General features: G+C 43.4%; 1 protein-coding gene and 1 long non-coding RNA gene across 2 annotated transcripts; one reads left to right on the forward strand and one right to left on the reverse strand.

Annotated features, from left to right (window-relative positions):
* Positions 1-25,073: 25,073 nt before the first annotated feature.
* On the reverse strand, positions 25,074-27,655 carry LOC118578791. The gene is made up of 3 exons (XR_004944289.1): positions 26,999-27,655; positions 25,830-25,929; positions 25,074-25,715 (listed from the first exon to the last, which is right to left on the reverse strand). It is a non-coding gene; the product is annotated as an uncharacterized LOC118578791 (long non-coding RNA).
* Ugcg (UDP-glucose ceramide glucosyltransferase) lies at positions 27,483-60,247 on the forward strand. Its single transcript, XM_036179999.1, has 9 exons — positions 27,483-27,981; positions 47,445-47,586; positions 50,118-50,220; positions 51,759-51,860; positions 53,904-54,016; positions 57,051-57,229; positions 58,308-58,394; positions 59,006-59,195; positions 59,787-60,247. The coding sequence occupies exons 1-9, from the start codon at positions 27,884-27,886 to the stop codon at positions 59,955-59,957; spliced, it is 1,185 nt and encodes a 394-aa protein (XP_036035892.1). The 5' UTR covers positions 27,483-27,883; the 3' UTR covers positions 59,958-60,247.
* Positions 60,248-60,948: the final 701 nt, after the last annotated feature.

Raw genomic sequence — 60,948 nt, forward strand, 5'->3', positions numbered from 1 at the left:
GAATATGGTGAGTAATATAGAAGTAAGTCTGTGTAAATGGATTGAGTATGATTATGCTTGGTTTTTTTTTGTGTAACAAACTGTTGGCAGTAGCTAAGTATAAGGTATGAATAAAATGTGGGGACAAATCTGTAAATGAATATGATAAGGACATGATAATTGGTTGTAGTATGTACATGGATATATATGTATAGACATACATATGTATATATATTTAAATAAAACATGTGTCTACTCATAGAAAGTCTCTGTGAAACATTACCTATGTCCGATTACATGATCATGTCTGGAAAAGATGAGAGACAAAGAGTATGGCAGGCAGGTGTATGCAGACTCACACACAACTGTGTTAACATGGAATATATATGTGCTACATAAAGTCCTACTGTATTGGTGATGGGCTTGTTTGGTAACTCTGTGTGTTGTATGGACCCCACAGTAATGGTGACAATAAGACCTTACAAGAAGGACAGGCAAGTCGCCCTTTGCAGATTTCCTTTCTGACCTTCTTATCCTGTGTGCATTGTTTTTAAAGATTAGAAAGGTATATGCCCTAGTGATCGTCAATAAAAGAAGAACTTTAGCTCCATCGTACCGCTCAGTCACGCCTGAAAGACAAATGGCCAGTGAGAGTCTAGCACAGTGGCCCTCAGTTTTGTCCTGGATGTAGATTTCTTTGTGCTGAGAGCCAGGTGAAAGGGTAATTCGTGATGTGACCACCATAAGGCCTTGTTGTCATCTTGGCATCCAAGTCTGAACTACATGACACAAAACCTTCGATGACAACATCTAGTATGATCTCATTCACTTGTAGAGTGCGGGAACTGGGAGATGCTGAGAGGTTCTAGCTAGTGGTTCTCACTGAAACAGTCACTATAGAAGGGACAGTTACTGTGATGCTCTGAGATCTTGACCAGGAGTAGCCATGCCTCCAGAATGCTGGGGTTCCAGGCATGTACCCCCATACCTGATTCACTACAGTGAATTTTGTCATTCCTTCTCTGAGAAACACTGCTCTAATACAAACCCTGCTTATCCATCAATGCAAAGCGAAGACCCACGAATGGGTGAGTATCTTGTTCAAGATAAAGTGACATCATGATCAGTAAGGGTTTTTTTCATTGTTGTTGTTATCTATTCTTATGTTCCCACAGAACATCCCACTGAGATCTCAACACTCAATGGCTTTTCTCCCCCAAAGTTCCAAAATCCTCCCATAATCATCCTCAGAACATGGTCAGATCTGTCATAGCAATAGACCACTATCTGGTACCAACTTGTCTTGTCAGGGTTTCTATTGCTGTGATGAAACACCATGGCCAAAAAGCAAGTTGGGGAGGAGAGGGTTTATTCAACTTACACTTCCACAGCATGCTCATCATCGAAGACACTAGGGCAGGAACTCAAACAGGACAAGTTCCTAGAGGCAGGAGCTGATACAGAGGCCTTGGAGTGGGGCGGCTGTTTACTGATTTGTTTTCCCTGGCTTGCTCAGTCTGCTTTCTTATAGCACCCAGGACCACCAGTCCCGGGATGGCACCACCCACCATGGGCTGAGCCCTCCCCATCAATCCCTAATTAAGAACATGCCTTACAGCCGGATCTTATGGAGACATCTTCTCAACTGAGGTTCCCTCCTTTCGGATAACTCTAGTTTGTGTGTCAAGTTGGCATAAGACTAGCCAGGACATCATCTTTGCCTCTTCAAGTTGCCCTTTCTTTAACAAAAACAAAAGGATCTCGTGGACCTCATGTAGCTCAAACTGTCCTCAAACTCACTAAGCAGCCAAGGATGACCTTGAACTACGGGTCCTGCTGTTCACAAGTGCTGCCCTCAGTCCTCCGGCGCATGGCCTTCATTTAGAATTTAGAGATAATTTCCCAAGCCTTTTAAGTTTATCTGTCATTTCCTATCTGCTTTCTTTTATCCCAAGGTTATTTCTTTTACCACTCCAAACATCAAACAATGGAAATGAACACACAATTTAAGAAGCAAACAAATGGTTTAAATTTCGACTCTGGCTTCTGCATTTATGAAATGTGTAACACCGACTACTGTACAGAGGTGTAGCTAGTAAACGGTATGTATATACTAAATGTGTTCTTCAGAGAAAACACAAAGTGGATACGAGTTCTCCTTCCTTCATCTGCAGATGTTTTTCATCTTTCACCTCCTGTACTGACTACCATCTGTCCAGGACAACCAATGAAGGCAGGAGACAACCTCACCTGCCCTGGGAGCCCAGCAGGGCCAAGTCTGGGGTCAAATGAGCAGGGTGCTTTCCTGAGGCGTAGGAGTTTTAAAACATATTCAGAATTTTAATGATCAAGATTAATAACATTTAATGCAACTTTTCAGATAAACATAACCCTTCTGGAGGAATAAACATGCTCTAAACTTTTTTCTTTATGACAGTCTCACGACACAGCTCTGACTGGCCTAGAACTCACTCTGTAGACCAGACTGGCCTCGAACTCACAGAGATCTGCCTGTTTGAGTGCTGGGATTAAAGGCGTGCATCACCATGCCTGACCTGTTATAAATTTACATGGTGGCAATGATGGAACAACTTTATGAATAAACTTCTTTAAAAAACTTTAAAAAAATTTTTTTAAAGATGAATTTGCCTAGTGGTGGTGTCGAACACCTTTAATCCCAGCACTCCGGAGGCAGATGCAGGTGGATCTCTGTGAGTCTGAGGCCAGCCTGGGCTATAGAGTGAGTTCCATGTCAGCCAGGACTACACAAAGAAACTCAGTCTTGAAAAACAGCAACAACAAAAAAGTTGAGTTTTACAGATGTGAATTACATCTCAATAAAATTTTTATGAAATGTGATACAAAAATATAAGGGGCAAATACCACATTAATAATGAAAGTAAGGATCAGGTCAGAACTTTCCCAATGGCATCAAATTCTACATCTTAAGAACACATATTGCTAGGGCCAGAAGACCGTGAGAAGGAAAGGGACCTCACACAGCCTGAGGGACTGTCTCACTTACACTTCCTGTCTCTGTGCTGTGTTTTATTGCATTTCCCAAGCTTGTAACAACTTCCTCTGGATGCCTCTCTAAACAGCTTCATCCAGACTCTTCCTTCCCTTCTTCTCTTTCCTTCCCCGTTCACAGTGGCTGGTGGGTGAGTAAGAGAGCTCCAGCTGAGCTTGCTGAGGGTGGAAGGCAAGGCTTTCGTGTTTATTTCAGGCTGAGGAGAGGTTTGTGATGAGAAGAAGAAAACACTGTTAATTAACACTTAATTTTTTTTCAAGACAAGGTTTCTCTGGGTATCCTTGGTTGTCCTACTTGATCTGTGGACCAGGCTGGCCTTGAACTCACAGCGATCCACCTGCCTCTGCTTCCCAAGTGCTGGGATTAAAGGTGAACAACCACCGCCACCCGGCAACACTTAAATTCTTACTCAAGGAAACTTTGGGAAGGAAATACTTGCAAACTGTTTGAGAAAAAAACTGGCACCTAATAGCCTGGCCTGGTGGTCCATGTAGTAATTCCAGCCCCTGAAAGGTAATGATTAGAATTCTAGTCCCTCAGATACACATAGAGTTTGAGGCTAGCTTGGGTTTCCTGAGTCTCTGTCTCAGAAAACAAGAAGCTGAGACACTGATCCAGACTGGTGGCAAGGCTCTGGGAACCAATCTTACAACCTTGGTCAAAGAAGAATTTATCTGGAAAAGATGCCTTTAATCCCAGCACTCTGGAGGCTGAGACAGGTGGATCTTTGAGTTCAAGGCCAGCCTGGTTCGCATAGTGAGGTACAGCCTGGTCAGAGCTACATAGTGAGACCATCTCAACAAATAAAAACAAACAACAAAAAGAAAAGGTTCCATGCAAAAGAGATTCTGTTGGAGCTGGAGATGTAGCTCACTGACAGAGAGCTTGCCTAGGATGTACAGGGCCCAGGATCTGATCCTCTCACTCAACTAAAGATAAGAGAGGGGTGAAGAGGGGCTAGAAAGATGGCTCAGAGGTTAAGAGCACTGGCTGCTCTTCTAGAGGACCCAGGTTCAATTCCCAGCACCCACATAAAATAAAAAAGAGAATGATAAACAAATTATTAAAAAAGAGGAATGAGGAGAATATGAATCTACTGTATGTTTCTAGGTATATTAATTTTTAAGTAGGCAAATCTAATTGATGTTGATGTTGATAGAAGTCAGAGAAGTAGTTACCTTGTGGATTGGTATGACTCAAATGGAGGCCTAAGGGAGATTTCTGAAATGCTGGGAATGTTCTGGCAACATTTGAAGCCATGTCAAGCCATTTGGATACTTTTCTGTGTGTAAGTTGCACCTCAAAAACACAAAAAAGGAGCACACTGCCTGACAATGCTCTAGGACCCAACAAACAGGTCCTCTCTAGATGAGAAAGTTGGCAATCATCTCAATAACAGATGATGGGGCCTGAAATGGGTGATGGAGATAGGCAAATGCTCATAGAAAAGATAAGAAATATGGTAGATGATGGGAAGGGGTGTCAGAGTTTGGATGACAGGATGGATATTGATGGCATTTATTGAGACAGAGAGCATAGAGGGTGTAACAGGCTTGAAGTCTTCTGACCAAGCAAGAAAAACTCTGGAAAGAAGAAAAACTGGGTGTAGCCAAGACAGGCCATCCACTCTCTCCGCCTACGGGGTGAGAGGTTTATAATCTTAATTTGAGTCATCTGCATTTTCCTGGCACTGGAAAAGCAGGCTCAAGCCAGTCAGAGCAGTTGAGAGAAGACTTAAGGAATCACTGTCTCCCCGTGAAAGGGATCCTTGACAGCAAGAACTGTGGGAGAAATTGACGTAAGTCAAGTTCTTTCCCAAGTGCCAGGAAACGAATCGGTCAGGGCAAGCCATGACAAAGGGAATAGACTTGCACTATCTTTAGCAGTGTGGTGAGAATACAGCTCTGGAGGCCTTTGAGAACGGACTTAGGTATCAGATGAGTGCAGGACTACACAGGAGAGAGGCCTCCAAGCCAAAACAGACGTGAAAGTCTTGTCTCTACTTCCTTGGACTATGCCTGAAAGCAAGCCAGTCAGATAGGAGCAGCCTCATTTTTCTCTTTGGTTTTGTTTTCTTTTGTAAAATTTCTCAACACCCACATATCCAAATGTGATGTTTAAATGAATTCACATATGAGGGAAAAGTTTATCAGTTGTACTTGATCAGTTTACAGAGTTTGCTTATTTTCTTGTTATAGACAAGATATGTGATCATATTCAAGTCACTAAATCTGCCTGGCTCTGCCTCCGGAATGCTGGGATTAAAGGCATGTGCCACGGCCTGGCTCCTTGAGTGGTTCTTAACCTGTGGGTTGCAACCCTTTTTGGAGCTGAATGACTCGTTCACAGGGTCACCTAAGATTATCAGATAAATACCAGGTATTTACATTATGATTCATAGCAGTAGCAAAATTACAGTTATGAAGTAGCAACAAAAATAATGTTATGGTTGGGGGTCACCACAACATGAGGAACTGGATTAAAGGGTCGCAGCATTAGGAAGGTTGAGAACCACGGCTCTATGATGTCTTAGCTGGAACCCAGTATATAGTCCAGGCTGGCCTCAAACTCACAGAGATCCTCCAACCTCCGCCTCTCAAGTACTGGGATTAAGACAGGTCGTCTTGTGGTTTACTGCTGTATAACCAGGCTAGCTGGCCCACGAGCTCCAGGAGTCTCTTGTCTCCACCTCTCACCTCTCCATAGCGATGCTGGGATTACAGCTGTTCACTACTGCTCCAGCCCTTGGTGAGTTCTGGGGTTTCAAACTCTGCCTTTCGTACTTGAGCAGCAAGACTTTCCCCTACCAAACCATCTCACCAGTAAAAGAAACAAACTTACAATCTGTTTGCAATATGAGGTATGCTTAATGGCCATCAGAGTTAGAGATGAGCAGGAGATGCCAGGCCTAGGTGTTTGGTGCCTGCTTGTCTTAAACCTCTGAGAACTGGAATGTTACCGGCCATCAGCTACATGACTGAGCCCACTGTTAGAAAAGGAGGCAGTCTCAAGTACCAAATTATTTATTGCACAAGGCTTTTTGTTGTTGTTGTTGTTCTAAAACAATAAGATGGTACATTTGGGAAGAGGGCTTTGCTAGTTTGGGAATCACTAAAGTCCCAGCCTGTAGGGTTTCAAAGGAGGATAGAATTTTCTCCCGGATGGAGATTTAAAAACTACTGTCTTCCGCCAAGTCAACACACAGGCTATTTTTGCCTTTTCTCTACGTTGGTATCCCTTTCTGCAGAATGGTATATTAAAAACTGCTTTGTGTTCACTAGTCTCTTGATTCTTGATTTTTTTTTTTTTAAACTATAGTGAGGATCTTATTTTCCATACTGGCATGAAAAGCAAAGTTTGAATATAGACCAACTTGCTCCAACATGCATGCCTTTTAATCTCTGTACCATAATGATCTTTCTCGATTTCTTCATATGTTTAGTTGATTTTTCTTTTGTGGGCATGAACAGTGGCATGCTTATTTTGGAGGCTTAGACGGTCGGGCTTAACGCTCGCACTTGTCTCTGGTGGTGGTGAGGGGGTAGTTGAACTGGGGAGGGGCTGGCTATGTTCGTCCCCTCAGGAGTGAGCAGGAGGAAGTTGTTACAGACGAGGTCTAGAAATGATTAGGCTCCGATGTCCTCACAAGTAGGAAGTGTCCCTCTTTCTCTTTTAGGAAGCTGCAGCTTTCAGTTGGGGATGGTGATGACGTCACCAGTTGCTCAAGACAGAAACCCAGATGTCATCTCTGACTCTTCTGACCCTCCCACTTAGGATCAATTTGTGCTTTTGACTAAGCATCCTAAATATTTTTAGATCTTGTCAGCTCATCTGTACCTCTGCGATCACATCCCCAAACCCAGGCATTCCCCTGTCTTGTTGCTCCCCAGAAGCTGTACTGCAGGTCTTGTCCGAAAGCTCTTTCCTGTCTTAGCATTCCCACTGCAGCCAGGTCATCTTATACCCCTAGTGATCTCATCACGCCCCGCTTACATTGACTCCACACCGTCCTAAGCTCTTTATGTGGTCCTCAAAGTCTTTCATTCTTTTGTTGTTGTTGTTGTTGGTGGTGGTGGTGGTGGTAGTGGTGTTTTTTTTGTTTTGTTGTTTTTGAGACAGGGTTTCTCTGTGTAGTTTTGGTGCCTGTCCTGGAACTCACTCTGTAGCCCAGGCTGGCCTCGAACTCACAGAGATCCACCTGCCTCTGCCTCCCGAGTGCTGGGATTAAGGTGTGCGCCGCTGCTGCTCGGTGGCTTCAAGTCTTTCATTCTTAAAACAGGCTGAAAGACTGCTTCAGATCAGCATCTGGAAGGCAGTTGACTGGATGCTTTTCATGACTTTGAAGATGATGAATGAGCGACTTTGAAGGGAGCTTTCTTGTATCCGTGAAAGTGAAGGAAGGGAAGGAAAAGGACTGGAGAGATGTTCAACTCTCATGTAGTCGTAAAAAAAAAAAAGGAAGAAGAAGAAAAAAAGAGAAATAAAACAACAAAGAAGAAAAAAGAAAGAAAGAAAGAAAGAAAGAAAGAAAGAAAGAAAGAAAGAAAGAAAGAAAGAAAACCCTCAGCAGCTATTATGGCCCCATTTGAAACTGGGACTCATAAGAATTGCCTAAGCTGCTGGGTGGTGGTGGTCATACAGTTTTAATCCCAGCACTGGAAAGGCAGAGGCAGGCGTATCTCTGTGAGTTCAAGGCCAGCGTGGTCTAAAAAAATGAGTTCCAAGACAGGCTCCAAAGCTACACAGAGAAACCCCTGTCTGGAAAAAAAAAAAAAAAAAAAGAAAAGATTTGCCTAAGTTGAGGTGAGAAAGCAGCCTTTGTGTCCCACATTGATGGGCACTGGGTAGTTGCCTAGGGAAAGGGACATGGCCATTAAAGCTTCTGTGTGCTAACTCAAGGCCTTTTGAAAACAGTGACGCAAACCCAGCACTTGCACATGCCACACCCTTGAGCACATGGGACTTGTCTATTGATTTCCTGAGTTTACATTGGAGAGAATAGGATCAGAATTAGGCTGACTATGCACCAATTTCTCCTTCCAACCCCTCCCCTTCTTTTGATGCTTGCCAGAGACTATGGCCTCCAAGTGTCCTACTACTGGGCTGCATCCTCCAGTCTCAAGAGCTGTTTAGGCCCCACTCTGGACTCTTGACTTACCCATATCCCTTTGCATCTCCTGAGCTCTCAATTTCCTTAACCTTGTTGGGGCTTTCACTTCCTTAGTCTCTTCTGATCCAACTACAAGCAACTATTATTCTAGGGAACCTCCAAAGATCTTAGGCAGTAGCTAAGGCTAATGTACACCTCCTCCCTTCATTGCTAATCAATCAATCAGTGTGTGTGTGTGTGGGTGTGTGTGTGTGTGTTCTCTTGGGCAATGGGAGAGTGGTCTGAGCAAAAGAAAGAGAAATAACCCAAATACTTTAAAAACAAATTTTACTCTGTTATGGATATAAGCCTTCTTTATCTCCCTCTAACCAGATTCCTCCCTCTTGCTCCCTATATAATATATATATATATATATATACATTATATATATATACATTATATATGTATGTATGTATATACTTATACACACACACACACACATACACGAAGGGCTTCAGTCTATTATATAGAAGCATTCAGTGGAAAATTATTTTTCATTAATTCTTGGGCATTCTTCAGAATACTTACACAGGAGAAACAGAGTATTAATCAATGTTATAGAGGACTTACCCATAAACTTGCTTAGGAAATACTAAGTAGCACCAAGTAGGATCTTGGTGAAGGAGCTCTGCCTCTAATTTAACTGGAAGATAAGCAGCGACTATCTTGTTAGAAACTGTGGAGGCAATCTGTACCTCTAACACAAATGAAGTTTCTCTGAGAATATGCTTATTTTATACACTGAGATTGCTGATAATTAAGCCGTATTCCCACATCAAAGAGCATGCTTGTGACAGGCAGTTCACGCAGGGCAGCACTGGGTAATGGCCACTCATTTAGTCCTGGTTAGCCATAAGTCATGGTTCCCTTCTGAGGAAAAGTATAATTCTTCCAGAAATGAGTTACTAGAACAACACTGGTCAACTTCAAAAGTAATTAGGATAATGTCTTTCCTGGGTAAGTCTCCTTATCCACAATGGCCAGACTGCAGTGTTCTGTCTCTTTTTTTAATTGCTAAAAGTGTAACGTGGGGCTGGGGCCTAAAAGAAATTTGAAGATGACAGGAAACGTGGAATGTTAAATCCTAAGACATATAAGCTGTTAAGATGTCCTGTTCCTGGCTCGTTTCTCTTAAGCTGTTAGCCAGGACTGGATATGCTGTTAAAGAGCTTTTTCCTTATTCCCTGAGTGTTTGGAGTAAATTCTCACAGGGGTGGTTTGGTGGGGGTGGGGGGGGGGGCTTATCTTGTGGCTTCAGTATGGCCTCATCAACAGGATCACCATGACTTTTCACCTTCCGGAACTTTTCACACTGCCAGTTCAGCTACCTAAAATTCTCATCAGGTGCTGCGCCACTGGACACGGAATTTCTACAAAGTCACACTCTCACTAACAGACCAGCCCTCCAGGGAAGGGGAGACTTCTAACTAACACTTCGGAAATTAGATAATTGGTGATTAGATAATTGAAGGAGACTAGTCTCAATCCTAATGGGCACCGTGAGTGGGGAGCTGGAGAGAGGGCTCAGCAGTTACGAGCACTTGCTGCTCTTCCAGAGGACCCAAGTTTGGTAGTTTACAACTGCCTGTAACTCCACCTCCAAGACAGCCCATGTCCACAGATACCCTCGCACTTACGTGATGATCCACACTGTGAGCCCTAGCACTCCAGCGGTGGAAGCAGGAGGATCAGAAGAAGTTCAAGGTCATCCTTGGAAACATAGAGGGCTTGAAACGAGCTTGGGATACATGAGACCCTGTCTTTGAGAAAAACAAGGATGGAAAAGGATACCTTTCTTAAAATCCTTCATCGGAGGATTGCCTGTAAGGAAGCTACCCCACAGACATGTGGCCTGGCCCTGTGGAACCAGTCAGACGCATTTCTTCAAAGTTTGCGATCCTTAGAAGTTCTGAATCTCGCCGGGCAGTGGTAGCGCACACCATTAATCCCAGCACTCGGGAGGCAGAGGCAGGCGGATCTCTGTGAGTTTGAGGCCAGCCTGGTCTACAAAGCAAGATCCAGGTACAGGCCCAAAGCTGCACAGAGAAACCCTGTCTCGAAAAACAAACAAACAAACAACAACAACAACAACAACAACAAAAACAGGGTTGGGGATTTAGCTCAGTGGGGGTTGGGGATTTAGCTCAGTGGTAGAGCACTTGCCTAGCAAGCTCAAAGCCCTGGGTTTGATCCTCAGCTCCAAAACAAAAACAAAAACAAAACAACAAAAAATATAAAAACAAAAAAAGAAGTTCTGAATCTCTTTTTTAAAGCAAACAAACAAACAAAGTTTTATTACATTTACTTATTCATTTGTTTGTTTATGGGGACAAGGCTTGTGGGTGGAGGTCAGGGCACTGCTAGCTGGAGTCAGTTCTCTCCTCTGCCAAGTGTGTTCTGGGGATCAAATCAGGTCATCAGGCTTGGCACCGAGTGCCTTTACCAATCTCTGAGCCATCTTGCCTGCCCCTTTCTCTACTCTCTAAAAGGTTATATGTGGGGTTTATATTCGGGTTAGGCCTGGCAGTCCAATAGTTTCAACATTGGTGTCACCTCTGAGTCTATGTAAAATTTAGAATAACCCCTTTCAGTCTTTCTTCTACTGAACATTTAAAAACCTGCGGTCCAGAATCACTTGCTACAGATATCAGGGAACAGAATGCAAAGGTGGGCGAACTTTGTTTAAAACAGAAACTTGATTTACACCAATTCCTGCATAATGAAGGAAATTCATAAGCTCATATAGAAAGTCACGGGAAAGACAGTCCAAGTGGAGCAAAAAACAATTGAACTGGGCTTTCCTCCCCTCTCTCACCTCCTTGTCTGACTCCTTATCGGCTTTAATCTTATAAGCTTCCCTGATAAAAGTGAACAGCAGTGTAGTTAGTGAATGAAAAGCTGAGGAGAGGACGGCTCCCAGGTATGGGTAAGAAAGTTTATTGTAGATAAGAGAGAGAAAACAGCCAGAGGCATCTGGAAGGGTCCAGACTGAACAAGGCCAGCAGATTGAACCGAGAGGAAGGGAAGAAAGAGAGGTCAGGAAGAGAAACCAAGAGAACCATGAGACTAAGAGAGGAGAGGAATCAAGAGGACTTGTAGCCAAATGGGTTATACAGGCCTCAGAGAAGCTGGGAGAAGGGAAGGGAAGCCCAGGGGCTGGAGGGATTTACGGTAGGGAGCAGAGTGTACCAGCCAGGATGACCCTGTGACAGGTGCTTGCTGAGAGATCCTGGGAGAACCTGGCAGCCAGCGTCCACTTCCATATCTTAAATAGGCACCTCAGTTACCCATTCATCCTCACTTTCTTTGAGACCTAACAGTTAGAAATAAGAAAAACAGCTGGAGAGAGGGCTCACCAGTTAAGAGTATTGGCTGCTTTTCCAGACAACCTAGGTTTGATTCTGTCCTGAGCAGTTTTATGTTAACTTGACATAAGCTAAAGTCCTCTGGGAGGAGAGACCCTCAATTGAGAACAGGCCTCCATCAGATCCAGGGCTGCAGGCAAGCCTGTAAGGCATTGTCTTAATTAATTATTGATGAGGGAAGGCCCAGCCTGTGGTGCCATCCCTGGACTGGTGTGCTGAGCCCCACCTGGCCTGTTGAACAGTCCTGAAGAGGGGAGTGAAGACTGAGAAATAATAGATAGAGAAAACAGAGACACAGGATAGCTTCAGGAGGGCTCTGAGTCAATACCACAGCAGCCCTGAGTTTATTTCTCACAGCCTTTTTTATGCACAAAGCAAGGGGGGCAAAAGACCTCTCCCTCTCAAGGACACCATGGTTCAAGGTACAAACAGGTGTAAATACCTCCTTAATTCTCAAGGCATCTGGTAACCAAGCCTTTGGCCAAACATCCTGTTATCCAGCCTTGAAAGGGGCCAAGCTTGAACTCTCTGACCTTGAGTCAAGATGGAATCAAGGCACAAACTGGAGTCTCTGTGGGCTCCCACACTGGCAATCCTGGGCCCTGTAAGAAAGCAGGCTGAGCAAGTCATGAAGAGCAAGGCAGTAAGCAGCACCCCTCCATGGCCTCTGCCCTGCTTGAGCTCCTGTCCTGCCTTCCTTCAATGATAGAAGGGTAAGCAAAACAAACCCTTTCCTCCCTACTTTGCTTTGGTTGTGGTGTTTCATCTCAGGAATAGAAACCTGAAGACAGATATTCCCAGCACCTGCATGGTGGCTCTCTACCAGCCATAAGTTAGTTCAGTTCCACAGAGAGTATAGAATGAGTAGAAATTATCCCCCCAAAGTCATGCTCTGGTCAGCCTCCTCACAGGAAACCCATAGCTAGCAATTTCCTGAATGTCCAACCAGAAAAAATTCCCTACACTTACTAATCTATATCCTGCACATCAACATGCACCTTTACTCAAAACATGTTTTCCTGACCAAACCTCTACTTAGCTGACACAGAAGAGGAACCAACGAGCTTTACTTTCTTGTGGAAACTCAGTGAGTGTCTTCAACTTGCTCGGGCCAGCCTCCACCGGGGGAGTTTCCAAGTCAGCCTTGTTTATCCCAACTGTGGTTATTGTTACATTCAAGTCATTCAGTTAATAGCTACATTAACTGATTGATGTAAGTGAATGCCAAAAGAGGCCACCACTCATTTATACAGAGGCTTTGGACAGATTTGGCAAACAAGGGGGATTGTTTTTGTTTTTGTTTTTCAAGACGGAGTTTCTCTGTGTAGTCTTGGCTGTCCTGGAACTCTCTCTGTAGACCAGGCGAGCCTCAAACTCACAGAAATCCCCCTGCCTCTGCCTCCCCAGTACTGGGATTAAAGGTGTGTGCCACCACCACCTGGCTAAGAAAAAGGGGGATTTTTAATTTTTGTTTTTGGATTTATCAAATCAGCTGTGAGAGAAGAAACTGAAAATTTTGTTGGGGCAGGACTTAAAAGTCAAAAAATAGTTTATGCGGAGATTTCTTCAAAGCTGTTTGCATTTTATTAAGAAAAACTGCTAGTTTTTGTTTGTTTTTTGGGTTTATTTTTATTTTATGTGTACAACTGTGCCTGGTGCCTGAGGTGGTCAGAAGAGGGCTCCAGAACTGGAGTTGTTCCAAGTATTTGTAAACGACCATGTGAGTGCTGGGAAACAAACCCTGGTCCTCTGTAAGAGGAGCAAGTTCTCTCCCCACTGAGCCGACACTCATAAATGATGCCCCCAACATGAATAATGCTCTCAAGATTAAAGACATCCTTTAAATGGAGGACATTGAAAAATACATTTTATGTCTAGTTAACGCAAGAAAGAGAACATGAAAATACTCAAGAAGTTTAAACCCAAAGGATTTTAACTTAAAATTACTTTTGATTTTTTTTATTTATTTATTTATTTATTTATTTATTTATTTGTTTTGGTGTTTTGAGACAGGGTTTCTCTGTAGCTTTGGAGCCTGTCCTGGAACTTACTCTGTAGACCAGGCTGGCCTCGAACTCACAGAGATCCACCTGCCTCTGCCTCCCAAGTGCCGGGATTACAGGCGTGCGCCGCCACCACTGCCCGGATGATTTACTTTATTTTTAATGGCATGTTTAGTATGTGTCTGTGTAAGAATGTGTGTATATAGTGCAGGTGGCAATGGCATTAGATCTTTGGAGTTGGAGTTACAGCCAGTTGTGAGCTATCAAACAGGTCCCCTTGGAGAGTAGCCAGTGCTATTAACCCCAGAGCCACATCCCCAGCTCCTCTGAGATCTTAAAAAATAGAAGTCAAACCATGATACCACATGTATCCCACATTCCCATGATTCATATCTCTAAGTAAAATTACAACCGTGGCCTTCGGAGTCACCAAGTACTCTTCTGTGGGGACGTCAGACGTGTAGCTTCTCAGTACACAGCACACTCCTTCTTTACACAATTTCATGGCTGAATCGCTCATTCCATTCAACCTCTTGCTCAAATGTTGTGTCTTTAGGAGACACACACACCCCCAGCAGCACAGGCATTTACTCTCTGCCTCCTCTCTAACATACCCTCACGGTTGATTCTGTTGGTGGCGCCATGTGCTTGTTCCACTAAGTGTAAGCTCTGTGACAGCAAGAACTTAGCAGTACTTAGGACATAATAGGTGTTGAATAAGTATTTGTGGAATGAATGAATGAATAAATGGATGTGCTTAGCTTCAAGGGTGCTCCCACACAGAAGTCCAGAAGAAGATGTTCAATAAAGTCTCCAGAGTACTTTGGCTCAGTGTAGAGTAGCACTTCTGCTAATATTAATCATGAAGTGATTCAATCACAAATCCAAAAAGACATACAATTTTTGAATCTGCCTTTCACTCATTTTTTTTCCTAGTGATTTAATAATAGCCCCACTTGGAAGAACTATGAGTTGTCAAACACAATTTGAAGACTTTTTTCCCTATTCCTTCTTTAGAATATTAGTTTATTTCCAATCTCTTTCTTGCATATATGTCTTGGAAATATTTTTATTCGTTCTTTGAGAAGTCATATAAGCATACCATGCATTATCATAGCCTCCTCCATTTCTTACCTTCAGCTCCCTCTGGACCACCCAGCAGGCCCTCTTCCCAACTTCATGTCCTCTGTTTACTTGTTGTTTGTAATGACCCACTGCAACCAATTAGTGCTGCCCTTGTGTGCATGGGTATGGGGCTTGCCACTAGAGCGTGGGCAACCTCCAGGGGCTGCGACCCCAGAGAAAAATTACTAGTCTCCCTCAGCTGCCATCCACAGCCAGTATCTTCCCAGCATGGCTTGGGGTCTTGGGAACCTGTCTCTCATCCCTGCTGGAACTGTGACTGACTGGCTTGATCTTGATACACAAAACTCTCCTTCCTCACACATTTGCATGGCTTCCTTTAGCTCTGAGCTCAAATATCATTTCCTTAGGGAGGTGATAACAGATGTTTGTGAGTTTTTGAGTGCAAAGCCACAGTCACGGAGGTCCTGAGGATCTGCCCAAACGACACTGGCTACTGCCATTGCTCTTTGTTGTCCACAACAACTAGGTGAAGAGACTCCATAGCTGAAGAAGAAACCATGCACTTTGGTTGCAGGACATGGAGAAATAAATCTCAACCCCTCCACCCCCTGCTGACTATAAGGCCAAATTTGTCTATAGAGCGAGTTTCAGGACAGCCAGGGCTACACAGAGTAATCCTGTCTCAAAACACCAACAAGTAAATAAATAAATAATAGAGTTAATCAAAGCCATGATCCGGGTACACTCACGAAAGTCATAAAGGATTGGAAAAGACATTGCAACACAAGAGTATATAAATTAGTGAAAATTTCTCTAATTGCTGTTAGGACACAGCCTGATTTCCAGTGGATATGTGTAGCCGGTAAAATATCTCGTTAACAAAGTGCTAAATTTAAGGGGCTAGGGTTGTAGGTCAGTGGAGCATATATTTGGCATGTGAAAGGCCCTAAGTTCAATCCCCAAACCACAAAGAAAAGGAAGGAGGAAGGGGAAAAAGGTAGGAAGAAAGGGACTGAGAAATGTCTTTTTGTAGTACTAATATCTCATAACTATAGGGGGGATAGAGATTGGAGGATAACAGAAATGTGTAAGCAGGAATGAGTAAACAGTTAAGAGCTTGGGAAAAGCAAGCAAGCAAATGAAGAAACACACACACACACACACACACACACACACACACACACACTATAAAATAATCCTAGTAACTGAGGACAGACTGCTTAGGAATAACTTTCGTGAACCCAGATGTGGGTAAGACAGCTGGTCAGAGCCTGACTGCTCCAAGTATGGTTTGTGTATCAGGTTGTGTGCACAGCCTGTGTGCTCACTAAAAATTCAGACTCTCGGGCTCCACACCAGGTCCACTGAATTGCGATTTGCATTTTGCCATGATGCTGGGCTGATGCGTGTACACACTGAAGTCTGAGGACCTGACTCAGAGCATCAGAGATGGGGACTGAGAATCGAAGCAAGCTCCAAGGGATCCCGATGGCAGAGAGCAGCAAAGTCACCGAAACAAGATTCTCCTGCTCTCGCTTCATCCATTCAGATTTCCGTCACTCTGATCTATTTATTAGCAATGTGGCTTTGGGTAAATTATTTCACTCCTCTTTGCCTCATTTGTAGAGCTCTGTGGTCACAGCTCCCAGTCCAAACCTGCTAATTGCTACCTCTATGGGGTTCTTTGTAATTCTCTTACATTCCACCGACAAGTGGTCATAGGTCTAGCTTTAATGCATTTGAGCCATCTCACTTGTAAGGTAATAACTTATTGGGCAATGAACAGAGACTAATGTCGTGTCAAGTGGGGCACAGTGTTCCACTCTAGGGAATGATATTATCTCCATGTGGACCACCACTCTAGAAATAGTCAGTTGAGGGGGCTGGAGAGATGGCTCAGTGGTTAAGAACACTGGCTGCTCTGCCAGAGGACCCTGGTTCAATTCCCAGCACCCACATGGCAGCTCACAACTGCCTATAACTCCAGTTCCAGGGGATCTGGATTCTGCAGACACTGTATGCCCATGGTACACAGACAGACATACATACACATAAAATGAAAAAAATTAAAAAATAAAAATTTAAAGATAGGCAGTTGAAATAGAGAGCTGCTCCACACGCTTATTATTTATGCTTAAAGCTTGCATAGAGAATCTATTTGAGGAAGATGATGGGTCTGTGTGTCAGAGGAGTAGCATGCAGTTATGAAGAGTTATTCCTTCTCCCTCAGTATGGTGGGCTTGAAAGAAAAAGGAGAAAGCACTATCAGTTTAAATCCTACTGATTTACTGGCGAGTGAGAGCTAAGGGCTGGGAAGAACACGGTGAATTCAGCTCCCAGCACCCACGGTGGGTGCCTCCCAACTGCCTGTAGCTCCAGCTCAGTGGGGGGGTTTGACTCTTCTGGCCTCTGAGGAATATCCACATCCTCCCTCTCTCTCTCTCTCTCTCTCAAATAAATATTAAAAACAAAAACAGTATAGATTTTTAAACTTGACTGGTGCTGCTTTCTAAAGACAGAAAAGAGAAAACATTACCATTTCTCATCAATAAACAGTTTTGACTATTTTAAACTGCTTTGTCCACAGTTTGTTCCTGTGGAAGTGCATCGCTTAACAGGACTTCTGAGTTACCTAGCCTAGATACAGCTCCGGGAGAGAGTGCCTTAACCCAGCCAAGAGAGAGAGCCACTGGAAAACCCTCTCTCCAGAACAACGCAAACCCTTGCAAAACCGGCTAAGGAGGACTGTTTTGGGACTCTGGGAAGTAACAGGAAGAAGCACTGCACCCGCTGGAGGAGACTTTATTTGAGGGGTGGGGAGACTCTCTCACTCCAGCTTTAAAAAAGCAAGCTCTGAGGAATTTTGGTGTGCCTTGTTTCCTTGCTTTAAGTAAGTGGAAACAGAAGTACAAGTACAACGTGCCCCAGACTCACGGGTGCAGGCAACAAACACCGTGCACAGAGAAATTTGTACGTCTACAAACCTGCCAGGTACCAGATTTTCACCGTGAAAAAAAAAAAAAATCTAGAAAGAAAATGAGCCAAAGTCATGAAAGTAAAAGTAGAAACATTAAAGTTGGAAATAAATAAAATCAGGGACAGGAAAAGCAACATGGAAAATCAATGACACAAAATTAGTTCTTTGAAAAATTCACCAACATAGATAAACATGTAAATCAGACTGACCAAAAATACAGGAGAGAAGGTTCAAGTTACTTAAGCAAACAAAGACAGGAGCTGGGCAGTGGTAGCGCATGCCTTTAATCCTGGCACTCCGGAGGAGTGGATCTCCATGAGTTTGAGGCCAGCCTGGTCAACAAAGTGAGTTCCAGGACAACCAGCACTACACAGAGAAACCCTTGAAAAACAAAACAAAACAAAAACAAAACACACACACACACACACACACACACCCATCCCTCCCCCCCAAAAAAAAGAAAGAAAAAAGCAAAGAAAGAACATTACTGCCAAGCTCACATAAATAAAGGGGCTTACAAGAGAATGCCATAAACAACAGTCAAATTAAAAAAAAGAAACTGACAAATTTATAGAGATATACAAACACTGAAACTCATTCAAGAGGAAACAGAAGCCACTCACTCAAGGCATCACAGGCCTTTCTCCCAGCACTCAGGAGGCAGAGGCAGAGGCAGATGAATCTCCGTGAGTTCCAGGACAGCCAGGACTACACAGAGCAGTGGTTCTCAACCTTCCTCATGCTGTGACCCTTTAATCCAGTTCCTCATGTGGTGACCCCCCAGCCATAAGATTATTCTCTTTGCTACTTCATAGCTGTAATTTCAATACTACTAAGAACCAGAATGGAAATAGCTGCCATGTAACCCCCAAAGGGTTTGAGACCCACAGGTCGAGTGGAGTGAACCACTGATGTCAAGACACTGAAACAGGACATCTAAACAGAGTTATAATGAGAAGTGATACTGAAATGTTCATTAAAAAGCCAACAACCCGGGACCAAGGAGACTGCTTAGGAGTTCAGATCCCAGAACCCACATGAATGCTGGGTGGGTAGGGCAGTCAGCTGAGGAGGGTTCCAGCCTTGTGGAGGTGGGGGGGAGGTTGAGAAGGGGAGGAGAGGGGGGGTCAGAATCCCCAGAGCAAGCTGGCAAGCAAGATTAGCCCTGTCAGAGAGCTCTGGTTTTGACTGAGAGACACTGCTTCAATGAATAAGATGAAAGAGCAATCAACAGGATTCCTGACGTAAGCCACAAGCCTCCACGTGCATTTACACAAGTGCATTTACACAGTGCATTTACACAGTGCATTTACACATGTACATACATAATACCCCTCAATATGTAAATACACATGCAAGCCTGTACCCCATGCGCACACACACACACACAGATGGAAAAAAGCAGGGCTAGAAAGACAGCCCAGCAACTAAGAGCACTGACTGCTTCTGCAGAGGACCCAGTTCTGATCTTCAGCACCTACATTGTGGCTCACAACTGTTTGTAACTCTAGTTTCGGGAGATACAGTGCCCTCTTCTGGCCTCAGCAGGCAATGCACACATGCGGTACACAGGCATATATAGGAAAACACTTATAAAACACAAATTAATAAATCATTAGAAGAAAACTAAACCCATTGATAGGACCGTGTCCTCACTCCTGCACATGTGCAGCTCAGGGTTCTTGCGTCTTACATCATCAGAGGGCGTTGGTGACTACGTAGGTGCCTTAAAAAGCTGCATGCAGACCCCATGCTCTCTCTCTGCTCTCTCTCTCTGTTCCCTGCTCTGCTCTGCTCCCCCCCCGCCATCTTTCTCTCCAGGCCTGGCTCTCCTCCCCCCCTTTCCCTCTTAATAAGGCTCTAAGAACTAACACTGGGTTCTGTTGTGACTGTGACCTTTCCACGCGGTAACCAGCGCCGTTTATCTTTCATTGGTGCCACGACTCGGATAGAAAACTCCATGCACTCTGCATCCGGGGCTGAGCGTGGTTGGAAACCTATACTGAGGACCTGGGACTGCCCGCTACCTATTTGCCCAGCCACCATCACCACTGCCACCGCCACCGGGGTACCGCGTCTACCTCGGGACTGTGTTCGCGCTTCCATGACCACCCACCACGTTTCCCCCTACCACATGTGCTGCCAAGATTGGTGAGTCCCCCACTACCAGACCCCCTGGGGGGGGGTCCTTGGGCTGTGCTAGCACTGACTCATTCTCTCCCTTGACAAAGCGGTCAATGCTGTCAGACCCCCGGGGTTCCTCATGCTGCGCACGCTCCCAGCCCTTACTCCTCTCTTGGTGAAGCGGGGAGTAACCCATGCTGATTCATAGATCCTTCTCCTACCTCAGGGATGCCTGAGACTGGGGTCTGATCCTGGTTCGTTATTTTTTTATTTTCCTCTCTTATCGCTGCAGCCATGGGACATGGAGGCAGATACAAGTAAATTTGGCCATTTCAACCCCGATATTTCATGGGTATTATCTAACTTCTGCCAGTGAATGAGCAAACGAAGTGTTACCTTATCCCCAAGCTTTCTTCCGAAGCTCTGAACCCTTCTCCTTCTTCATTTCTGATTCTTTCTCTGCTATATACAACCATGACTGTCTGTCTGACTTCCACTCTCCACTCTCCAGTATTGTTCTGCCACTTCTGCCCATCCCTGTCTCTCCAGTATTGGGCTCTCACCTTAACTCCTCCCACTCATTCTCAAGCTGCCCTGAGAAGCACAGACGGGTCTGAAAGCAGACTAGGATCCATGTAAATGAATTTATAATAATCAGGATGGCTCTTTAGCCAGAGATCAGTTTACATCCTGCCTCCTGGTGGGTCTTCCTAAAGCTGTCCTCAAGCCAGCAGACATCAGAAAAAAAAAAAAAAAATCAAGACACAGAGTAAAATCTGTCTCTTGTCCCCCCAGACCTCCCTGACAGAGGACTAAAACCTAAGCATCTGGAGAGCAAGGCTCCTGCCCCACAGGCGGAAGATTCATCTGTGGCATTTAAGGTATACCAGGGGAGAGATGAGAAAAGCCCAAGAATAGAATTTCCAAGTGCTGGCACACATTGGTTCCTAAAAGCCATTGGGTCCCTGCTTTAAGTACAGGAGAAAAAAAAAAAAAAAAAAAAGGCCATGCAGGCTAGTGCATGCCCTACCAGGCCATTAATTGAGCCTGTTCAAAGTGCCACCTAGAAAGACAATCAGTCAGCTGACTGTACCCAGGCACCAAGGGGCAGGGGGACAGACAAAAACCTCCAGCAGACCTAGGCTCGGCCACAGGCTCACTTGCAAGGAACCCAGAATGCAGCATGGAAGTGATCCGTTTCTTTCCTTCTGGACACCAGAGCCACTAACCCAGTCCTGGGAGTTTTGGGGTCCCACCTCTCCTCTTTTCCCTATTGTCGGGGTAGGGAGGACAGCCTTACCCACCTCACCAGACTTAATTGTCCTTTCAGGGTTACTGAATGGGAAAAGATTTCCAGCTAAGGTAGGAGCTTCCATGTCACTGCTCCCTCCGTGTGCCTCACTCCAGACCTGTCCCAGTGCTTCTCCTCCTCATTCACAGGGACACAGACAGGGCCCTGCTCTCTGCCCTGTTTCTAATTCCGAAAGAATGAGTTCTCATCCCACAAGATTTTCTCTTCCTAGCCCCTCTTCTAATTAACTGCTCAGCTAATGGTTACAGGACCACCACAGAACCGGAGTCCAGAGATCATCAAGTAAGAAACTGTAACAGCTAAAAGGTATTTACACCCTCAGAACCCAAAAGTGTCTGGGTTCTACAAAAACAGACTTTAATATAACCATCTAATGTTCTCACCTGTGTCTCTTGGACGCTAAACTAGTAAAGGAAACAGGTGCCTTAAATAATCTGTCTCTGATAAAGCTAAAAAACATGTTCCAATCTCTCTGTCTCTCTCATTAACACTAACCGATATAAGCAGAGTACTAAACACTACCATGGTCACTAATTTTCTCACGGCTGCTTCTTAACATGTTCAAAATTTTTCCCAAGCTCCAGAAACCAGCTTAAATCCATCTGGACAGGTCGGATCTACTTAAGGCTTTTTCTGTCTCACCAACATCCTGTCAGACACAAAAGCAACCAGAGTGCCAAGCCAAGAGGGATGGACGGCTCCAGGGCAGCAGGACATCCCACCGTCCCAGGACACCTGTCTACCTCGGAAGGCCCCCTTCCCTACCCCCCCTAAGAGCCAACTGACGCCCACCAAGCCAGCTGGAAGCAGTTTTTCCTGGAGAAATGATGCCCCTATTCCTATTCACTTGCTTTTTTATAATAAGCAAAAAGTCTAAAATGTTAGGATCCTGCCCTCACTCCTGAACATGCGCAGCTTGGGGTCTTACATCATCAGGGGGCACTGGCAACTACGTACGTGCAGTGTGGTCACGCAATCTGTGCCTTAAAAGCTGGATGCAGACCTCACGCTCTCTCTGCTCTCTGCTCTGCCCTGCTCCCCTCTTCCCCCACCCCACCATCTTTCTCTCTCACTAGGCCTGGTTCCCTCTCCTCCCTCTTCTTCCTAATAAAGCTCTGGGTACTGATACTGGGTTCTGTCATGACCGTGACCTCTCCACGCCAGTCATCATCCTTTCAGCATGGCCTTTAACTGGAGCACTCAGGGGGCAAAGGCAGGTAGACCTCTGTGAGTTTGGGGTCAGCTGGTCTACAGAGTGAGTTTCAGGGACGCCTTGTGAGATCTGGGCTTAAAAAAATCATATTTTAATAATATTGTTAGTAATTCTTTGAAATAATAAGAAGTAGAAGTTATGTGTCAGATGATATTTTAAACTATTAACTTGATTTTTTTATAGCAGTCATGAGATACATAATTGGAGGCCAAAAAGATTAAGTGAAGTAACTACTTTATAGATCTGGTAAGTGAAGGAGATGGACTTTGGACCTAGGCTTGTCAGGATGAAAAGCCAGTGTGGTTTACATGACCAAGTGAGTGCAGCACTGAGTTAATTTAAACACTATATAATAGATGTTCAATCCTCAAAGTGTTGTTTACAGAGTAGATTTCTGTCTAGTATCATTTAGTGTGGTAAGCAATATTGTATATATTAATCTTAACCTCTGAAAGGCAGCAAAATGCATTTTTTTTTTTTTTTTGAGACAGGGTTTCTCTGTAGCTTTGGAGCCTGTCCTGGAACTCGATTTGTAGACCAGGCTGGCTTCAAACTCACAGAGATCTGCCTGCCTCTGCCTCCCGAGTGCTGGAATTACAGGCGTGTGCCACCGCCCAGCTTAAGATTTGTTTGTTTATTATGTAGACAGTGTTCTGCCTGCAGGCCAGAAGAGGGCGCCAGATCTCATTACAGATGGCTCTGAGCCACCATGTGGTTGCTGGGAATTGAACTCAGGACCTCTGCAAGAACAGACAGTGCTCTTAACCTCTGAGCCATCTCTCCAGCCTCCGCAAAAAGCATTCTAAGAGATGCTAAGATGTATTGGCAATTTAAACATCTTGGTCTTTCCCTCTAGCATATTGGTTACTTCAATTAATAGGAATTTCAAAATAGTCACTTTAGAGAGCAAATGGCAGGTAGGAGAATCATGAGGTTGCTGTTTTTCATGAATGCTTTCTTTGAGCTGGACGTGGCAGCATATGACTGTAATCCTAGTACTTAGAAGGTTAAGCCAGCCTGGCCAGAAGTTTAAGCCAAAAGCTCAGGAGGTAATGGCTCAGTGGGTGAAGTGCTTTGAGGACCTGAGTAGGTGAAAATCTGACAGCAGCAGTGGATGTCTATTCACCCAGGCTGGGTGGGAGTGGGCAGGGGTTTGAACACAAGAGGATCCTGGGGGCTCAGTGGCCAGCCAGTCTATCTGAAACTGTAACCTTCGGGTTCAGTAACAGACCCTGTCTCAATAAATGAATAAGTAAGAAGGAGAAGTGCCTGAGGAAATACCTGATGTTGACATCTGGTCCCCCCTAAGCACTGACACAAGCAAGCAGACTCTTGTGTATACACACACACACACACACACACACCTTTTTAAAAAGTGTTTTCTGCTCAGACTAATTTAGGAAAATGCCAGCAACATCTGTTTCTTCTTGCGGGAAATAGGAAGAACCTGATTAAACAATAAAGAACACATATTAGCGTTTTGACCTAGAAAACTGGGGGTTAGCAAAATACATTGTAAAACCAAACATGAAAAATTTAAAAGAAAAGTGTATAATAAAGCAGATTTTAGCTGGGCATTCACACAGGAGCAAGGGAGCTGAAGAGGATTTGAACTGTAGTGACCTGTGGGCACTCCCCCAGACCACACCCACACAAACAAACATGTCACACCTATGGTTCATCAGCAGGCCCCAAGGCCCTGGGCATGTAACCTTTGTATCATTTGAAAGCTATTCAGGGTAAAGCAAGTATCCCAGCATCTAAAGCTCCCTAGAAAGTAAACATCTTATGGGAAACAAAGATATGCTAATCCCCTCAGATGTACCTAAACATAGTGCTTTCCTAATAACAATTAGAACAAAGGAAAAATATTATTTCTCTTGTCAATTAGCATCAGGAATTAAGTTTGCTTTTGAAACTTCAAATTTACTCAATGCCTGGGAAATAACTTTTCTACACTTATATTTGTAAAGCTTCTATAGAGATGAAAGTTTACGATGTACATCTTAACCCAGTAATGTTCAGGAACTGGATTACTTCGATCACTATTATTTTGGGCTGGTTGCTGGAGACCTGGTCTCACTCGGTTACTTGGCCACCCTTTAGTTCACCGTCTTCCTGTCTTGGCCTCTCAAATGCAAGGGTTACAGGTGAGCACCACCATCTCAGCTCTGAACTCTGATTTTTAAGATGTTTAATGAAGTATTTAAAAAAAAAAAAAAAGATCATTTGGACAAAGATAGAAAACGTGGTCAATATTGAAAGTGCTGTCAACTCACAGAACAGATTTTCTGATAGGCCTTCCAGCTGTGACTAGGCAAAGCCACACATTGGTCCTTTGTGTTGGTGCTGGGATTAAACTATGGGCCTGGAGACTGTCAAGTAGGTGATCTGTCACTGAGCTATACCTCTAGGCCTTGTACATTTTCACTCAGTTTTGTGAATTAATTTTGTAAAAAGAAGGATGAACTATGGTGGTTAATATTTTTTTATTTAAAAAAACTTTTTAAAATTTAAGAACGAAGAAGAAATCTGAGCAAATTTACCAGTGACTTCTGTCAATGTAGAATAGTTTACTCATGCAGTCAACAAATATTTTAATGCTTGCTTACAAGATGTAAAGTTATTGGATTTCACTGACCTTCCTAGTTCAGACACTTACAGCATTTCCTGTTACATATATTTACAGAGTTAATAAAACACATTTAGCAGGGCAGTGGTTGCCCATGCCTTTAATCCCAGAACTCAGGAGGCAGATCTCTGTAAGTTCAAGGCCAGCCTGGTCTACAGAGAGTTCCAGGATTGGCAAAGCTACACAGAGAAACCCGTTTCAAAGACAAAACAAAACAAAACAAAACAAAATAAAACCCCTACATTTAACTATCTGAACAGCACATATTATTATATAATATATTATATAATATGTGTGTGGTCACTAGTTTTAAATGACTTTTAGAGTACTTTTAAGCTCACAGCCAAATTGAACAGAAAATCCTGCATTCCCACTCCACCTCTCCAGGACTTCTCTACTGTCAAAATCTCCCACTGGAGTGATACATTTGTTACAGTTGATGAAACAACACATCCTTCTCACCCAAAGTCCACACTTAATATTAGCATTCACTCTTGATGTGCTTTCCTGCCTATTGTAAGTACATGTCTTGTTTCATCACAGGATCATACAAAGTAATTGGCAATCACTGGTATCTTTTGTTTTTACTTGGCCATTCTCAGAGTATCAATGTTGAAATCATGCTGTATGTTGACTTTTTAGATTGGCATCTTGGAGAAATTTCATCAAAGATGATATTTTCCCTGGACGGAGGGATGGCTCACAGATAACAACACTGGCTGCTCTTCCAAAGGACCTGAGTGGTACCTACTTGGCTGTTCACGCTCATCTGTAACTTTTGTTCTGGAGGATTAGACGCCCTCTTCTGTCCTCCATGGGCACAGCATGCATCTCCTACCGGATCCTTTGAAAGAGAAGCAAGAGCTCTTAACAGCTGAGCTATCTTTCCAGCCCCTAGGGCTGTTTTGACAGCCAGATCTGAGCGGACTAAATTAAACCAAGATGAAGAGCAACATACGTGATCTTTATTAGGTTAGACCCAATTCCACCAACTTTCTTTGGCCTTTCTGTGTTGCCCACCCATATGGAATCCTTTGCTGTAAGGGTGCAGGAAAGATCTGGAAAAATGAAAAATGCAAAGAAATGCACAAATTGAGCAATTCATGTCATAGACCAAGGCCCAGGGAGTACTGATAACACACAGTATTGTTTTGTATATGACTAACAGGTGTATTTTATTTTTCAATGATTTATTTTTATTTTATGTTCATTGATGTTTTGCCTATTATTTTATTTGTAAGATGCCATTGAGTGTGAGATGCAGAGGAAAGACAGAGCAGCAGTGAAGGGTAAGGTTTTCAGCTCTCATCTATCGCTCTGACCTCTTGGCTTTTTAACTATGCAATTGGCTCTGTGATTCTTATTTAACAAGCCGGTTACATCTACATGCATTACCATTTTGGAATCTTGAAAATGCCTTAAAAATTCTTTAAAAGTCTTAGAATTGATTAATCACAATCGTGGCATTTAAAAACCTGTGTTACTATTTCCATGTATGGATTCCACCCTGCTGTAACTATCAACAAGAAACTCTCAACAATGCAAAATTAATTTTTAAGCATGATTCTTTCTCACCAATTTTACACCTGTAGAACAAAGGGCATTTCAAACCTTAAATTCTTGTAATTGTACTTTATCATGTAGATCATAGATTGGGGCTGCCCAATTATTATTAATTACAATCAATAGTAATAACAAGTTCAAAACTTAATTCAATTACGAAATCCCTCGAGGGAGGTCATGGATTATTTAAAAAAAAATAACTTGAATAATAAACAGTTTAAGCACAGAACAATTGTAAATAATATAAATGTATCTAGGCTGAAGAAACAAATGGAAACATTTACTACTAGCCTCCCAGGACTGATTTAAAATTAGAATACCGATTTGTTTTTCCACCTCAGGATTTCCCCAGCCTGGCCTGGAACTTGTGTGCTCAAGTGCCTCAGAAGTAACCGGGCTACAAGCAGTTCTCATACAGTGCCCAGCCTTTATTTCCCCGTTTCAGTATCCTGCACACGTGTAATTAAACGTTTAAATACCAGCAACATTTTAACAGCCTTAAAAAAAAAAAAAAAAAAAAAAAAAAGGTGTAACGTAATTTAACCCAATATGTCCCGAACCTACCATTCCAGCAAATAACACAAGATTTATGAATGAGATGGTTTGTATCTGCGGTGTACGGGCAACACTAACAGCCCGGTCCTGCTGGAACTAGCTACATTTCCAAAACTCTTTGGCTACATCTTAGCCAAGTTACACTCAGCTGCCCTAGTGGACGCACAATCTTGGGCGACTCCAGCATCAAGGGATTCTTCCAATTCTGAGCCTGGGGATTTCCTTAAATAACACAGTCTCTTGGCTCCACCGGATTTGGCCAAGAGAAAGTGTAGAGGCGGCGCGTGCTGCTTAGAGACGGTGCGGGGGGCGCACGGAGATTGAACCCGCGGGCGCGGGCGGCGGCAGCGGTTGGCGGCTGCCGGGCGGCGAGCACGCGGGGGCAGCTCCGCCCGTGGGCGCGCGGGCGGGCACCGAGGCGCGAGGGCGCCGCCCCGGGGGGGGGCGGGCAGCGGGCTTCAGAGGGCGGGGCGGGGCGGACCGCACAGTGCCGGGGACTCGGGCGCCGGCCGCGGGTACGGATCAGAACGCAGAGCCGCAGCTGAGCGAGCGGGTCGGCGGCGGCGGCGGCAGTCGGGAGGGTCTGGACCACGGGAGCCCGAGCGCGCGGCAACGGCCGCCTGGAGCGCGCAGGATCCGAGCTGCGCCCGCAGCGCCCCCACCCCAGCGCGCGCACGCTGAGGAGCGCGCGGTGCCGAGCGCGCGCCGAGCGGCCGGGGGCGCGCAGGCCCTGCCCGCCCCTTCCGTCCGCACGCCCGCCGCCCCGCCGGCCCTTCCTCTCCCACCTTCCACTCGCGGCCCGCGCCCCGCACCCGGCGGCCCCCGCGTCCTCCTCCCGCGGCAGCGGTGTCCGCGGCGGCCGGAGCGGGCCGGGCCGGGCCAGCGGGCCGGGGGATGGCGCTGCTGGACCTGGCCCAGGAGGGAATGGCCTTGTTCGGCTTCGTGCTGTTCGTGGTGCTGTGGCTGATGCATTTCATGTCCATCATCTACACGTGAGTTGGAGGGTCGGGGCCTTGGGGACCAGCTGGGCAGGCAGGCGTGTGCGCCGTGGAGGGTAGCGGGCTCCGGGGGTCGAGAAAGCTGATCCTCAAACGGTCCCCCCTTGGTCTTCTTGGGGCGGTGCGGCGCAGGGTCCTGGAGAGGGAATAGCGCTGGAGTGGCGACCCTGCTCCTGGTTTGCAGGCGACTGCAGAGCCTGCTTCTGTGTCTGGTGGAGGGTTGCCTGCTTGGTCTGATTGTGTAGGGGATTCGTGTGATTTTTTTTTTTTTCCGATCTGGGCCAAAATGTATGGTGTATTGTGGGGTTCCCCCTCCCTCTGCGCGGGCCACGTCTCTGTTATGGTAATGGTCCTTGACACTCTTCCGGGAGCTGCTTAACCACCACCCGGAGACTTCCCTGTGGGTTTTCTCCTTCCTGGAAGAGCTGTGTGCTTAGATAGGTGTGGAGCACCTGCCCGCCTTGAAAAACGTCGGTCACCCAGCCTGTGTTTCAGCTTTCGGTCCCGTCAGGGTGGCATTTCAGTATGGTTTTCTTCCTTCCTTCCTTCCTTCCTTCCTTCCTTCCTTCCTTCCTTCCCCCGCCTCCCAATTCTTCATTTATTGGCTTGTTTGGAGTTTTGTATCTTTCCTGCTCCCCACATAGAAATTTTCATTTGACAGGTACCTCCCGAGGCCTCCTAGATACCACCTAGTATTGGGCTGGGGATAGAGATGAGGGCAGGACAAAACTCCTGCCCTCAGGAAGCTTACATTCTAGAAGGATGAAACATGATAAAAATCCAAATAAGGTTATTGCCCATAAAGCTGAGGAATAAAACAGAACAGGATGAAGGGGGTGGAGAGAGAGAGATGATATAGGTGGCTAGTTTTGATTCTTCAATGAAATGTTTTTAAAATGAAGTCTATGTAAATAAACGAAATGAATGTGTAAAGATGAACTCATTTGGCCTTTTAGCCTTGGTGGGGGGATTTTTAACACCAAATAGGAATAGGATGCTAGGCAATTACTTTTAGATGCTTTTTTCCCCCTATAGAAAAAGACATGCTTTTCTCCATTTGGTGCGCCATTTCCTGATACTGAGAAAGACGACACTTGGACAAGATAAGCTGACAGTTTTTTTTTTTTAAAGTGAAAGAAAACATACCCCGGTCGGTATGACATTGCTGACTTTAGAATTTTTAAGCTGTTAACTGTAACTACACGGGCTCTTAAAAAAAAAAAAATAGTTACTATATAAGGAATTTAGACAGTACAGAAAGGAATAAAGAAGATCGTTATAACACATAATCAAAATATCACCCTGCAGACCTTTTGTACCTACCTTCCATTATTATTTTATATGAAGAGGGCATGCCAGAGGAGGAGAGAGGAGACCATGTCATGATTGTTGTTCTATAGTCTGCTTTAAAATCTCACCTGAGAAGCAGTACAGGGTACTGTTCTAGGTGCTAGAAGTAAGCACAAAGAACCAAACACCCCAGGCTGATGCTCATAGGGAGCTGCAAAGTGACCTGACCATTGTTTTTCCCGTATCAACAAATGTGTGAGCTCTCCCCATCATTTCAGGTAGATGCATGGCATTTTAGCTTCTGAGCTAATAATATTTATTTGTTGTTATTGATAGGCAATTATATTGATTCCAGTTTATTAAGCAGCATTGTAATGATTTTATTTGTATTTCTTAACTTTTTCCTGTGTTGGGAACCAAACCTAGGGCCTTCTGCCTGTTGGTCAAGTGCTTTATCCCTCAGATACATTACCAGTCCCCATGATGAATTCTTTTACATACATCTCCTTAGTTCACATTTCAGAGGGAGGAAGTATTGGACCAAAAATGGTACATCTTTTAATCTTTGATACAATGTTGTGTGGTGACCCATTGTGTACCCTAATAAACTTTCCTGAGGATCAGAGAAGCAGAGCAGCCAGCCACTAGTTCTTACCTCTATGAAATCCTCAGCCTAAAAAGAATGAGTTCCTGTTTCCTCACGGCTTATATACCTTTCTCTACCCTGCCATGTTACTTGCTGGGATTAAAGGTGTGTGCCACAACTGCCTGCCTCTATGTCAAATCTAGGGGCTGGCTCTGTCATATCCTCAGGCAAGCTTTATTAAGTAAGGTACACAATATATCACCACAGTGTTGCCTTATAAAAATATTATAACTACCTAGTTTTGGCCATATTGGATGAGGATTATTTCCCTGCTCTGCATCCCTTATTCTTCACCATTTCTCTTGTTTTGATTTTTATCCATTTAATTATTGGTTCCACTGAGTAGCTTTTCAGATATTTATATGCTAGTTTCATTTAGTCATACATTATGTGGGCATAATCTTTTGACTGTACTTCAGTCTATTGCCAAGTTCATCTATTCAATGTGAAGGTAACTCCTGTATCAACCTGTCACGTGCTGTAATTTTAACCTATTCTGTTTTATTGTGTCTCCTCTTGAGACTGGGGTGTGAAGTGAGCAGTCTTCTGTTTTCTGTTTCATTTTATTGTCGCATTTTCAATTATTATATATGCTAGTTATAGATGTTAGTCTGCTTCCTTCTAATGTGGAGAATTTTCTTTTAGCTTTTCACCTAGTAGTGTACTGGTTCTCTCCGGAGTTTTCTAGAACTCTAATTTTAATTCCACTTAAATATTTACCAACTTCTTCCCAGGTCATTTATCAAGTGATTTGATTATTCTTTTGTTTAGAAAGATAACATCCTTTTTCATAAACTAAATTCTCTGCACTTTGGTGTGCTTCAGGGCTCCTAGTGCTGGTTCAGGGTCCCATTGTTTTTTGTACAAGATCTATTCTATTTTAATTAAGGAAGTTTTATTAGCCGATGAGACAGCCATTTCATTCTTTTGCAAACTTTGACTATTATAAATACATTCTTATTTAGAGATGAATTTTAGAATTTTTGTTTCGGAGCTTTAGTTTGTTAGTTAAAATGTTAAGTTTCCAATTCAACTTGGAGCAAAGACTTTTTCCAAACATTCTGAAATACTGGCCCCTCCAGTGTATGTACAAGGTCAGCTCACACTCCCTGAACATTAACATTATCCATGTATCCAGTGTTTCAAATAACCAACCAGAGTGTGTTTACTCCTAGACTTCAGAATTTTTGTATTTCATTATTTGTTTATTTTTGTGACTAATGCTTTATAAACAGATTTTCTCAAAATAATCTTTTTTGCTTGATTTTTTATTTTTGAGATAGGATCTCACTAGGTAGCTCAAGCTGCCCTGGTACTCATTATGTAGTCTAGCCTGACCTTGAACCCAGAGATCCACCTGCCTCCATCACAGTGATGGGATGAAAGGTGTGCGCCAACCACACCCAGCTATAATTTTACAGTTTTGAGCATAGTATAGAAATTTAGCTTCCTTGAAGTGCTGTAAAAAGGCTTTGTAATTATTTTTTGATATTCCAGGACATTACCTTTAAATTTTAAAAAAGTGCGTGTGGTGGGGGGTGGGGGCATGGGTATATGGAGGTGAGATGACGACCTGTGACCTGTGAGAGTCGGTTTGGTTCTTCTACCGTGTGGGGGCTGGGATTGAGCTCAGGTTGTCAGGCCTGGTGGCAAGCACCTTTACCTGCTGAGCCGTCTCTACTGCCTCGACATTACTCTTTTTTTTTTTTTTTTTACTGATAAGAACATATTCTGAGGCAGGGTGTGGTTGTACACAGGTCAGGTAGATCTCTGTGAACTAACTCATGGCCAGCCTGGTCTTCATAGTGGGTCCAGGACAGCCAGCCAGAGTGACATAATGGAGAGACCCTGTCTCAAAAAAACAAAACCAAAACCAAACAAACAAAAAACAAACCAAAATTCCTGAAAAGAGATATGCATATCAAACAAAGGGAACATAATTAATTTATAACAGGTTTCATTTGCTAATTACAGGCCTTGTAAATACTTCTTTGAAATGGGTAAGTGGATGTAAAACAAATAACCAGAGTAGTTATATTGGCACATCTGGAACCTCAGCACTCTAGGAGACCAAGGCAGGAGGGCTGCAGTGGAGGCTATCCTAAGGGTATTGTGAGACCCTGCCTCACAAAAACAAAAAAGCAAGTCATCAGCAGAGTGATTTGTATGTGGATGTTGTTGCTGTTGTTGTTGTGATAAATATCTTTTTGTGAGCTGGTCTCACAGTCATCCCCACTTTTTTTGCATGTATGGTTTCATTATAAATAAATAAGATACATCCCGGTTTGATAAGAATTGTTTTCAAGAAGAGAACAGAAGGATTTTGTTGTTGTTGTTTTGGGTTTTTTTTCCCCCTTTCCTTACAATATAAGTAAAATTGTGGTTGAGTCTCAGTATTTAACAAAGTTCAAGAACTATGGAAATAGTATTTTGGTTAAAACACTGTGCAGAATCATATCTATCTATTTATTTATTTATTTGTGTTTTTCAAGACAGGGTTTCTCTGTGTAGCCTTGGCTGTCCTGGAACTCCCTCTGTAGACCAGGCTGGCCTCACAGATCTGCCTGCCTCTGACTCCCAAGTGTTGGGATTAGAGGTGTGTGCCACCACCACCTGGCCTTTTTTGGGGGGGAGGGGAATCATCTTTATTTTAATAAAAGGATGTGTTTTTTGAATGAATGTTCTGCCTTTATCCCTCTGTCCTTTTAAGTAAGGCAAAGATAGAGGAGGCAGATGTTGGTGCCCCCTCTCTGGAAACTTGGGCTTGCAGCTGGTTGTCTAACAGTTGCCGGGTTTCTAAACCCTGGCATAGCTCTGTATGGGGTGTCAGGTCATCATGAGGGTGGGCTCCCAACTGTTAAAAGATGCATGAGTAACACCAATATTGCAATAAAAGTGGAAGGCATTTAGGAAGTGGCTTTAAAAACAATATTAGATACAATGTATCGATGACATGCTTAATCTGTTTGATTGTATCTTCTTATGGTTAGATAGAAGTCTTGGCCTGTGTTTCAAACAGTGTATCTGACATTTGATTAACACGTTGACCAGCTCTTATTCAGTGAAGTTATTTGTTCTGATTTCACACATCTTGCAATTCCCATAAACATCCCCTCCAAATAAAGAGTAGTCGTCTATAAAATAGAAACTGCTATTTCCCATGTTGTGAATCTATCTTTTCATGGATATTTCTACCACCCACTTTGTTCCTCCTCAACTCTAATACCAAACTGAGGCACAGTCATTTCATAGTATTATTTTAGATGGCAGATACTTATGGGAAGGGTCTCATTCCCAAGATTTTGATTTTCTAAAAATAGCAGGTGATTATAGTCTCATGCAGCCAGTGTGGGCTAAGTAAATGCTCTTTATGGGTTATTTTGTTTTTCCTTTTTGTCAGAATGAGTTTGGTTTCCTAGTTGGGAACGGAGTTGAAAACATACAAAAGTCTGAAAGCACTTATTTTCTACTCCTTTTTGATGATTGATGTATGTCCCATCCATTCTTGCTTTCTCTTCCCCATTCTCCCTTCTCCATCTGATGATTGCCTTTCTGTATAGTGCTCTAGTGATTAGCATTAGACTTTACTAACTTCGTTAATGTAAGTGCCAGGCCAGCTTGGAAATAGCGCTTTGTAAAAATGATCTACTGATTTAATTTTATGGGTATGAGTGTTTTGCCTGTGTCTTTGTCTGTGCATGAGTCTATCACTGGTGCCCACAAAGGCCAGAAGGCATTGGATCCCATGGAACTGGAGTTACAGTCTTGTAACATGAGCCTCCATGTAGGTGCTGGGAGCTGAACTAAGGTCCTCTACAAGAACAGCAAGTGCTCTTAAATGCTGAGCTATCTCTCCAAACCCAGAAATACCTCTATTGTTGTTGATGATGTTGTAGTTGCTTCTTTGTTTTTTGAGACAAGATTTCTCTGTGTAGCCCTGGCTGTCCTGGAACTTGCTCTGTAGACCAGGCTGGCCTCAAACTCAGAGATCCGCCTGCCTCTGCCTCCCAAGTATTGTGATTAAAGGTGTGTAACACCAACACCCAGCCAGAACAACTTTGTGGTGATATTATGTACCCTAATAATCTTATCTGGGGTCAGAGAACAAAACAGCCATAGATAGACATAGAGGCCAGACATGATGGCACACACCTTTAATCACTAGGACTCATGTCTTGCTTGGGAAAGACACATGCCTTTAATCCAGGAAGTGATGGCAGGAAACAGAAAGGTATATAAGGCATGAGGACCAGGAACTTTAACTTTTTAAGCTTTTAGGCTTTTAGTAGCAGTTCAGCTGAGATCCATTCAGATGAGGACTCAGAGGTTTCCAGTTTGAGGAAACAGGATCAGCTGAGGAGTTGGAGAGGTGAGGTTGGCTGTGGCTTGTTCTGCTTCTCCGATTTTTCATATTTCACCCCAATATCTGGTTCCTGAGTGTTTTTATTAATAAGACCTTTTAAGATTTGTGCTATAAACTTCTTTCCTAGGATGCCATTGGACTTTGATTCACAAGGGACACTTTTTAGCACAAATGGGACATTTTAGCCTTTAAGCCCTTTGAACTTGAGCCTAGAAAAATACAGAATTAGACATGTGATGGTTCTTTTTTGTTTATTTTATCTTTGGTATTATTATTGTTGTTTTGTTTTTATGGATAAGGTTTCTCTGTAGGCCCTGGCTGTCCTGGAACTCGCTCTGTAGACCAGGCTGGCTTAGAACTCAGATCCATCCCCCTGCCTCTGCCTCTGGAGTGCTGGGGTTAAAGGTGTGTGCCACCACTGCCTGGTTCATATGATGGTTCTAAAGAGCAAAATAAAAATTATGATTGAGTGTTGCTATTCCCTGATGGCTGTCTGGATTGATTGTCCTGTTTCCCCACACGGTGGACTCAGTTCACGCCATGGCTCCCTTGCATTGTTGGGGACTCACTGCTCCCCATTGTCTCCAGAGCATCATTTCCTTGCGGCTCCTTTGTTTGTATCGTCGCTGCCGTCCTTCTGAAATCGTGGATCGTGTGTTTCAGCTTCGGCCTCGACTCTCCACTGCCTTCCGTCAAGCTCTTGATCTGACCCAGGGTTCAGTGGCAGCATGGCCCCGCCCCTTTTCCTCAACAGCATTGGATTACTGGGTTCTCCAGGATTATCACCCCTTCCTTTTTTTCTTTTCTTTATTCCTTTCCTTTCCTCCTCTTTTCCCCTCTCTTTTAAAAACATTTTATTTTTCTTTAATTTTTTTCATAACTACTACTTGCTCATTCAAGTCAATTTAGATTTTTAGACTTTTGTTTTGTGAGAGGTTTGTGTGGCACTTATGCCTTTCCATGGTTTGGGGTAATTATCCATTTAAGCAGAAATAGAAAGTGATTTTTCCCTCTTTGTGTATACATTGTAAGTTTTTGAGGGTGCAGATGTTGACTTATTTACCATTGTGTCTATGGGATCCACTAAACATTAAATTACTGCTTGTTGAATGAATGACCTTTTGAGTACCTCTGATAGCATTACTGGAGGTGTGTGTGTGTGTGTGTGTGTGTGTGTGTGTGTGTGTGTTTTCATTATTTTAGTTTCTGGTGGTAATTGTGGTTTGAGGCAAATGGTCAGAATTTGGTATGCTTTTAGTGGACATAGATTTTAATGAAATTGCAAATGAAATCCTTTTCTCACTGTATCTAAACCAGTAGCAGGTGAAATAGGAACAGATTCATGTCAATCTGTTTACTTCAGAGTCTGTGGTAAATTTTCCCTCAAAAGCTTTTCCTAAGGGACCAGTTGTCTTGCTAAAAATAATCTTTACATTCAGTTCTGTCCTTTGGGAAATGTAGAGTCCAGGGCTAGCTCACAAATGTAAATGTCACAGAATGTCCCTGTTCTCTCTCCATCCACAGTGTTCTCTTCCAGACATAGAGTAGTTTCAAGGCTAGGGCCTGCTTTCAATGGGAATTATGTAGGAACAGGGACTCGATCATTACATGCTCAAGAGTATTGTGTGGTTTTGAGCATTATCTGGTAGATCCTTCTTCTGTGAGCTACCTTCCTTGGTTGCTATCAGCAAAGCACCATACTGTTTTCTGTGAAGCAGAGTTAATTGTAGCCTCACCAGCCCAGAGGGTTGGTGCTGTGGGTTGTTTTTGTTGGTTTGTGAGTCTGTTGTTGAAATCTGCTGGCTTCCTATGGTGATATGACTCCTTTGTATTCTGTGCTATGTGAGTCCATTGTCCAGTGGAGACAGTTTGTGCTTTCCTAGATGGTTAGCTTACTCCTGGTTACTTTTCTTTCTCATGGGAACCTTGTATCAGCAAAGTCACAGTTGCACTTCAGCCTGAGCTGCTGAAGCCCATTTAGATGCCCATCTTTAAATGATAAATGTTCCATGGCAATGAGATGAATCACAACCCAACCCATACTGATCATAAACAAAGCAACAGCCTTTCAGAGCCCAAGTATAGGAGTCGATGATAGAGACCACTCATCATTGGGAGTGACTGGGATGGGCATCATGACTGGGATGGGCACTCTGATCCCACAGTCGGCCTGATTTGATGTGAATTATTAACAATCACGGTATGGAGCACAGGAGAAAAATTCTTGGCATTGTAGCATTTGGTTTATTGGAATCACATGGCAGAACAACACAGCCTGGGGCTATGAAGCAAGGTGACCTTTGCCCTTACAGACTCTATTCTCTTGGAAGCCTTAAGCAAAGTCCTGGTGCCTCACCCTGGAGGGGATGAGCCCCACCCACTGCCACTGTTGCTCAATCCACCATCTCCCAGAGGCTGTTCCTTCCCTCCCAGGCTTCCATCCTGCTGTTGGTGGATGAGCCTGAAAGATGGGAAGGCTGAAACTAGGGGTCAAACCATGAAAGCCACAGCAACACTTGAGAGTTTGGTGCCAGGAAGAGGCTGACATGAAGCCCTCAGACAGAGTTGGGGCTCATTAAGTCAAAGCCTTGGTAGCATCCAGCAGAATCCCTGAATGTTTCTCTGAATAGACAGACGTACTCAGCAGAGAAGGTGTGATTCCAAATGCTTTTCTCTTTTTGTCCATGGCTTGCTGCTCATGATGTTTGGACTTTCAGCGGGTTTCAGTTAGCACCCTAATGGTGCCTCCAGCTTCATGGTCCTGTGCTGTGGGAGGTTCTGTATGTCAGATGTGTTGCTCTGATTGGTTAATAAATAAAACACTGACTGGCCAGTAGCCAGGCAGGAAGTATAGATGGGACAAGCAGAGAAGAGAATTCTGGGAAGTGGAAGGCTGAGGCAGAGACACTGCCAGCCGCTGCCATGACAAGTGAGATGTAAGGTACCGGTAAGCCATGAGCCACGTGGCAACTTATAGACTAATAGATATGGGTTAATTTAAGATAGAAGAACTAGATAACAAGAAGCCTGTTGCGGCCATACAGTTTATAAGTAATATAAGTCTGTCTCTGTGTGCTTATTTGGTTGAGCCTGAGCAGCTGCGGGTCTGGCGGGTGAGAAAGATTTGTCCTGACCATGGGCCAGGCAGGATCAAAAAATCTCTAGCTACAAATGGCACTTAACATGGGACCAAAAACACTCTAGCTGCAGTCCTGGAGCTGGCATCTCTCTCAGCCCTGACTTAGCAGTGGCCTTGCCTCAGTAGCCTGAATGCCCCTGCCGTTGTTTGAGTGACGGAAGCCTTAGTTTGTAAATGATTTCTCCCAAAAAATAATGTATTTTTGAAAATTTACTACACTTAATAACTTCCCCAAGTTGCCCACTTAAGTTTGCTCATTAACGAGTAAAACCAAACCTTCTGCCTAACTATGTAATAGGGTCATTCACTGTATTCCTGAAGTTGTAATAAAAATTGATTTCTGAAAATAAAATGGATATATTTGTTAAGAGGAGAGATGCTTCACTAGAATAACAAATACTGTTAAAAAGCCAGGAGTGGGAGTGGCACACTCTGTTAGTCCCAGCACTCAGGAGGCAGAGGTAGGTGGATCTCTGTGAATTGGAGGCCAGCCTGGTCTACAGAGCGAGATCCAGGACAGCCAGGGATACACAGAGAAACCCTGTCTCAACAAAACAAACAAGAATATTGTTAAAAATCCCAATTACAGCTCATGCTGCCAGTAAGTGAGAGTTAGTGATCCCGGTACTAAACTAGGTCATGGAGAGGGCTCTCACCTCTAGCAGAGTGGAAGGCTATGGGGTAGCCTCTGCTCTGGAGACTGCTAGACTGCATATACAGTCTCTGCCTATATCATTTACAAAGTCAGATCAGCTTGGAATTGCATGCTGATCAAGAGTTATCCTGAATATTGTACCCACTGCAGAATGAACATTATCCTGCCTGGGTCTCAGCTTGGCTCCTTCCTCACCTACCAGAGCCAAGTAAAGGGGCTTCTTGTGGTTTGGGACCAACATGTTGAGGCAGGTTTGAAGGATGGCATTCTGCAGAGCCTCTGCCTGCTGGAGAACCCATCTATCTGAACAGAGAGCTCAGCTTAAACCATGCACACACACCAAAGGGCACCAGCAGTCCATTCTTAACTATAGTAACTTGCTATATGTAATGTTTCATAGTCTCATGTTTGTGTTATACTTTTAGGTGTCCATAAAGCATTTGTTCATTGCAGTGCTGAGAATTGAACCCAGGGCCTCACATGTGCTAGGCAAAATACTCTACCCCTGAACTATGCTCCTTAAAACTTTAAATATTTGACATAATTTTTTCACCTTCAACATTACATCAGCCTATATACTGGCTTTCCTTTCGTTTGTCTTGGCTCTTGATGTGTGTGTGTGTGTGGCCTAGGTTGGCCTTGAACTTGGGATCCCTACTATAGCCTCCGGAGTGCTGGGATTTCAGGCCTGTACCTCTTTGCTTGACCCTTGGATGTTAGGTGTGTTTTAGACCATGTTTTCACTTACTCTGTTTAATCATGTATCTCTCTCTACACACACGTACACACACCCCATCTATTTAATTTCTGGCTTTCTTTCTCCCACTGTTGAACACCCCTAAATCTCTTATCTGAACTATGGTAATTCAGACAAGTTACACATGGCAGAAAACATCCTTGAACTGCAACACTAGTCCTTTATTATTTATTTTTTTAAAAAAACTTTTTTCTGGCTGTTTTGAGTTACGTTTAGTATTAGTTGTTGTTGAATGTTTGCTTTTGAGCCTGTAGTTCTAGACCTACCCTGCAAGGTAGATACTATTATGTACACTTTAAAAGAAACAACTTGCCCAAGGGCACACAGCTAGCTAGTGTTCTGAGATAGAAACCCAGGCAGCCTGCCACCGGCCCAGGCTTCTGAATCACTCTGCTGTACACTGCCAGAAGCAGCCTAAAAATAACCCGGAAGTGAACTAGAGTGAGTCCTGTGTTGGAGAGGGGGTGTTTCCAACAATGCGTGATACTCTTCTCTCGTTCTCATAGAACTCCATCCGTCCATCCTGTAACCGCCGCTCCTTCTAAAAGGTCCCTCCTCCTGCCTTCTCTCCTTACAGTAACCCAGTCTCAGGTCTGCGCTTCCCTGCTTTGCCCTTTGGAGTTGCAGTGGGGCTGGAGGGGACTTAAGCCTCAGCTGCCTGGGTCTCACCCCTGGAGGTTCTGATTAAATTAGTCTCAGCATTAGATGCTATCGGCTCCTCCCCACCCCTCACTCCTCCCCAGGGCGGTGGTGCTGTACAGCCCCTGGTGGCTGTTTACCCACAGGTGTGTCCCGCACCTGTCACCTCCTGGCTTCCTTCACTTCCCCATGTAGCTCCGAAGCCTTGTCCTGTGCCTTGCCCTACCTTGCTTGGCGTCCTGTGTCCCTTTGCCCAGTTGTCCTGGGTCCTGCAGAGGGCAATGGCTGGCCGTAGGGATTAATGCTGCTGCACACTCGGGGTCTCGGCGCTGCCTGGGAGCACTTGGTGGCTGTATTTAGTACTGTCTGGTGCACCTTCTGAGTCTCCACCATCCTTCTACATTCTTGGCAGATTGCTCTCATCCTTGACTTGTGTTGTGGGTCCTGTCAGGCCCTTGATTTTTTCTTTTTCCTTTACCTCCTCCAGGGAAGTCCCCCTGTTCATCGTCATTCTTGGGCTCTTTCTCTCAGTTCTGTAGTTTTAGGGAAACTCAACATCTTCACTGCTGTCACGCCTTACTTCCCATTTCTTTTCTTTTCTTTTTCTGAGCCATTTTATTAGCGCTAAGTACCTACTTTTTTGTCTCCTTCTGGGCTCAGGTACTTCCTTGCTGCTGACAGTGCTCAGAAGTCACCGAGTACATTCCTAAATGTAGCAAATACTTTATTGACCTGCCTTGCTGGCAGCCTCTATTGCTGTGCCTTCTTTAAAGGAACTTTACGTTTATTTGTCTGTGTGTGTTTGTACGTGTCTGTCCCTATGTGCGCTGTGCTCAGCTTTTATGGCTGTCATCACCAGATCCTTGAGCTCAGCCCTGGAGTCATCCAGGTGCACGGGGTCCACACCTCCGCTCCAGCATCAGGAGAGCCCTGTGGGTTCTCCATCTGCATTTTCTTTTGACTCTTCCTTTCCTGTGCTCCCTTCTTCCAGTATTCTAAACGATGCCGCTTTTCTCTGCTTTTTGTCCTGGGCAATTAGAATGTCTTCCCCTGCCTTCCATCTCCCTGACCTGTGCTTTGTTCCTTTCACTCCTGGTCTTGGGTGGTTAGCCCTTGCTGTCTCTGCACCTTTGCTGTGAAGCAGCAGCGGACACAGAGTTTTAGAGTAGGGAGGAGCCTGCACTTCCCTCGCTTGCTTTTGCTAAGACTTGGTCCTATTTCAGCAGAGGGTGGAGTGGGGGCAGTGGAGTGGGCCCCACTCAGGCAACACCTAGCCAGCGCCTCTCCCTTCTCCCTTCTCCCTCCTCCATAATGGTCCAAGCTTGTCTTGCTGGTCCTCTGTGATAGCACTAATGTGAACAAGGTGAGAAATCCCCATTGTGTTCTCAGCACTTAGAACTACTGTGCTAAGGACACACATGCAGCCTGAATGGACGAAGGGAGGTCTGTGCAGTGGCTTAGCACCAAAGGACATTTCCAGGCTGGTTCCAGCTTCCTGATGTTGCTGCTCATTGTTATCTCAGGTCTTTGCATGCCTGGCTGTATTTACAAGATGCAGCCATTTTGAATTTCACTCTCTTGGGTTCTGGGTATTTTTCTCTGGGTATTAGACTCAACTCTGTCCCCTGCATGTAGAGAGGAGACTTGTAAAAATGTGCTTGGGCTCCCTGTCCTACATGTGGCCAAGACGGGATCTCAAAGGAGTGGTGGGGTATTGTGGCCCTTCCCTCCTCTGTTGCTGTGTCTGGTAAAGCACTGTCTTCCTTACCCTAGTGCTCAGTATCTATAACTATCCTTTCCTACATTTTGTCAGGTCATTTTGGGGTGGGAAGGCAAATCCAATTCATGTTGCTTTATTTTGTTTAAAAGTTGAAGTCCAGGGAAGACTTGGGTTTTGATTCTTTGTTAAGAGAGGTGAGAGGACATGCTGTTTGTAGTAGCCCCACACCGTAAACAACCAGGTGACACCAGCAGGTAGGTAGATAACGTGAGGCACAGTAGGAGGAGGAATTGTATAATTCAAACTATCAAACTATCAATGAATCTCACTCTAACACAATGGTAAACAAAAGAAGCCAGACATAGAAGGAAATTGGACAATTGGACCTGGGGCAGGGGCTGTCCTGATTATGCTGTTGTTTAATGACCTGGGTACAGGTTGTAGGAAGTTTCATCTCAGCAAATTCTGTGCATTGCATATTTATATGCGACTTTATGTACCAGTTTTAAAAAGTACCCATTGTGCCAGGCGGTGGTGGTGCATGCCTTTAATCCCAGCACTCGGGAGGCAGAGGCAGGCAGATCTTTGTGAGTTCGAGGCCAGCCTGGTCTACAGAGTGAGTTCCAGAAAAGGCATAAAGCTACACAGAGAAAACCCTGTGGGGGTGGGGGGAGGAGAAGTACCCATTGTGACAGAAAGGTCAAGGACATAATCCATACGTAATGGTGGTTTGGCAAAACTTGATTCCCAGTATGAGGCCCAGAAGGAGAAAATGCAGTCTAGAATCCCAGCACAAAGCAAGTCACCTCCTAGGTTTAGGGTGGACACCTGAGAGAAGACCCATGCACTGTACAGATACCATGGGCCCAAATCCACGCTGCCGGCCTACCAAGCAAATAGTCTCTTTATACCATTTTGAAAAATGTTCCTGCAGGTTTGGTTTATAACACACTGGTCACAGTCTAAGGGATTATTTTGCACATGACAGGCAAAGTTGCTGTCCTAGCTCCAGAACACAGTTTTGTTGACGTATCTGAGTTGTATAGCATATGTACAAGTCCCCCTTTTAAAGCACAAGTCATTGGCAGTAGGTATTGTGTCTGTTAAGCATTGTATCTCAAATATAAAGGGTGCTATCTAGCATACACTGGGGCTCAGACTCTGGTGTTCAATAAACAGTGCTATGTCTAGTGTGGAGTAATGCTGTGTGCTAAGCTTATTGCTAAATTTGCGTGGTTTTGATTAGGCATTTGTTTATGGTTTTGATAAAAATATTTCAAGTAACCTGCACCAAAGAGCGTTGTCAGTTGTACTACATAAAGTCAAAACAGTGTTCTCGAAAGTGGGGTGTATCCTCTAGGAAGGGTGAACTCCACATAGGTCTCTTGGCATTGGGAAAGAAACACTAAGGAGTGATTGGACAAAGAGAAGCAGCATGATACGGTTTTAATTTGTGAGAAATTCCAGATACGGTCCTTATCCATTCTCTCTGTCCGTGAACCTAGAAGCAGTAATGAGTCTGGACAGCAGTCCTTCCTATATTATCATTATTAAAAGCTCAAGAGAAAGGAGTTATATCAATATTCCTAAGTAAGGCATCTTAATAAAAAGGGGGAGAAGGAAGTAGGGCTTACTTTAAACTTGCACCCAGATCTAAAAGTTACAAGACCATGTTAGTCTAGAAGACCTCCATTGCTGCTGTTAACTTAGCTGCAGCCTGCCAGGCACAGTGGGATTATTAGGGGACTGCATTTGTCTGTGAATTGATCGGTCAGCACTTTACACGAGAGTTTGGAGACACTTTCTTAGCACTCAATAGACCAATAGGTCTGAATCACTAGATTTCGTCATATGGGGGGTTCCTCAAATTAGAAATAGCTACCATTTGATTCATTTCACTTCTGGGTGGGCACCAGAAGGCACTCAGGTCAGCACATAGTAGATAGACTTACAGACTCATATTTATTGAAGCTTGTTTGCAATAGCCCACCTAGAGTCTGACTAGTTAGCTGTCAGCAGATAAAGAAAAAAATGGTATACTTTTTTTTTTTTTATTCAACCACACAGAACAACAAAATTATGTCATTTGCAGGGAAGTGGGTAGAACTAGAGAGCATCATGTTCAGAGAAATTAGCCAGACTCAAATACCATGTTTTCACTCATATGCAGAATCAAGATTAGTAATAATAATAGGTGTATGTGAGGGGCATGGTAAAGAAACTGCCTTCATGACCATGCCAATATTGGGGGCAAGGTTTTTATTGTTAATAAAAGAGAACATCCAGAGGCATCTGGGAGAGTCCAGAGCAAAGAGAAAGAAAGCAGAATGAACAAGGCCAGAGCTATCTGCAAGAAAAGCAGAGAGAATAGTGAAGAGAGCTGATGGGCAGGGGGAAATCTTTCTATGGAGAACAGATGGCTATCTGGAGGAGGGGGACCAGGCTCTGAGATGGATAACAAGTACTTGTGAGTAGAGACTGAAGGAACCTGGAGGCCAGCATAGGCTTTGATGTGCAACCACTGGTACCTGCCCCTCCTGCCAGAGGCAAGGGAAATGGCTCCTTTTCGGAATGGGGAACCCATTTCACACACACCTGAGGGGATGCAGGCTTTTAGCTAACCACCAGAAACCCCTCTGCAGTTATTTCTAGACATACATATTTCCTGAGACCTAATAATAATAACAAGGCATGAAAACAGAACGGGGACTCTAGAGACAGTTAGGAACAGAAGGAGGGGTTCAAGAGAAAGTAATGGGAAGCAGGGAATATGGTCCAAGTACATGTTATCCTAGCAGAAAAATGTCATAATAAAACACATTCTTTTAGCCAGGTTGTGGTGGCACATGCCCTTAATCCCAGCACTTGGGGAAGCAGAGGCAGGCAGACCTATGGAGCAAGTTCCAGGACAGACAGGGAGGGATACACAGAGAAACCCTGTCTCAAAAGTCAAAAAAACAAAACAAACACATAACAACATGTTCTTTTGATGAGTAGAAATGGGCCTTTGTCCTGTCGTCTTCATCACATACTCCTGTCATCATTTCTGGGGTTGTGTTTGTTTTGTCTTTATTCTCTATTCTCTATGATGCATTCCCGGTAGTTTCCTCAAATCCAGTGTCCAGTGCTGTCTTCTACTCATGCGTGCAGTTTTATGTCTTATCTGAGCTTTGGGCTGCTCGTGGCATAGGACAGTGGTTCTCACCTTCCTAATGCTGTGGCCCTTTAATACAGTTCCTCGTGTTGTGGTGACCCCAGCCATAACATTATTTCCCTTGCTATGTTATAACTGTAATTTTGCTACTGTTGTGAATTGTAATGTAAATATCTGTGTTTTCAAACAGTCTTAGGGGTCAGGTGACCCCAAAGGGGTCGTGACTCACAGATTGAGAACCACTGGCTGCTGGCAGTGGTGGTGCATGCCTTTAATCACAGTACTCTGGAGGCAGAGACAGGTGGATCTCAGAGTTCGAGGACAGCCTGGTCTGCATAGTGAGTTCCAGGACAGCCAGGGCTGTGACACAGAGGAACCCTGTCTTAAAAAAGAACCACTGGCAGAGGTGCATGCTTTGCACTTGGTTCTTTTTGTGTGTTCCTGGTTGTCTTGACAGGGTCTCATTCCTTCTCTGCAATTGCCTTCTGGGCCCAAGACTCCAAGAGATGTTTTCAGGAAGACTCTGTCTTCTCATGCCTCAGCAACAGAATCTAAGATAAGCAGTGTCTCCGACTTCCTCTAGGGCCTAGAGTTTTCTGCTCTTTCTTTCAAGGATTCCAGACACTGATGGATTTTTTATCTTCCTTCCAGCAGGCTTGTCGCATTTCTAGATTGCCAGCCTACTGTCGTTGTACACTTGGGCTCCAGCCTGAGTCACTGAGGAGCTTTTCCTTTAGTTACACACACTGCATTCTGTGTGTGTACTCTGTCAGTTCCATTTTCAAAATCTCTTGAAGGCCCAGACAGGTGACTTTGGCCTGTAATCTCCACTGTTGAGAGGCTGAGGCAGGAGGATCAGGAGTTCGAGGCCAGGCTGTGCTACACACAGACTGTGTCAGTCTCAGGAAGGATGGGTAAAAATGAGCAACTGGTAATGCTGGTAAATGTGATGGGATGGGATGGGCGGGGAGTGACGGGAAATTTTATGAGACCCTCACTATTTTTGTGATTTCCGCCATGTTACAGGTCCAGGCAGCTAAACCAGGTGAACCTCGTTCACTCCTGCAATCCAGATGCCCTTTTACCTGATGGTTGCTGCACACACCTACCTGGTCTGCCATTTTGTTAGAAATGGGGAAGATGTATTTGTGTGTATGTGGTCATTAAGTGTTAGATCCTGGTTTTGCTTCCATTGAACGCTGTAGGTGAACCCTGTAGATCAGTATTTTCTAACATGCCGTGGCCTGGCATTTTGACAAACTACTAAGAAAAATAAATTGCTGGTCACTGCCCGGGTGTTGTGGTAATGTGAAATAGCTATGTTTTAAGTTTTCTGAAAGCCATCTCTCAACTTCTTCTCATTGCGAAGCAGCAAAGCACCTGGTGGGGTCAGTCCACTCTTGGATGATGATCCAACATGTCCTAGCATTTGGTGTTGTGGGTCAGAGGTTAACACTGCTCTCATTCTTTAAACTTGTTGATTTACATTTTCCTCTTGTTGGCAGCCTAGTTTCTTCCACACAGATGTGTGTGTAGGTGCTCGCCATGTGCACCCTGCTTTCCTCTGTGAACATAAGCTGGCTGGTCTGCGTGGAGTACTGTGCCTCCAGTCATCCGTACATTTGTGGGACACTTCTGAATTGAAGATGTGATGATGCTAGTGGGGCTTTTGGTCTTCACACTCCTGGTAGGGCTGTCCTCTGGCTGGAGTGATTCTAAGATGTCATTGATTGCAGAGATGTTAAAGTGTGGCGACACCTGGGGCCCAGGACACCTTGTAGATGGACCCATGAGTACTCCCACTCTAATTACCGCCAACTGCCTGGGGACTAGCTGATGAGATGGACCTGCACTGTGCTAAGTACAGAGGGAGAACTGGGCACATCCCCCCTTCCCCAGTTGACTGAGCATCCCTCATTAGCAGCTGTATTGTCTTTAGCATGGTGGACCAGTGGTGCGAACATGAGCCAGCTTCTCTGTGAACTGGTGGTGCTGGTATATCGTCTGCTGCCTCGAAGACACATTTTTTTGATCTGTGTTGTTTTTTTCCCTTCCTTCAGCCTTCTACCCTGCCAGCCTGAGCTCGTTGCCCTTAGACGTTCCATATGCCGTATTCCTGTGCGTCTGTGCGGCCTGCCTGCTGCTGCCGCACAGCCATTTCTCAGAGCATGCGCATCACACGTCCATAGTCTTTAGTGCATATAGTACATAGAGAGCTTTTACCTACTTTAATAGTTCTCTGGCTCCGTCATGGCAGTCTGAGAGGTAGGGCAGTCATGTTGGCTGGCAAGGGGATCTGAACTCAAGCCCTTGTGCTCACATGGCAGACATCTCACCACTAAAACTGTCTCCCAAGGCCTGCCATTCATCTCTGGAGTGTGCATCTACTGAGGGCCTGCTCTGTGACCCGTGGTTACTAAGTGCTGAGGGCACAGCAGTGAGTGAGTAACCTGCAGGGAGCCTCTGTGCACGGCTCTTCCCCGGGACATCCGTTCCTCTGCCTTCTGGTTTTCCTAAACTGAAAGCTTGTTTTGTCCATCTTCTTTTTCAGGCCTCCTTCTCAGAAGGACGTCAGCTTTGAAAATTCTCATCTTAGTGTTGGGGTGTTGCACAGTGGGTAGAGGGTTTGGCCAGTGCAGATGAGGCCCTCCCTGGGTTTGGTCCCATAAACTCAGAGGGGTGGTACCTGCCTATAATCCTATTACTCAAGATTCAAGAGTGTCCTTGGCAATATGAGACCCCGTCTTTAACACACACACACACACACACACACACACACACAAATGAACAAACAAGAAAACCCCCCAAAACAGAAAAGCAGCTCCCTTGAGGTGCGCAAGCAAAGCTTTGGGGGCATGTCTTGCTTTGTTCTGTCTGCCTCTCTTTCTTTTGATCCTTGTGCTTAATTAAGCCTTTATTAAAATATTTAACCCCAACTCTGCTTCAAAAGAATAAGAAAGGAAAGGGTAGGAAAACCCTGTTTAGTGATCAGCGGCGATTTATTGGTGTTCTGCTGGGTGCTTCCTTTTGATCTAGCACCGACACATCCTCCAGAAATAACTCAGGTTCTGTTTTGTTCTGGTTTTGTTTTTAGCCGATTGCACCTCAACAAGAAGGCAACAGACAAGCAGCCGTCCAGCAAGCTCCCTGGAGTCTCTCTTCTGAAACCGCTGAAGGGGGTGGATCCTAACCTAATCAACAACTTGGAGACATTCTTTGAACTGGATTATCCCAAAGTAAGTAGAGTGCTGTGCCTGCGAGTCTGTGGGTTTGGTTCTTGTTGTTTGTTTTTTTCTCATAGAAACATTGGGAATTTCAACACTGTATACAAGGTGAAAGTACTGATGTTTTAGATTCATAAAACTAAAGTAAACTTGGCTAGCAATAAGAAAGTTGGAAAGTTTTCAAGTCCATATTCTATAAGTGAATACCAAGGAAACGTTTATTTTTGTGAATGGAAAAATATTTTGTTGATTATGAACAAATCTCAGCATCTGACTTAGAATCCGCGTGTTTTTGATGTGGAATGGAACCTCACATTTTGGTTTTTCTGCCGTCGTCCCGTCTCAAAGCTCAAGGAACAAGTTCCATGTGGCTCCTATCATGTTCTTGTGTATTTAAATTGGAAAGGGAAGTGTGTTGATTTTCAGTATGAAATGGGTAACAGCATATGCAGAGGCTGGTCCTACCCTAGTATAGTTTAGTTTCTGAAGCAGAAAGCCAGAGGCATCCAAAGGAGACTTGTTCCGACAGTATCCTACTTTAAAGACACCAACACAGTGCTCCGTGCAGCACGTAACCATCTGGTTCTTTAGTACAGACACCCTACCCGGCATCACCTTTCAAAGCGTTGAGTTTAGAGGTATTTTCTGTAAAACCTTCTCCTGTCTGTGCACCTCCTTTCACTCAGAAGTTACCCGAATGAACTCCCAAATGGACCTGTCAGCTGTTCTGGGCCAGCAGCTGTCAGAGTTCATGTATAGGATTTATAGTCTATATCTGTAATCCAAATATAAACGTTTCTGTGAAACCCGGAGTATAAAGTAGTTCTTTATAAATAGTGTACATATATTTGTGATAGATGTATGTGTATGTACATGTGTATGTGTGTATGTACATGTGTATGTATGTGTGTATGTACTTGAGAGAGTAGGAGGTTTCTCAGTAGAGCACTTGCCTGCATGCACGAAGCCCTGGGCTCCATCACCAGTGATACATAAACTAGATGTGGATATAGTCCCAAAGCCATAGTCCCTGATTCACAGGGAATTTGAGGCCAGTGTAGGCTATATGAAGCAAGTGGAGGGAAAAAAAAAAGATAATTTTGCTTGATATGCCGTATAGTTAACTCACATATTAAAATATATTTTAAGACTTAGAGTATAAGCCTATATCCATTACTTATAGAATCATTGCTTAGAAGCGAGCGCTTCCTTCCACCTCGCTTCTTCTTACCTGAGAAGCAGAAGTAGTACCTATCATAAAGTATAATAAGCAAGGAACTCTTCAGGGTGAGCCTGGCTGAGCGGCTTCTTAGGAAGAAAGCTAGCTGTTAGTTTTGCCCTTTAAGAAGTCACTTAATCTTTCTAATCCTCATTATTAAAGACACGTCTTTCTCCACTAAGTGTTTGCAGACATCAGAAAGCTTGTAGACCCCGCCCTCTGGGGAAGTTTCAGGGGTGTGGTAGGAACAACAGCCTTTGCTCTCTTAGACTTTCATCCGGTCTTTGAGGCCAGATGATTAATGATTGTTTAACCCTTCTTGAGTAGCACTTTTGATCAATCACCAATGGATACTGGATAGAACTTATAGAAAGAGGTAGAAATCATGAGGGACACATTCTGGTTTTCACTGTCTTCTCCCACTCTGCTGACTAGAGCTTAGTTGACTTTAGTCCTGGCTCTGTTGTGCTCAGCCACAGCTGTCTTTTTTGCCAGTTTTGGGTGAGATAAGAGGTATGCTGAAGACATGAGTATTTTGTTTCTGCTTTTTGAGTTTATATACTTAGAAAGAAGTAAACGGAATGGGCTTTCCTGTGGCTTGAGTGAGTCCCTGGGATGGGATGTAAGCACATCAAAGGTTACGGGACAGTTTGGGCAGGGCCATTCAAACGTTCAGAAATGCCTTTCCAACTAAATAGCATTGAGCAAAATGAAATTCTGGATGTTTTTATATTTATGAGGTCAGAGAAGTATGCATTTCAGAGTAGTAAGTGTTCAGTCAAATTTATTTTATCTAAAAAAAAATTTAAACAGCAATATAAAATAAAATAAAATCTAATCATATTTGTTCTTTATGGGCCTTTCTCTGTCATTTGCAGTACCTTCATGAAGTGATGCTACATTCTAGGGTAGAGATTCTGGAGAGCAGGGAGTGTGCTTGGCTTGGATTCTTCTCAGTGTAGTTTTTACACTCCTGCACATCTTGTAAGCATTGGGTGCATGTTCAGTGGTGCAGGTCATGAACAAGCTTGATATGCAGGTTGTTATTGGGGTGGGGCCTGTCAGAGAAGGACAGGCGTCAACCTCAGGCACTGCCAGGCTCTTCCTCCTGCTGACAGACAGATCCTTGGCCTGGAGAAGCTGTCTCCACCCAAGCAACACTTGTCATAAGCACCTCTATCCCTTAGGATTCCTCCCTAAGCTTGCAAACTGTATGTACACATTTGCTTCTTTTTCTTACAGTTTTTGATCAATCTAGAAATGCTCACAGTGAGTGCTTATTTTCTACGAGGTTAATTAATGTTAAATTTCTTCTTTTGACTAGTATGAAGTACTCCTTTGTGTACAAGATCACGATGATCCAGCCATTGATGTATGTAAGAAACTGCTTGGAAAATACCCAAATGTTGATGCTAGATTATTTATAGGTAAGAATCAAAGTTTATGTCAGCCATTTTGCTTTGGTAGTTTTAAATATCAGTCATCTTCTCTGCATTAAACTCTAGATCGGGCACTTGGTAACGTTAGATAGCGTGCTTGCTTTAAGTGTGTTTTCTGGGGAATGTGAAAGATAGTTGTAGTCCTTCAAGGAATGTTGTGGGGGAAGAAGTCTTGGTTACCAAATGACACACCCACAAGTATATCTTACTCAATAATCAGGTATGGGTATTTGTTGTTTTGGTTTGTTGGTTTTGTTTTTTTCTGAAATCTTTTTTTTCCTTTTGTTCTATTTTGATTTTCCCCTCAGTCCATGGGAGTCTAGTTGCAGGCTCTTGGCCACTTGAGCAGTGTTGGGCTTGGGCTCCATCTCATGGAGTGGCCTTAATTCCAGTTAGATAGTGGCTGGTCACTTTCCAAATTGTGATGGTACTGCTATAGTAGCATTCTTGCAGGCAGGTGTTTCCTTTCTCCTCTGGTAGTGTGCAGAGTACCTTCCGACACCGCGAACACTAGTCAGTGGCGGAAGACTCCGGGTAGTCGCCAGCTCAGTTTCTCCATGTTTAGTGAGTTACGTAGGTGTTGCCTTCAGCAATGGGGCCTTACCATCAGTTCGCGGAGAACAACCTATAGCCTTGGCAACAGCCTGGGTTTCTTGGAGGATTTCAAGGGACCCCTTTGGCCAACAACTTGATTAGTTGTAACCGATTCCCAGACTGGAGATTTCGTTTGGTGGGGAGTTTGTGTAGTCAGGGCTTTGCCTCTCCTGTTTGGTGACTCCGTTTAGATTGCTTTCATCTGGGTATATAGTTTAAGAAGCTTCTACTATATCAGTTTTCCACGCGCCCTCAGTTGACCCTTAGTTGTAGCCGGCCCTCCTGTGGGGTTTTTAATGTTTGTTTTGTTTTCAATTATCTCCCTCCACTAAATAAAATGTGTGTATTTATGATAATGTATAGTGTGATGTTTTAAAATATGTATATACTGTGGAGTGGCTAGTCAAGTTAAGTAGCATGTGTACTTAGCACACTGATTTGTGATGAGGAATCTGGCTGCTATGATACCATTATGTTGTACATGATATTAAGCATCAGCTCATAGTGTTAGTGGAAGAATTTGTAAATTAGAAAACAGACTGGGGCTGGGTGGTGGCGGCGCACGCCTTTAACCCCAGCACTCAGGAGGCAGAGGCAGGTGGATATCTGTGAGTTCGAAGCCAGCCTGGTCTACAGAGTGAGTTCCAGGAAAGGCGCAAAGCTACACAGAGAAACCCTGTCTCAAAAAAACCAAATGAAGGAGGGAAGGAAGGAAGGAACGAAGGAACGAAGGAACGAAGGAAGAGTGGATTGTCAAAGATAAAGTCAAAATTCCTTTTTTGTGAATGAGTAATTTTTACCGATATATTGTGAGTAATGGGGAATATTTAAAAATTAAAAATGTTTAAATTATGAAACATGGCAGTACTTTTTCTTTCTTGCTTCATCATGTATATTTTCAGCATATTATCATTGTACTTTTGCATCTTTAGGTGGCAAAAAGGTTGGCATTAATCCTAAAATTAATAATTTGATGCCGGGATATGAAGTTGCAAAATATGATCTCATATGGATTTGTGATAGTGGAATAAGAGGTGAGGTTTTCTTATTTTATATAACTATTCATTTGATGATAAAATCCCTAAAACATTTTGAAAATACATTATTTATCAGTCTTCGGTTTGCTTGATAATTTACTTCAGCATTATTTATGGTATTATGTCAGTTTTACTCACCTAACCTAGGTGCTACATGTATTAAAATGTTTGCATTTTGAAGAGAAAATTTCAACCATTAGAAAAGTAGTCATGCTCCATTATCCCATCTGTAGCCTTGCTCTGGTGTAACATTTTTTTATTTGTTGGATACTTTTGCTTGCATCTTGGATGTCTGTAATGCACTATTTTACCCAAAGAGTCAGATCAATGAGCTCATGTTTCCTAAAATACATAAATTCATTAAAAGACATTTATGTCTTTTTTTTTTTAATTTATTTAGATTTTAGCAAGAAGGTTTTTTGTTTGTTTGGTTTGGTTTCTTTTCTTTTTTTTTTTTTTTAATGGTTATTTTTGAGGCCTGTTGAGACAGAGTCTCATTATGCAGTATTGGAATTCACTAGGTAGACCAAGCTGACCTTGAACCTGTGGCTATTTTGCCTCTCTCTGACTACTGAAATAAGATATGAGCTACTGTGTCTGTTGCAAAGAACCTTTTATGTACCACACTTGGGATTTATAGGTGTAAACATTTGTATTAAACTCTATAGTATTTTTGTTAGATTGAGTTCCTGGGCCTCAGTCCTAGTGATGACTTAGTGGCCTAAGAGTTTGTTATCCCGACTGTCCTGGAGGAAATGTTGTCAATATGCCTGGCCTCTACCTGATGGCTTCCACCAGCACCCTTCCCCCTTATCAACTTTCCAAATGTCACTTATGAAGACTTGTTCCTAGTTGAGAACCACTCCCTAAAATAGGGATTTTTGTTAACCCAAGTCTCATGCATGACCACCAAGCTATGGCCACAGCCCCGGACTACCCCTAACTCAGGATCTTTCTCTTGCCACAACCTCTTGAGTAGCCAGGACTACAGGCTTGCATCATGAGGCTCTCTTACCAAAGGGTATTTTTTTCTAAAGATTTTATTTACTTATTGTGTACACAAAAGAGGGTGCCAGATCTCATTACAGATGGTTGTGAGCCACCATGTGGTGCTGGGAATTGAACTCAGGACCTCTGGAAGAGCAGTCAGTGCTCTTAACCTCTGAGCTATCTCTCCAGCCCCACCAAAGGGTATTTTAAGGCATAGACACAACTCTTGCTGTTCTATGCCTTAGATTTAATTCTTAACAAATAGACGGACATAAAAACAGCCATGTAGGATTTGAGGTGTTTGCCATTTGAAGGTTGGACATTGGTTCAAATTTTTCATTACCTTAAGCTATAAATCTAAAAATTAACATTCAATATTATTACATATTAATGAGGAGTGTTAGAAGTTGAAGTCTCATGGCCCAAATTCATGTTCAGTCTTCATGTTGTTAATTTGGTTATGTTAATTTAATTTATGTTTACCATGCCTTCCCAATTCTATGTGCTATTGTGGGGTCAGGTATATATTACTCCCACTGAGCAAGTAGACTCACTCCTGTAGCTAAAGAGTATGTGGAAGACCTGAGGTCATCTGACCTGCTCCTGACCATAGGACATTGTCTTTATTCCAGTTTGGGAGTTCTGACATAGACTCTGGTACCTCATTAGGGAGGAAGTTGTCAGGCCTCTGAGGTCACTGCCAGCTGTCTCTGAATCAGCCTCACTTTGAGTTTTAGAAGGTGGTTCTAGACTGTTGATTTCAATAAAGTCAACTTATTAAGCTTAGTAATGTTCTTTCAAAGAAAACAGAAACTACCTCTGGCACATATTAGGTCTACAACTCAGGCTAAAAATGTGTGGCTTTTTGAAATTTTATGTTCTCAGAATAAACTATTGCTATTTATTAAATCCAAATGTTCAGACAAATATGTTTTATTGTAGTTTAATAGCAATTCACAAAATATTACATTAACGGATATTTTACTAAAAACTTGTGCTTTTTTTTTTTTTCTCTTTCCCTATCCCCACCTTTTTCCCCCTAAATTTTAGTCATTCCAGACACATTAACTGACATGGTCAATCAAATGACAGAGAAGGTGGGCTTGGTTCATGGACTGCCTTATGTAGCAGACAGACAGGGCTTTGCTGCCACATTAGAGCAGGTAAGTACAATGTATATATAAATTGTGACACCAGCAACATTGGTCTCCATCAGACGGGACTACATGACCTTAGCTGTATTGCCCATGTGGGAGTCTGCAGAGAGCACTCTTGTTCCTCAGAGAGGAAGTTCTCAGATCCCTGGGGTCACATACTGCTGAGCTGCCCTCACCCGTGATAGAAAAGGCTGTGCTTAGGAAACTGCTGGCGGTCCACCCCAAGCTGCACACGCATTTTCCTCCATAACATTTTTACTGAGTTCTAGACGTTTACTCCAGACTACTGACTTACATAATGTTCTTTTCAACTGAAAAGTATTTTGTCACATACTATAAAGTACTTCAGATACAACAATAAGAAAACATTGTTCTTGCAAATCTTTATTTAAATTAAAAAAAAACACTTTGATTTCCTTCTAGAATAAATTATCTTGAAAAATGTCTTCTCCTCTGCCTCCTCCTCCTCCTCCTCCTCCTCCTCCTCCTCCTCCTCCTCCTCCTCCTCCTCTCTTGTGTAGGGAATGGCAAATGATACTGAGACACAGAAGCATGCTACCCCCAGCACCACTATTTACAGCAGTTAAGGTTCAGTTTCATTTGGCCATTTTTGGCACTTGTGATGGTTTTTGATTTTATGTTTTTCTTATGTGCCCTTTGAAAAAGCTCTAGAAGCAATTTGTGTATTAGTTTTGTCACTTCACGAGCTTTTCCCACATTAAAGCTGCACAAAGGGCATTTTTACTGGCTGCCTCCTAATCTCTCACATCTACTCCTGCACTGTTAAACAGAAAGCAAGGCTTGCCTTTGTGTCACAGGGGAAGACTCTTGGTTTCGGCTTTGATGTTTATCCACTTCCTCTTCTGCACATCTTATATTCACTTGATTATTTTTTCTAATTGCCACAAATCTGAAAGTGTGAAGGCACATTATTGTTAGAACTTTGATTTGACCTCTGGCAATTAGATCTCTGTCCTTGTCTCTCTTCCTCTGACTCTCGTGTATATGCGTGCTCAGGTGTGTGTAGTGTGTAGGGGGATGAATGTGCATGTGTGTGTGGATGTTAAAGGTCAATATCAGGTTTCTTCCTCGGACACTTCCCACCTTATTTTTTGAGACATGGTCGCTCACGGCATCTGGAACTTCCCAGTTTGACTAGCCTGGCTGGCCAGCAAGCTCCAGGGATCCCCAGGATCAGTTTCCACAAAACTGGGATTATCGGTGCATACCACATCTAGCTTTTTTTATATGTGTGCTGGGTATATAACCGAAGTCATCATGTTTATGTGGCCCTGACTTTGCCAACTGAGCCATTTCCTCAGCCCCGTGGTCTCTTTCTTAACACTGACTTGGGAAATATTTCTCCTACTGCAAGAAATTGTTAGTCTTAAAATCTTGAGGTTTTGGTTGATAAAATGAACATCAGGTAGCTGTTTTAAAATAAAATACTATTGGTCCTTTTACTTTAGAAATATCCACATAGATATTTATGTCAATGAAAGACACCCCTAGGATGCACACAGTCTACTATTCTTAGAATGAGTGGAGATCCAACCAGAAGAATCTTCCTAGGTGATAAAGAAACGTTAAATCCAACTTCTAGTCCCTCCTGGTACTCTGGCCTCGGTTAACTGCTTAAGGGTTAAGGTGGATGCTTCTGGTCTTAGCAGTTAGGTTTGACTCAGTCACAGAAGCGCCATTGCTTCAGTGGCGTTTGAATTGGGCATAGGTCGCAGTGATTCCTTGTAAAATCCTGTTGTTCTGTACTTGAATAACTACCGTTAGGAAAGTCCACTGTGCCAGGGGATGGTAGAACACATCCCAGCACTTGGGGTTCAGAGGCAGGCGGAACTCTGAGTTCAAGGCTAGCTTGGTCTACAGAGGGAGTTCCAGGACAGGACAACCAGAGCTATGCAGAGAAACCCTATCTTGAAAAAAATAAAATAAAAAGAAAGAAAGCAAGCCCACTGCTCCGTACTTGAAGCTAATTAGAAAAGGCAGCACATCGATGCATAGATAAATAAGAAATAGGGGTATGTCTAACAAAGTAGGGTGGTGGCATCCAGTTCCACTGTTGGTTGTATCAACTTGTGTATCTCAGGACTTAGAGTGTTGTAGAGAAAGAACAATAAGAAATTAGGGGCTGGAGAGATGGCTCCACAGTTAAGAGTAAGTACTGTTCTTGCAGAGGACCAGAACTGGGTTCTCAGCACCCAAGATGGGCAGCTCTCAGTGTCCTACAACTCCCATCTCCAGAGGATTCTGATCCTCCAACCTCCATAGAACCTGTGTTCAGGTGCACGTCACCCCCAACAGATGAATATATAGAATTAAAAATAACTTTAAGAGAAATAGAAGCCAGGCGGTGGTGGTGCATATGTTTAATCCCAGCACTCGGGAGGCAGAGCCAGGTGGATCTCTGTGAGTTCAAGGCCAGCCTGGGCTACCAAGTGAGTCCCAGGAAAGGCGCAAAGCTACACAGAGAAACCCTGTCTCGAAAAACAAAAACAAAAACAAAAAAAGAAAGAAATAGAAAATAGAATTATCCTGAACATTGGTACACCTATACATGGTCTGTGTATGTGTCTACATGCACACACACACACACACACACACACACACACACACACTTACATGCCATTAGATATTATAAAATCAGGAGACATTAAGTGTTTGTTGATATTTTATATGCCAGTTAATATTTACTCCTATTTTTATTTCCAAATTTCATTTTATTTGGATTTATCTTTTAATCCATCAATTTTAGAAAAGATAATATTTACCCAAGTGTAGAATATGCTTTTTCCCCTCAAGGTAAATATTTCTTGGTAATGATGATAGCAAGAGCAGTCAGCCGAACAGATCACTAACTGCTTGGACTACAGTAATGCAGTTATGTGCTTTTTTATCCAGGGAGCTGATGTGAACATATTAGGATACTCACTCAGTCATATTTAACAGAAAGCCTTAGGAAAAGTTTACAAGCACCATGCTTTTAACATTAAAACCTAATTGATTATGTCTGTGTTTCCTTGGGCAGGTGTATTTTGGAACTTCACACCCAAGATCCTATATCTCTGCCAATGTAACTGGCTTCAAATGTGTGACGGGAATGTCTTGCTTAATGAGGAAGGACGTGCTGGATCAGGCGGGAGGGCTGATAGCCTTTGCGCAGTACATCGCTGAAGATTACTTCATGGCCAAAGCCATAGCTGACCGGTAAGGAAATTGAATTATTTTTAGTATCTAGCTTATTTCTGTTGGCTTATCCTTTCTGCTTCAAGCATGGGTTCGGGCTATTTTATTTGATTATTTCTGCTAGTGACTACAAAAGCTAGTAATTTTTGGCAGAGCGTTCATATTCAGTATGCATAGGTAGGCACTAGTGCGTTCCCCCTTTCCTCCAGCTGCTGTAGTGTAGAGCGGTTAACAGGAAGCTTTTGAGAGAATGTAGGTAGAAATTCCTATGTGTTTCAGAAAAACTAATGGTATCATTTGAAAAGTCAACTTTCTACAATTTTTAAAAAAATCTTATTTTATAAATATGGGCGTTTTACCAGCACGTATGTACACCATGTGTGCGTCTGGTGCCCCTGGAGGTAAGAAGAGGGCATCTGATCCCCTGGAACTGGAGTTGCCAATGGTTGTGAGTCACCACATGGGTTCTGGGAATCGAACCTAGGTCCTCTGCAAGACTAACAAGTGCTCTTAAACTACTGAGCGATCTCTCCAGCCCCAAACTGTGGAATTTATTAGCCCTTTATTTCATGTTTCACTAATAAGCCTCCTCATGACTTAGCATTTCTGTGTCCCAGAAAATTTGTTTGGGTTTAAAGGAGATCACTGCCTTGTATGATCTCTTATTTTTAAAAAAAAAAAAAATTTTTTTTTTTGACATAGACTGTATTCTTCAAAGTTCTTCCATATGATGTCTGTGAGATTCATGATCACCTAGTGTCTTCTATGAGACACAATGCACACACGCACAGGGGAGCAATCAGAGACAAAACTGTTGAGTACAGAGCCTTCTCACTGAGCACTCTGACAATGGCAGCACTCAAGTTTCTTGAACGATAAACCTAGGGACTGTAGTTCCTTCTGGCCAGAATGTGATACCATTCTGGGATAATGCAGTGGCTCAGAAACATCCATAGCATCAGGTTGTTTATCTATAAGGACTGAGCTTGTCCTGATACCAGCAACTGCTTACTCTGACAGTGACTAATGAATGCAGAACCAGTCAGACTTGAATGTGTCCATCAACATAGATCATATTATCATTATCTTTCATTTTCAGAGGTTGGAGGTTTGCAATGTCTACTCAAGTTGCCATGCAAAACTCTGGTTCATACTCAATTTCTCAATTTCAATCCAGAATGATCAGGTAAATCAATAAACTAACATTTTGTGCTTCATTAAAAGGAATGTGCATGTGTGATTATGCTACATGATATATATAACATGATTAAAAAATACATCTAGTGCCAGGCATCATGGCTCATGCCTTTAATTAACCCCAGCACTCAGGAGGCAGAGGTAGGCGGATCTCTGTGAGTTCAAGGCCAGTTGGTCTACAGAGTGTGTTCCAGGACAGGCACCAAAACTACACAGAGAAACCCTGTCTTAAAACACCAAAAAAAAAAAAGAAATGTTGAAACTGAACTCTGTAAATGAATGTATAACCATTTTTATTTACTAAATAAAAATAGAAAAGAGATTCATAAAAGCAAATCTGAGGGCTGGAGAGACCTTGTCTTAAACATATATAAATAAATAAAAAGGAGTATTTCAAAGAGAATAGCCTTTCTGTGACAAGGTTAAAAGTTGATCATTTGTGTGAGTGGTTGGTGGGGGGGGTCTAGGGGGGGTGAGAATGGTTGGGGGCGGGGGTGAGGGTAGTTGTGTTAGTCGGGTGGGTTGATTGTTACTTTGTAACTAGGCTGTTGTCTTAAAGAAAATCCTTTTTGTTTTTTGTTTGTTTGTTTGTTTCTTCAGGTGGACCAAATTGAGAATTAACATGCTTCCTGCTACAATAATTTGTGAGCCAATTTCAGAATGCTTTGTTGCCAGTTTAATTATTGGGTGGGCAGCCCACCATGTGTTCAGATGGGATATCATGGTCTTCTTCATGTGCCACTGCCTGGCATGGTTTATATTTGACTACATTCAACTCAGGGGTGTCCAGGTATGTGGGTTTGTAGTGACTTGGTGAGGGACCAAAACTGTTTTAATTTAGAAAAGGCTGAAGAAAGTCTGAGTCGTTCTTTAGCTTCATACTGAAGAATAAAATATAGATATAAAATGAAACAAAATTTGGAATTTAGTTCAAAAAAATGATGTTAAATGAATATTCAAACAGACTGCAGTTATTTTAATACTGTTTTTTACTAATAATGAGCATTTTTTAGACTATATTGCAAGACAATTATGTCACCCAAGGAGACACCTTAATTTTAGTGGTGCCAAGAGTGGGGTCCCAGGAACTCATTCATCTTTCTCAATGCGCCCGTGTGTGTGTGTGTGTGTGTGTGTGTGTGTGTGTGTGTGTGTGTGTGTGTGTGTCCGTGTGTGTGTGTGTGTGTCCGTGTGTCCTTGTTCCCGTGTACAGGCTTGTCCTCTCTTCTACCAGGTGGGGTCTGGGGATTGAACTCAGGTCATCGGGCTTTGGCAGCAAATATCTTTCCTTGCTGAGCCATATCACCAGCCTAGAGTTTTATTCTGCCACTGTACATTTAGTTTGACAGGAAATAAATTGATTTTTGTTTTTAACTCTCAGGGTGGCACACTGTGTTTTTCAAAACTTGATTATGCTGTGGCTTGGTTCATCCGTGAATCCATGACAATCTACATTTTCCTGTCGGCATTATGGGACCCTACTATAAGCTGGAGAACTGGTCGCTACAGGTTGCGTTGTGGAGGGACAGCAGAGGAAATCCTAGATGTGTAACAAGAGCTCCATGACCGCGCAGAGGACGGATCGGAAGTATTATAAATTATGTTTATAGAAATGCTTCTAAGGACCCACCTTCAGGAGTTTTGTCACATGTATGTTTCGGTATCCGCTCTTTAATTTATTTGCATGGCACTCGCATCTGTGAAAAGGAAAAAACAAAGCAAAACAGGTCTGTAGGCTTGGCCAATAGCAGAGTTTGTGGAAGTAGAGAATCAAGACAATTGGTTCTAGGAAACTGGGTTTGTTTTTTGTTGTTGTTGTGTTTGTTTGTTTTTTTAAATAAATATATATATACATATATATATGTGTATATATATATATATATATGTACACACACACACACACACACACACACACAGACTGCTCTGCAGCAGACACTATGACAGTATCCTTCAGTAGGGAAAGTTTCTTACCTGAGTGGACTCACTACCATCTGTATAGGCAGGACAGTAGCAGCTCTGTGAGAGAAGGGGACAGTCGCTCCTCCCTGTGTAAAGTGAATGGTGTTTCACAGGGAGGCGCCGACTGAGAGACTTTTTCATGCTTTATGCCTACCTCTTGTACTTGCTGCAGAGCAAGCAGAAGTTAGAAGTTGTGATACGGTAGCTAGGCCTTGCAAAAACAAATGGAAAACTTTAAAAAGTAATAATAATAGTAATAATAAGAGCTGGAGTCTAGTATTTATATGAATCTGTGAGGTTTTTTGGGTTGTTTTTTTTTTTTTTTTTTTTTTTTGTGTCTCACTGCAATGAACCAAAAGTGGCTGAGATTGGTTTTTAATCATAACCATGAATTGAAGGCATCTTTTGGACCAACTGTGGTTGGTTCTGTCTTGAACCATGTTAATCACTGTGCTGTAATTAGAGCTGAATCTTTCCTCTCCTGCTCCTCACCCAGCCTACCCCATCTTTCCTTAGCTTTTTTTCAGGGTGGGGGTGGGGGGTGATGTTGTTTTAGTGTGAGTGGATGTTTTGATAGTTGTAAG

Source organism: Onychomys torridus, chromosome 2 (genome assembly GCF_903995425.1).
Source record: "Onychomys torridus chromosome 2, mOncTor1.1, whole genome shotgun sequence".
In the NCBI taxonomy this organism is placed as follows: domain Eukaryota; kingdom Metazoa; phylum Chordata; class Mammalia; order Rodentia; family Cricetidae; genus Onychomys; species Onychomys torridus.

What these genes read in the sequence shown, in the direction of transcription:
- Ugcg (XM_036179999.1), top strand. Translation starts at nt 27,884, where the DNA reads ATGGCGCTGCTGGACCTGGCCCAGGAGGGAATGGCCTTGTTCGGCTTC. An exon ending in TTGAACTGGATTATCCCAAA is followed by an intron (nt 47,587 to 50,117) that starts GTAAGTAGAGTG and finishes TCTTTTGACTAG; the next exon opens with TATGAAGTACTCCTTTGTGT. An exon ending in TTGCTGCCACATTAGAGCAG is followed by an intron (nt 54,017 to 57,050) that starts GTAAGTACAATG and finishes TTCCTTGGGCAG; the next exon opens with GTGTATTTTGGAACTTCACA.